Source organism: Oryctolagus cuniculus, chromosome 8 (genome assembly GCF_964237555.1).
Source record: "Oryctolagus cuniculus chromosome 8, mOryCun1.1, whole genome shotgun sequence".
Classification (NCBI taxonomy): Eukaryota; Metazoa; Chordata; class Mammalia; order Lagomorpha; family Leporidae; genus Oryctolagus; species Oryctolagus cuniculus.
In genome coordinates this window covers 12,449,785-12,521,143 of record NC_091439.1, presented here as the reverse complement: position 1 = coordinate 12,521,143, position 71,359 = coordinate 12,449,785, and the positions used below count along the sequence as shown (strand labels likewise).

Here is a 71,359-nt window from a genome sequence, read left to right as displayed (position 1 = left end):
ACACACAGCTGAGGGAAAGGAAACAGGTGGACAACCGGACTTTGCCTTTGGATAGCGTGACTCTCACTCCGTTTAAAAGAGTGGACCTGGGGCCGGTGCTGTGGTGCAGTGGGTTGACACCCTGGGCTGAAGCGCCAGCATCCCATAGGGGCGCCGGTTCTAGTCCCGGCTGCTCCACTTCCGATCCAGCTCTCTGCTATGGCCTGGGAAAACAGTAGAAGATGGCCCAAGTCCTTGGGCCCCTGCACCCATGTGGGAGACCTGGAAGAAGCTCCTGGTTCCTGGTTTCAGATCGGCACAGCTCCGGCCATTGTGGCCATCTGGGTAGTGAACCAGAAGATGGAAGACCTCTCTCTCTGCCTCTCTTCTCTCTGTGTAATTCTGACTTTCAAATAAATAATTAAAAAAAAGAGTGGACCCCTCTTTCTCTCCCGCTTTTTCTGTGACTCTGACTTTTAAATAACATAAATAATTAAAAAAAAAAAAACGGGGGCCAGGGCTGTTGTGGCATAGAGGGTAAAGCCACCACCTGAAACACTCGCATCCCATGTGACATCAGTTCATGTCCCAGCTGCTCCTCTTCCAATCCAGCTCCCCGTTAATGCGCCTGGGAAAAGCAGCAGATGGTCCAAGTGCTGGGGCTCCTACACTTGTGTGGGAGACCTGGAATGAGCTCCTGGCTGCTAGCTTTGGCCTGAGTCAGCCCTGGCCATTGCAGCCACCTGGGGCATGAACCAGTGGACAGCATCTCTCTCTCTCTCTCTCTCTCTCTCTCTCTCTCTCTCTTTCCCTCAATCTATCTATCTCTGTCTCTCCCTCTCTCTCTGTAACTCTGGCTTTCAAATAAAATAAATAAATCTTAAAAAAAAAAGAGTGGACCCCAGGTTCCCCGTCTAAAAGGGAAGAGGGGTTACTGGCCGTCTGGGAAGGCCCCTTTGTAAGGTGAGAAGCGCCATGGAGGTGGTTAGAGACGCTGAGCTCACAGCCTCTCTAAACCCTGGGACTTTGGGAATCACTTTATTTGTGCCTCAGTTTCTACCTTTGTAGCCGAAGATGAACTCCTGCAATCTTGTGGGGATTGAAGGAGACGAAGCATCAGGAAACCCTTGGAAACTGCAAATAGGAGGGAAGTGTGTGCTTCTGTCCCTGAACCAGGCTTCCCTACTGCGCAAACTGCTCCCATAGTGCACCTCAGAGGACACGATCGTACGTGGAGACCCCTGCTGCTGCACTGCTCCCTGCTCCACAGACAGGCCTCAGCCTGCACAGTGTCAGATATCAGTACACCTGGAAGAAATGTTTGTTGAGTGAATGTCAGATGGGAAGCGAGGAGAAGGTAGATCTGTAGGAGGTGGGGAGTCGGGGGAAGAGCGGGCCAGATCCCTGGGGGGATAGACAAGGCCCGGGAAATAAATGGAGGGCCTGGTGTCAATAGAGCACAGCTTCCTACATCTCTGGGCCCAACCCCCAGCTCCTAGCCCCTCCCGGAAAGGGGCCAGCCTCAGACATGGGAATGGAGCTCTTGGTCCCGGCTGACTCAGCTCCCAGGGACCTCTCCTTGGGGTGCCCTGCCCAGCCACTGGGCACAGCTGTGTACTCAGAAGGCCTGAATTTGGGAGTCTTTCAAGAGGCGCACGCCCTGGTCTCAGCTCCAAAGGATGCTGTTAGAGGCCAAATATGAAACCGCATTTCCTCCGGTCCCCTGGGGCTCTCCAGCATGAAGCACCTGCTTTGTCCCGGCCCTGCGCTGTCCTGGGCGCCAGAGTGATGCCAAAGGAGCCACAGGCTGAGCCCACCTCTGGCAGGGAGAGCTCAGCTCCTTTCCCACGTGGGGATCCTCGGGGGCGGGGGGGGGGGCAGGAGCAGAGACGTAGGACCTGAGGGTGGGGTGGGGGTGGCAGAGTGAAGGTGAGCTTTGGGGGTTAGGGAGCGAGGTGGGTGAGCCAGGCAAGCTGTCCCGGCTGCCAGGCCAGCCTGGCCGGCCACCTCTCCCTCCACTGCTCCAGTCTCATCCCTGACCCGTGGGTGCCGAAGGTGCACTGGGCCAGGAACCAGGGACTCCTTTGAATCCCACCCCCACCTTGCTGGGAAATCATAGGTCACCCAACGGGGCTGTCTGGAGCCAACAAAAAGGACACTGTTCCTTTAAGATCAAGAAGCGGGATTGTTTTATTTTCCCTCCCTCCCTCCCTCCCTCCTGTCTTTTTAAGTTGTACGTACTTATTTTCATTTTATTTGAAAGACAGAGAGAAAGAGACAGAGAAACGGACAAAAGAGATCTTCCAGACACTTTCCCTACTGCTGCCTCTTACCCAGGGTACCCGGATTGACAGGTGCAGATGGTGGCAGACAGAGGATGCTTCTGAGCCGGAGGCCAGTGTCCCACTGTTGGCAATGGTTGCTCTGCACAGCTCTGGGCCCCCTTTCTCCCACACACATGAGCAGGAGTGCCGAGGACACCCCGCCAGCCCCGCACAGACTGCCAGACACCTGAGTGAGGTTTGGCCCCATTCCAGCCAAACCCCTTCCAACTTGGTTTTGAACTTGACACAGCCACAGCGCTTTCAACAAGACAACCCTGTCCCATCCCATCCTATGTCAGCCCAACTGTGAGGCCTTTCTTCCCGCGCCTCCAGGCAGGAGACAAGGAAGCTGCCTCCTCTTGTGCGTGCAGCTCTCTGAACAAAGGCGCCTGTGTGTGCAGGGCCCCAGCGCTGTGCCTGCATCCCGAGCGCGTCTGGCTGCAGGGTCAGCAGTGTGGCCAAGCGCGCACGTTGGAATACAGATTGCCCCCGAGCTTCTGGGGCTGTGCCCACCATGTGGCCGCGCCTGGCTCTGGCAGCCCGACGTTCAGCTGCCAACAGCTTGCGGGCCTGTTTGCTGTATGGCCAGCATCCTGTTTGGTGATGTGACAAGAGTACCAGGCTCTCTGTGCATCGCAGAACCCCGGTCTCAGTGCAGCCAGCGTGTGATTGTCGCATCTGGACAAAGGACACATTGGTCCCAGCCGTGGATCAGCCACTCAGCAAGCCCTCCTTGGAAGCCCCCTGCCCGCTGCTCATCAGCCATAGCCCCCCGCCCCCGCCAAGTGTGGCCTCACTATTCCTGGAGAGATGCCGCAGTCTGTTGCACGGAGCTGTTTTGGAAAAGCACTGAAATAGTTCACTTTCTGCTACAGACAAGAAAAACCCGGTGCTCTGCGCTTACTTCCAAAGCAGCGATCCCCCACCCCCAACAGTAATGAGCGCCTTCCCTGTAGGATCAGTGCAGCTGAACTGCAACCTAAATGCGTGCCCCGTGTGAGTGAGTGCGCACGCATTTGAGGCCTTTGATTAAGTGATTTGCAAAGTGGCATAGACCCTTCCACTACTAAGCTCTGCTGTTGGCCTGTGCCTCACACTCAGTAGAACAGACAGCAGGACAAGCGTGTCCATCACGTCCCTCTCGGTCCTCCCACCCGTCAGCCCCTGCACCTTCTCCCTGTTCCCTGGACTCCTCCTGCCCTCTCGCCCCTTGCTGTCGACCTACAGGGCAGGTCTCCTCCAACCCCTCAGCTTCCCTCAACATTCGCTAAACGAAATCCCAACCTGGGCCACGGGAACCCTGACCACTGTTGTCTTTGCTACATTGACACCAAGCACTCCTGGGGGCGTGGACACTCCTGCAAAGGCCAGGCCACCACAAGGTCACGGCCCCCAGCCTCATCTTCCCCTGTCTGCAGGGAGCGCCCTCTTCTCTGCCCCCTCTCATCTCCCTCACTCAGCAGATGAACTTGTCTCCAGGGTCAAGGCCATGGGGCCAGTCTCCCTGGACTTACCCATGCCCTTCCTGTAAACACCTGTGCTGCTGCATCCCCCTCCCCTGTCCCCTATCCTTTCTCCCTGACGCCTCCTGAGATGTTGACAGTGACCCCTCTGTTTAATTTTTTTTAAATCTCCATCTCCCTGTAACCTGTGAACGCACTTGCATCTGGCCCATGTCCCCCTCCAGTTACTGCTCAGTGGCCCCTCCCATTCTCTTGCAAATACCTTGGATGCCCCGATCTTGTGACTTCCACACATTGCGTTCTCCAGGCTCCATTGTGAGTCTGGAACATCCCCTTCCTTCCCCTCGCGCCGCATGCGGGTCAGCATTCCAGGCTTGTGTTCTGACCGTCGCTGGTCCTGCTCTACCACACGCTCTCTGGTGAAGCGTGTCCTCTCTCCAAGGATACACACATCACTCGCAAGCCCCTTTCTCTAACTGAGCTGTTTGCCCCCAGCTTTGCCCGTAGACACCACTATGCGCTTCCACACTGGCAATGGGGCGCTTCTGGTAGCCCCATCCAGCCTCCCCTCCCCACCACTGCCCCTTGCTAAGGGCGCATGGCCCCTGGCAGGGTGGAGATGTGACTTCTCCACGCTCCTCCCCACCAGCGTCAGTTCCTCCCAGAGCTCTCTTGAACATCTCCTGAACTCGTCTCCCTCTCCCAGCCGTCCTCCCGCCATGCTCTTCCTGGCCCTGGGCAACAGCCTCCCGGATGTCAGCCCTATTCGCTGCCTGTGCTGTCCTGATTCCCAGAGCGACTCCTCTGAAAGGCAAAACTGGGCTCATCTAGTCCCTTCCGTGGTCTCGCTCTGATCCGGCCTCTGTGCAGAGGTGCTGGGTCCTTCTCAGTAGCCTGGAGCTTTCTGCTCCCACGGCGCCAGGTTACACACACACACACACACACACACACACACCGCCTCTTGTCCCCCTCAGTCCCAGTGCCCTGTCCTCCTCCTCCTCTGCCCACTCATCTCTTTACTTGGCTGTTTTTTTAAGCTGCAATTATTATTTATTTGAAAGGCAGAGCAATGGGGGGGGGGAGTGGTTACAGAGAGAGAGAGAGAGAGAGAGAGAGAGAGAGAAAGAGAGAGAAGAGAGACAAAGAGTTCTCCCATCCACTGGTACACTCCCCAAATGCCCTCAATAGCCAGGGCTTGGCCAGCCTGAAGCCAAGAACCAGGAACTCCATCCAGGTCTCCCATGTGGGTGGCAGGGGCCCAAGTACCTGCGCCACCATCTGTGGCTTTCCCAGGCTCATTAGCGGGGAGTTGGATTAGAAGAGAAGCATCTGGGACTTGAATTGGTACTCTGATAGGGGAGGCCAGTGCTGAAAGCCAGAGCTTAGCATATTATCCCACAGCCTCAGCCACTTGGCTGATTCTTGCTTATGCTTTAACACTGGCTATGTGTCTCTCTTCATTCCTCCTCCACAACCATCTTGAAAAATGTTCCTCTCATATTCAGAATATTGGATTCTGTCCCCAAAATGTTATGTGTTGAAGTCCTAACACGAGGGCCTGGTGCTGTTGCACAGCAGGTTAATACCCTGGCCTGAAGCGCTGCCATCCCATAGGGGCACCAGTTCGAGACCCGCTGCTCCACTTCCGATCCAGCTCTCTGCTATGGCCTGGGAAAGCAGTGGAGGATGGCCCAAGTCCTTGGGCCCCTGCACCCACGTGGGAGACCCGGAAGAAGCTCCTGGCTCCTGGTTTCGGATCGGCACAGCTCCGGCTGTTGTGGCCAAATGGGGAGTGAACTACTGGATAGAAGACCTCTCCCTCTGCCTCTCCTCTCTCTGTGTAACTCTGACTTTCAAATAAATAAAAATAAATCTTAAAAAAAAAAGTCCTAACATGAGAATCTGAGAATGGGGCCTTGTTTGGAGCTAGGGCCATTGCAGATATAATTAGTTAAGATGAGGCAATACTGCAGGACAGTGTGCTGTGATCTCGGATACTGGTCTTCTTAGAAAACAGGAGACTTGGGGGCACAGGTCCACACTCAGGGGAGTGCCATGTGAGATGGGAAGTGATGTAGCTACAATCAAGTCTCACCGGGAGTTACAGGAGACGCCTGGAACAGATCCTCCTCTTACAACCACAGAAGGAACCGAGCCTACTGACACTTTGATCTTTGATCTTGAACTCTCTGGTTCACCCTCCAAATGGCCGCAATGATCAGAGTTGAGCCAATCTGAAGCCAGGATCCAGGAGCTTCTTCCAGGTCTACCACATGGTGCAAGGGCCCAAGCACTTGGGCCATCTGCTGCTTTCTCAGGTTCATTAGCAGGGAGCTGGATTGGAAGTGGAGCAGCTGGGACTCGAACTGGAGCACATATGGGAGGCCAGTGCTGCAGGCAGAGGCTTAACCTACTATGCCACAGCACCAGTCCTGCATACTATTAATTGCTATCAATGTACTCTCTCCTTACCTGGCCACATAACTCAATCCGATCATAGGGATTCCATTCTCAAGATCATGTCTCATCTCACACTGTGCAAGAACCTCCACAACTGGATTGCCTTCCACCCTTCACACATTAACATGAGACTAGGGATGAAGCCACTAACACACATGCCTTCGGGGGACACCCAGACTATTATCCAAACCGTGACGCCCCACCATTGTGCAAGTGTACTGTGTCGTAATGCCTGCCTACGTTCACCACTCCCCACTCTCTAAGGGCAGGAAATGTGTCTTATTCATCCTCGCATTCCCTGGGAAGGAACAGTGTCTGGAACACAGAAAGACTCGAGAAGTGTTCGGTGAATTTTCTCAACATTTTGAAAGAGTCAGACGGACCACAGACGCTTAACTGACTCACTGCTCCACAGCCCCTGAATTTCTTTCTCGCACTATACTGCCATGGATCCTGTCCTTGATGCGTTCACTGGCTCTTCCCCCTCTGTCCTTCAAGATTCCCTCCCCTTTTCTGAACATCTCACAGCTATGGGTGCACCTGCTCTGGGGGCAGCTCTGGCCCAGGGTTCCAGCTCTGGTGAATCTTTGTCCCTCCGGGCCTGGGGAGGGTTAGGACATCCCCCTGTCGCTTGTCCAAGGGGCCTCATTCCCTCCTTGTTCTTTAATTCTGCCCACTCCTCTGCAAATAGTTTTTCTACTCAGTGGGGATGAGCCATCTGTTTCCTGCTGGGACCCTGACAAATACCACTGGTAGGCAGGTGGGTGGGGACAGAGATGATAACCAAGTTTCAAAAATAATCATTTGATTTTTTAAAAAAGGAACTTTTAAATCCCATCGCTTAAATCCCTCTCAGTTCTGTTTTCAAAGCACCACATACCTAGCATTTTTACCTAAAGCCTGCCATTTGACCCGTGCATTTGCTATGCATTTGACTAAACATAGAAAACGTTCAGTTTAATTTGACGTTTTATTGAACACCGGTGTTGTGCGAGGCATAGTGATGGGTGTTTAGAATCCAAAGAGCAAAAGATCGTGTGTCTGCTGAAAAAGACCCAGAATCTAACGGGGAGACAGGCGCATCAGCAGCACAGTAGGGGGACTTTGAGAGCACTGAGGAGGGCCCTGCTCTGGGCCTTGAGCTGGGTTCCACATCCACATGAACACTGACATGTGGGTTATCCTCTCCCCAGTGTAGGCAGCTTTTAGAACCACATGAGCCCCTGTACTTCAATTATATTTCACAGAACCATCTTCAGATGTTTTTCATCAAGATGCTCTCTCTCTCTCTCTCTCTCTCTCTCTCTCTCTCACACACACACACACACACACACACGATGCTCACTTACGATGTCTTGGTTCAAGAGTATACCTTGTACTTTCTCTTTTCTTACCATTGTAGGAGGTTTTTTTTTTTTTTTTTTTTTTTTTTTTTTTTTTTTTTTTTTTTTGACAGGCAGAGTGGATAGTGAGAGAGAGAGACAGAGAGAAAGGTCTTCCTTTTTCCGTTGGTTCACCCTTCAATGGCCGCCACGGCTGGAGTGCTGCAGCCACCACACTGCGCTGATCCGAAGGCAGGAGCCAGGTGCTTCTCCTGGTCTCCTATGCGGGTGCAGGGCCCAAGCACTTGGGCCATCCTCCACTGCACTCCCAGGCCACAGCAGAGAGCTGGACTAGAAGAGGAGCGACTGGGACAGAATCCGGCACCCCGACCGAGACTAGAACCCGGTGTGCCGGCACCGCAGGTGGAGGATTAGCCTAGTGAGCCGCGGCACCGGCCATAGGAGGTTTATGTTAGACAGGTCTTCAAAGAATTACTCGAACCAACAAGTCTCAATTCTTGAAAGATCACAAGAGTGGCCCCTTAAAAACAGACATTCCTGGGCCTGGTTGTCAAAATCAGAGGGGAGGCCATGCACCAGCGAGACCTGGGGATTAGATGTTTGTTTATTTGTTTATTTATTTATTTATTTTCACCGTGGCCCTGTGATGAATCTGATAGTCTAGCTGGGAGCCACTGTTCTAAATCAGCTTCTCTTCACAGCAACCGTAATTTAGATCAAGGTTTTTCAGCCATGATGACTTGGTCATCTACATGTGTTGTATCAGCACAAGAATAAACATTAGATGAATGGAATAGAAGTGAGAGTGCAGAAACCTTTATATTCATAGACAATTGGCTTTCTACAAGGAAGCAAGGACCACACAATGGGGAAAGTCTTTGATAAATGGTTTTTGGGATAACTGGTTGTCTGTATGAAAGGAAAAAATGAACTTGGACCCCAACTTCATGTCATATATGAAAACAGGTTCAAAATGAATCAATAACCTAAATGTCAGAGCTAAATTATAAAACTCTTAGAAGAAAACATAGGCATAAATCTTTGTGAACTTGGATTAGGCAAGAGTTGCTTAGAGATAAAACAAATGCTAGAGATACAAAGGAATATGGGTAAATTGGACCTCAAAGATGTTAAAAACTCTTTTGCACATCAAGAGACACCATCCAAAGAGTGAAAAAATAGTTCACAGGAGGCCGGCGCTGTGGCACAACGGGTTAAAAGCCCTGGCCTGAAGCGCCGGCCTCCCATATGGACGCCAGCTCTAGTCCCTGCTGCTCCTCTTCCGGTCCAGCTCTCTGCTGTGGCCTGGGATAGGGGTGGAGGATGTCCTAAGTCCTTGGGCGCCCCTGCAACTGCATGGGAGACCCGGAAGAAGCTCCTGGCTCCTGGCTTCAGATCAGTCAACTCTGGCCGTTGCAGCCATCTGGGGAGTGAACCAGCAGATAGAAGACCTCTCTCTCTGTCTCTATCTCTCTCTGTAACTGTGACCACGATGGCCACCTCACTGGCTCTCTGGTTTCTCCATCCCCTGTGTCCTGTTTTCTACACAGGCTCTGGAATGATTACTTGTAAATCTTTTTCATCATCTCCTGATGAACTCCCAGTGCTCTTCCACTGCCTTTAGAATAATCCCACCAATCCTGACTACTTTTGCAAAGCTCTGCCAAGTCCGGCTTCCAGCCTCATCCAATTCTCATCTCTGCGTGGAACTCCAACTGCCTTTATGTTCCTGGACCATGCTTGGCTTTTTCCCACCTAAGGACCTCTGCCTCTGGTGATCGCTTTTACTGTAATGTGCCTTGCTCCATGATGGCTTCTCAAGAATTGGGCTGGGCTCAAAGAGGGTTTCCCTGCCTTTTCTTTTTGTGAAACTCCTAGTGTTCCCATGCACACTCTTCCACCCTCCTCCTACTCCCTTCCTACCACTCTCACCATAGGCAATGATCTTATTTGTTTGTGGATTGCTTGCTTGCATCTTTCCTCTAAAACTCAAGATTCATGAGAGCAAGGGCCTGGCCAGACCTTAGTTAGCATTTCATCTGCTGTGCCTAGCACAGGGCTGAGTGTCTGGGCACTCAATGGCTATTTGGTGAAGAAATGAATGGGCGTTAGGGTTTGTGCCAGACTAAATTCATGCAACCTGTTTTGTGCACAGTGATGGCCAAGATGAGATCTTCCTGTATCTGTATCTTCTCTATATGTTAGGAGCTCTGTCTTCACTGATCATGGTAAAGGCTGACTTATAAGTCTCTGGTCATCTTGGACAACCGTCCTCCCCAACAAGAGTGCCGTTGGCCTTGTTGATAGGCAGATCCTGAATTATCTAAGGAGACTTCTCCATGTCGTTGTTGGCGTCTCCTTTTCTTTCTCTTCTGCTCTCCCCCTTTTTCTCTCTTTCTGGTTTATCCATGAACAGTTATCTGTTAATTGAATGGTTTAACATTGATTTCTTCTTCATGTTAACTCACAAAGGAGTTTCAAAAGCCTCACGATTCTCGGTTCCAGCGACTCTAGTTGGCTGCGTTTTAGGTTTTGGCCTCTTTGTAAAATGATTAATGACCTGTAAACAAACAGTTACATAGAATGGTTAAAGCGCCCGCTATTTAGAGGTCCCTTGTGGGGAATTCTTTTTGTAAATGCAGGAACTGTCCAGTTTAACTCCCTGGTAAATATGGATTTTTCTATTGTGGAAGCTGTGCAGGCTGCACCTGCCCCGTTTATACAAATCCAAATGTGCTGTTGTCTCTTCTGGCTCCTTTAGCCCGTTCATCCCATCCAGCCATCCAACATCCCTTTCGTGAGTATCTCCTGTGCATCACGGAGACTGACGTTATAGGCTTCTGTCCACAACGATGGACCAGTGACAAGAGAAGTTGACAAGAGGCTGAGAAGCTCCTAGAGATCAGGAAACACTTTCATGCTCAGCCTTGAGCTATCTGGAGGAAGATGAATGGCAGGAGCCAAGCAAGTGGGAGGAGAGGGGTCAGGAAGAGAAAGGGCCACCACGCTCAAATGCACGGAAGTTCGAGAAAGTGACTTTTGAGAAAGACATCAGCTGAGTGTGGATGTGGGACAGCAAAAGGAATAAGCAGCACTGACCAAGCAACCACACAGAGGCCCTGGTGTTGGTGCTTATGGCAATGGGGACCATGGACAGGTGTCATGGAGGACACTAGGAAAGCACAACCCATGCAACTCTTGTGGGGAGCAGATCAAAAGAAGACCAGGGCTGATGGCAGGGAGACCTGTCAGAGGACATCCAAGTCATTGGCCTAAAAAGTAGGTTTTGAGCCAGAGATTTTCATCCTTGGACCTACCAGGCGAAGGGGTCCTCACTGCACTTTGGAGATTCTGGAAATCTTTGCATGAAAAGATTTTTTTTTTGCATGTGTTTCTGTGCATTTTCCTGAGAAGTGCATCCAGAGCTCTCATTACATTTCAGAGAGGCCCGTGACTCCAAACCAAGATCACCAGGATCACAGCAGTGAGGTTGGAGAGAGCAAATGCAATGGGAGGGAGGTTGAGAAAGACACACTGGGAGAGTTCCAGATGGCACCTGGGTAGAGGAAAAGGGAAAGACAAGGCCTTATTATGGTAGTCATTATGGATGTTTTTCTGAGGCTGTTGGGAGACCATTGGAGAGAGTTAAGAGGGGAGAAAGAGCTGGGTTGAGTTTGAAGGGGTGTGTGAGGCATCCAGGGAGAGAGGTAAGAAGCCCACAAGAGGATGAGGACTTGGATATATCCATGAGAATCACTTTCATACAGGTGATCATGGAAATGGTGCAAGCATGGGTCTGCCTTGGAACATGGAAGACCCCAGTAGTTGGGGGTAGAGAGAAGGGAAGGAATTTATGAATAAGTTTGAAAGGGAGTGGCGAGAGAACAAAGAGGAGGACTGGAGAAGAGGAGTCGCTCAAGCAACGATGTACAGGCTCTGCAGGATGTTGCAGGCTCAGAAGCTGCAGAGAGTGTAAAACAAGGCTCAAGGGCTGTGCATAGGTCACCACAGTCTGCTGGATGGTGCAGGAGGACTGGACACGGGAGGCTTGCAATGTGCTAAGGAATAAATGAGCAGTGGAGAGCCAGGGCAGACACCGCCCCAATTCTGCATTTCCTGGGCCTGCCCACTGGGCTGATGGATGAGTCATACCTCATTATCAGAAGGACCAGAACAAAGGATCTCACACTAAGTGGTGGCCAGGTGCACAGATCAGGAGGCTGTGGTTCTGGGGTCTGTTATAGACTGGGGAGGAAAAAATTAGGGATATCCTGGTAAAGGGAGACCATGGAAGCAAAGGTTCTGAAGTTCCAGAGTAGCTTGAAGGGTAGGTAAAGTGGTTACAAGGAAGAGAGGAGCTGAAGGAATTCGAGGTTGAGATTCGAGTGAGAGAGTGGAGCGACAAAGTTGAAAGGTGAAGTAGAGAAAGGCCAAGGGTGTGGTTTCCAGAGAGTGTGGGTAAAGCAGAGCAGATGTGAAGTTCATTGACTCTCCAGGGAGACAAAGCCTTTCTGGTGGTGGAGGGGCTGGTAGGTTATGCCCACAACCACTGGTTAAAAGTTCCTTGCCTGAATAATTTACTTGATATGAAGCAGAATTTGTTTGCTTATTAATTTATTTTAGAGGCAAAGAAACACACACACACACACACAGAGAGAGAGAGAGAGAGAGAGAGAGAGTGCCTCCACCTGCTGGTTCACTCCCCAAATTCCAGCAATGGCTCCTGGCCAGACCTGAAGCTGGGGGCTGGGAACCCAATCTAGGCCTCCCATGGGGCTGGTAGGATTCCATTCACCTGAGTCATTACCTGCTGCCTTCCGGGATCTGCATTAGCAGCAGCCAGAGTCAAGAGCCAGAGGCAGACATTGAATGCTGGCACTCTGATATGGGACATGGGTGCCATAGCAGCATCTTAACTGCTCAGCCAAAAGCCCTCCCCTGTTTTGTTTTGTTCATTCTTTAATGGAACGAGATGGAATAAAGTAAACATGGCCAAAGAGCATAATTCTTTTTTTTTTAATTTTTTTTTTTGACAGGCAGAGTGGATAGTGAGAGAGAGATACAGAGAGAAAGGTCTTCCTTTTTGGCCTTGGTTCACCCTCCAATGGCCGCCACGGCTGGCGTGCTGCGGCCGGCACACCGCGCTGATCCGATGGCAGGAGCCAGGTGCTTCTCCTGGTCTCCCATGGGGTGCAGGGCCCAAACACTTGGGCCATCCTCCACTGCACTCCTGGGCCACAGCAGAGAGCTGGCCTGGAAGAGGGGCAACCGGGACTAGAACCCAGTGTGCCGGCGCCGCAAGGTGGAGGATTAGCCTATTGAGCCGCGGCGCTGGCCAAAGAGTATCATTCTTAATAAAAAAGCACGTTTCAAGCAACATAAAAAAGTTTTTAGGGAAGAAATTGTACAAGCATACCATCAATCATAGCTATGGGGTATTATGTGATGGTTTGCTATGTGTACGTTTTTATTCAATTTTATTTGTGTCAAGTAAGATGTACTTCTTTGTGGGGGTTGTGGTTAAAAAAGAATGACGCTTGGAGGACGTGAGCTTCAAGGCAGCTTTGAAAGAAGAGGAGAGGGTATGGAAAGTGAGACAAGAAGCAGTGACCCGAGCCTCCCTACGACTGACGATGGGCAGGGTCCAGATGAGCAGGTGCCTGGTTGGATGAGTGGATGGAGGAAGCCAGGCCTCCGAGCCCTCCCAGAGCAAGGTGGGGTGGTTACAAATGCTATTATTTGGGCCGGCGCCGCGGCTCAGTAGGCTAATCCTCTACCTGCGGCGCCGGCACACCGGGTTCTAGTCCTAGTCGGGGTGCCGGATTCTGTCCCGGTTGCTCCTCTTCCAGGCCAGCTCTCTGCTGTGGTCAGGGAGTGCAGTGGAGGATGGCCCAAGCCGTTGGGCCCTGCACCCCATGGGAGACCAGGAGAAGCACCTGGCTCCTGGCTTCGGATCAGCACGGTGCGCCGGCTGCAGCGCACCGGCCACTACGGCCATTGGAGGGTGAACCAACAGTAAAGGAAGACCTTTCTCTCTGTCTCTCTCTCTCTCACTGTCCACTCTGCCTGTCAAAAAAAAAAATGGTATTATTTGCGGATGTAGGTTGGAGTCACAACATGCAGGACTCATAACACCAAAACAATCCATCACGGTTGGTTTGTGAAAGAAGCAAGGTCTGGTTTAAATTTAGCTCTGTCACTCCCTGCAAAGCCTGCCAGTGCAGCCCATGGGTGCCCTCCTGCTTTCTTACCCAGAGCCTTCTTCACAGTCTCGCGTGAGCAGAGGCGAGAGATGCTGATTTGTTCCCCGCAGTGTAAATTTCATTTGATTTTCCCCCTTTAGAGTCCTTGCTATCCTTTCCCCCTGTTGTCTCTTATTCTCCTGTCTATTTCCTCAGTGTGCTGTTGAAATTGCCTGTGGCACAGTGAACCTGTGTATGACACGGACAAACTTGGCTTCCGCTGCGAGCATGACGGGGATGAGCCGGCCTGAGGCTTCTGGAAGGTGCAGTTGCCGTGTGTGGCAGAGACAGACCACTGTTCTGACTCCCATTTCCGCTTCCTCCCGAGCATGCAGACACTGTTTTACCCAGCCTCCCTTGCAGCGTGGTGTAGCTAAATTTTACCCGAGGAAGTGTGGAGGTGGAGGCGACACTTGTGCTGTCCAAGCCTGACCTGTAAAAATGTGCCCCGTTGCACCCTGCCTCCCCTCCCCCATCTGCAGCCTGGATGCCCACGCCAGGCCAGCACTGAGCCTCACGTTGAGGATGGCAGAGACCTGGTTACCATGGGCCCCGAGGGACTGCCTGGAGCAGAGACTTCCTTTCTCATCCCACCTACGCCTGGCTTGTTGGATTCCATGTGAATGACACAGATCCTGCGCTGTGTTCAGCCCTGAGCATTAGGGGTCTTATTTGTTAGAACACAGGTTACATTAACCACTACACTTACTCTAGCGCACACTGAGATAATCAACAAGCAGACATTCCAGTTCAGGTCTGGTTTCCCTTGGAGCTGGAACAACTTAGTGACTTAATTTCTCTCTCCGTAGAGGAGGTTACACCTAGTATTTTGAAAATCAGCTTTCTCAGCTGTGTTCTCACTTTACTTTTGAATTTTCCTTTTTTCACCATCATTGAAAAAGCAAAGCTGCGTAGTGCTTCCTGCTTTCCCAGCCCCACTGCTGTCCTGGCCTGGGAGACTCGCTGGGCTCCTGGCTGATGTTGCTATCAGAAATTGTTTTCCCTCGCTTTGGGAGGTCCTCAGTGTATGACAGAGCCAAGCCAAATGTTAGTGGAAAGCCCCCAGTGAGTTCAAGGAATGGTAGTTCTCACACGTGGGGCAGCGCAACGTGAGAGGCCCTGTGTTAGACATTTGACGTGGGAGCCTAATTGCTAATCTCGGCGCCCTGCACGGTGGGCGTGAGTGCGCCATTTAGTGATTTGGAAAGTGAACCCGGGAGCAGCTACTGGACGTCCCCAGGTGACACAGCCGGGGATTGGTACAGCCGAGCTTCTGACCCAGACCTGAAGACTCCAAAGCCCATTCTTTGACCCACTTGCTTTCCCAAATGTGTGCTTCTCAGTTCTACCCCTCCTGAATGTCCATTCTTTTCTATTGCTTTCCTCTGATACCCATCTAACTGGCTCTGCTCATTCCTTGGTTAACACGGGGGTACCCTGAACTCAGCCAGAACCACTTCATTTCTACAAAGGAAATAGAACTCAGCCCGACCGGTGCAGGGAGTTTTAAGCTTGCCTTGTTGGTCTTAGGATCTACAAAGGTACAAATGAAGGTTCCAGTAAACCTAAGGGTATGCAATACTCCCCGTAGGAGAACAACAGCGAAGGCCGTGCCTGCCGGCCCCTCTGACTCCGTCTGGTTCTAAGCACAAGTTTGCTGGCAGGTTTGAACATTCCTGAGTTCACATGCTGTATTAGAGAAGACTGTTGTCTTCTCTCACCTCGGGCCTACCCAGGCCTGAGACTTGACATGTTTCTGGGATGAATCCTAGGAGGGCTGAACACAGTCTCTAATACAGTCTCTAAAGGAAGTGTCCTTGGCCACTTGGGGACGCCTGGCCATGGAGGCGTTGGTTGGTGCCTGCCATTCATGGGGTGGTTACTTTTTTTTTTTTTAAGATGTTTTAATTTATTATCAGAAAGTCAGAATGACAGAGGCAGAAGGAGAGACAGAGAGAGAGGGAGAGACCGAGAGAGAGAAAGAGATCTTCTGTCTGCTGGTCTATTCCCCCAAATGTCCGCACCACGCGGATGGCAGGGGCCCAAGCACTTGGGCCATCCTCTGCTGCCTTCCCAGGGGCATTAACAGAGAGCTGGGTGGGAAGTGGAGCAGCCGGGGCTCCAGTGTGGGATCCGAGCTGGGGTACCCATGTGACAGGCAGCATCCTGCTGCACCACAGCGCCAGCCCCATGAGGTGGTTAATTTAAGGTCCACACGATTGCTACGCAGGCTACATTTCAGGACTGTAGACATTGGCCTTCTTAGTTCCCTTTCTTACCGCGGCCAAGTTTCTTAACTCCAGGAGAATAAAAACCTCCCCAAAGGCTTGCATTAGGGTTTAAGAGGACAAGCTTTGATTCTTAAAATCTTGGCCCAGGAGTGGGCACTTAGCCCAGCAGCAAAGATGCCAGTTAGGATGCCCCTGTTCCATATCTGAGTGCAGGGGTCAACACTCACTCCTGCTCCCGACTCCAGCTTCCTGCTGAAGCAGATCCTGGGAGGGAGTAGTGGTGGCTCAAGTTAATTGGGTTCCTGCCACCCAGGCGGGAAATCTGCACTGAGTTCCTGGCTCCTGGCTCTGGCTCTGGCACAGCCTCGGCTGTTATAGGCATTTGGGGAGTAAAACAGCAGATGGGAGTTCTCCTTCTTTCTCTGCTTCTCTAATCTCTCTTTCTCTCTCTCCCCACACCCCAAATAAACTTTAAAATATATGAAATTTTTAAAACCTGGCCTAGGGGCCAGCATTGTTGTGTAGCATTTAAGCCAACACCAACTCCCATATTGGAGCACCGGTTGGAGTCCCAGCTGCTCCATTTCTGATCTAGCTCCTTGCCAATACTCCCAGGAAAGCAGCAGAGGATGGCCCAAGGGCTTGGCCCCCTGCCAGCCACCTGGAGGACTCAGAAGGAGCTCTGGACTCCCAACCTCAGCTTGGCCCAATCCCAGTCATTGCAGCCATTTGAAGAGTGAACCAACGGATAGATCTCTCTCTGTGTCTGTCTCTCTGTAAATTTGCCTTTCAAATAAATAAGATAAACCTTTTTAAAAAGATTTTTATTTATTTATTTGAAAGATAGAGTTATAGACAGAGAGAGGGAGAGACAGAGAAAAGTCTTCCATTCACTGGTTTACTCTCCAACTGGCTGCGACAGCCAGAGCTGTACCGATCTGAAGTCAGGAGCCAGGAGTTTCTTTCAGGTCTCCCACATGGATGCAGGGACCCAAGGACTTGGGCCATCTTCTACTGCTTTCCCAGGCCAAAAGCAGAGAGCTGGATCTGAAGAGGAGCAGCTGGAACTCGAACTGGTGCCCATATGGGATGCCAGAGCTGCAAGTGGAGACCCCAGCCTACTACACTACAGCATCGGCCCCTAAAATAAATCTTAAAAAAAGAAAAGAAAAGAAAAGAAAACCTGGCCCAGCTACCAGCTACCAGGCAGCTTTATGACCTTGGGCAGGTGGCTCCATCCTCCTGAGCTCATTAGACCCCCACCATAGAACTATTTCAATAGCTAACTAAGCCGGAAGGGCATGCTGCACAGGGCTTAGTGCTTAGTGGAATGTGAGCAGGTTCTACTGCCGGTATTGAATTCGTGGTTCATCCTGTGCCCCCTGGAGTTCCCACTCATCCAGTAGAGGAAGCACTCTCTACACTCAGTGCTGGGCGTGACGCAAAGGAACTGAGGAGCTTGGCGTTTATGCTCAGCACCCAAATACTAAGATTCACACGACCTGCGCCGGTGATGTCAGCTCGTTGCTCGAGTGTCTGCACTGGACAGTAAGGAAGCTTCGAGCCCAGTGCGGCCAGCGGTCCCAGTGTCGGCTGGAGCTTAGTCACAGACGGGAGGAAAGGCTGATTAGTCACCACCCTGGTAAACACAAGAAGGTTATCGCCTTTTATTAATAGACCAGGCTACGCAAGCAATAAAAATAGGGAAGCTTCAGAAGTCAACTTCTTTGAATTTTAGTTGTTGCACCTGCTGCGTTATATATGGACTTTGTATAATGGTCTTGTATCTCACGCTGCAAATCAATTACTTATTAGTTTTTATTGCCAAGGAAAGGAAAATATATTACTATTCATTTTAGCCTTTTCCTTATTGATTCAAAGAGTACAGAGCTGGGACTTGAAGAAAAATGATTACATTCATTTGTTCATTCTAAAAGAGCTATACCACATTATAGAAAATTCAAAAGGAAGAAAAAGCAGGAAAAAAAAAAAAACCTGACCAGCCTGCTCAGCAATAGTTAGTATTTAAGTGTTCTGCTTCCATTTTTCTTCAGCGTATTTTTACACCAAGTATTGCATTTTTACTAACCACTATGTAATAAGCATTTACTTTGTCCCCGCATAGAGTTTTAATTGTAAAATGATAACCCACGAGGCATATCCTGGTGGGTTTGACCATTTTCCTATTCTTGTCTTACTAGAAGGCAGTAGAACCCAGGCCACATGGGGCTTGGGGCCAGCGCCAGGTTGAACCTCGGCTCTCTCATTCGCCAGCAGCATGATCTCACTCCTCCCGCTGAATCTCGCCAGGCCTAGCTGTCCTCTAGTACAAAAATGTGGGCTAAATTAGTACCGATCTCGTCAGGTTATTGTGAAAACTCCATGAGCTCATGTTCGTAGAAGACTCACCCCTATCTGGAACGCAATAGAGTGCACTGACGTTAGCGGCTGCTGCCACAGAACCTACATTCCAACTGGATGACCGATCAGATTTTTATAAGTGTCCCTTAAGAAAATACACATAAACTATCAGGCCCTGTCACTTCATCTCGCTGGACCTGGCTCCTCATTGGCAAAGAGAGCTGGTTGGACTATACAAGCCTCAAAGGTCTCTCTACCCATAGCCCGCCATGATTCTTGCTTGTCAGGAAAAGCAGCCAAAGCCACTGCAGGGAAACGAGTTACGGGAAAACTCAGCCTTGCTCGAAAGATCCCGCAAGGGCCTGACAGCTTGAGCTCCTCTCCTCTTTCTGTCCAGATCCACGTTTGACCCTTGCTCTGCCTCCTTCCTTCTGAAGATCTCTGGGAGTTCAGCGTGGGCTTCTCAGAGCTCCATTTGTCACATGGGCTCAGCAGCTACTGTGCTCACCCAAGGTTTATTTATCCATTTCACATCCTAACGTCCCCTCACTGCTATCATCATTTTCCTATGTGGTCATTTGCAGAAGATAAATTGAGCTGCAAATTTCAGCAGAACAGGCATTGCTCTTAGTCAGTCCCTGAGGGACCGAAAAAAAAAAAAAAGATTTTTTTCTACTCTTACCACCTGCTTGTGCTCTCCCTATAACCTCCCAAGAAGAACTTTTAATTAAAAATTAAAAAAAAATTCTTCAGGCGCCAGAGTAATTGGATGAGCCACCTCCCTGGTACCAAATCAGGCACCAAAAGGGACTGAACCAACCTCACGTTCGGATGGGAGGTGCCACTGCCCGGAAGCGGATGTTGTGGTCATCGTGGAGCCACCGAAGCTCCTCTGTGGCCTTCCGTTCCCAGGATATGTCAGTGGAGCCCAGCTTTCCCCGCGTCCCTCCTGGGCGCTCTGTTGCATCAGGAGGAGACACAGGGTAGAGAAGAGGCCTGAGGCACGTGGGCACCCCTGGGAGGCCAGGCAGGCAAGCTCGGGAGTTACATTGCCTGGGTTTGATGCTCGCCCTATTCTTACTGGGCGACCTCAGGTTGGCTCTTTAACTTCCGTGCTGCAGTGTCAAAGTGAGAATAATAGGACTTAAGAGGACTCCTCTGCAAGTTAGCCCATGCACAGAAAGATAGGACATGCCTTGGATATTCTAACTACGTAATCAACAGCATTTCCTGCTGGGAGGGACCGAGGAGCGTGCAACTCCTGGGTCTGGGGTCGTCAGATCCATTTCAGAAGTTCCCATTTGCCTCCTGGGCCTCACTCCTGTGGGAGGGCTGCCTGCTGTCTGCTGCTGGGGTGGAGGGGTAGCACTCCAGGTGTGGAAGGGGCGGTTTTCCCTGTCCTCTCTCCCCGCTGGTCTCAGGGGAGGGTGGGTCACTGTGGAACAACCTTTCTCCCCTGTGACTGCTTCTTCTAGAAGCTTCTCCTCCTATTGCTACTTAGTGATCTCTGCTTCCTGGATCAGGCTGGGGCCCAGATGCCTTCCCTCCACCTCCCATCCCAGCCCACCGCCCCTGGGTGGACTGCAGGTCCCGGGCAAATCCTTTATTTCTCATGAAGATGTCTAATCCCTCTAGGTTCCAGAGAGCAGTCTCCTCTGAATTTCTCAGTGGGATCTTGGAAGGATGGCTGTTGCCCCAGGCCTCTCTGTGTGTGGTGCTTCTCTGTTCTCATCTGCAGGCTCCCAGTGGGGAGACATAGAAGCTTCTGGATGAGAGACGTTCTAACAAGGTGATCTCTCAGCAGAGTACCATGCGGGGTTCCCCCTTGCTGAATGAGGTCAGGGGATGTGTGTGTAAATGGATGTATATATGTACAGGCGTGTGTATCGATTTATCATTCATTCATCTAGTTATACCTACCTATCATCTGTCTGTCTATCATCTGTCCAGCAGTCATCTATCTTTAGGCATCACAACGCCTCATGAAGTGACTATTACTGTGCTCATTTTACACTTGAAAAAAACTAAGATCGAGAGAGAAAGAGAAGATTGTGACCAAGCCCAAGCAGTTAAAAAGGAGAAGGAGAAGCAATGTTATTTCTTGTTGAGTTAAGCCACTGCTTGGGACATCCACACCCATGACCGGAATGCTGAGCTGAGTTCTGGCTACTCTGCCTCTGATCCAGCTTCCTGCTAATGCACCCGGGAAGGCAGCAGATGATGGCTTAACTACCTGGGTTCCCTATGGGAGACCCAGATTGAGTCCCTGGCTCCTAGCTTCAGCCTGGTCCAGCTGTCCAAATGTCCAAGCGACATTGACATTTGAACAGTGAATCAGTGGACGGGAGATCTTTATCCCTCTCTCTCTGTCACTCTGCCTTTCAAATAAATGAAACTTTAAAAAAAAAAAAAGAAGAAAAAGAGGAGGATCATAATTCAAGCACATTTCCCAGGTGTCTGCACTAAAGAAGTAGTCTCTAAACTTCAGGTTTTGAGTATCCCTTGCAGGAAATGGGTCTCTGTCATTTATAAATTATATGTATCTACCATAACACTAATATATTATGTATATTATAAAACACATAGCACAAAAATAGAAATTAAAAGATAATCCCCTAAACACAGATGACTGTCTCTAAATACCATTTCCCACTTAAAGTAAAGAGCTCCTTGGACTAGGGTCTAATTTTCAGTCTGGGAAGTGAGTCTGGAACATCTTGTCATACCAGGAGCAAGGAAACTCTCCATTATTGGATCAGGCCAAAAGAGCTGCAGAGCCAACCTGGAAAGGTTTCCACAGGCCAGCAATGCAATTATTTCAATCCCATTCTGTATCCCCAATCCGCATGGTTATCCTATTATGAAAAAAAATCCCGGTGACCACTTTTGGAGAATACTAGGTGACCAGTTCATCAATTTGAAAACTGGCAAATAATAAGCAGCATTTAACTTGGTTTTCCCACCAGAACTGTGCCCTGGGGTTAGCAAGGACTCAGAGCTGATGAGAAGAAGCTCATTACTCAAATATTCCAGTGAGTACGCGAAGGCAGAGTTGGACTACCATGTGCTGCAACTGCTGGTGAATTAATGGGCTTGTTAGAGATCACTGGAGATCGCTGATATCTCAGAATGAGAGCCAGGCAGACATTCTGTTCTCCCAATGATCTCTACAACACCATCTACAAAACACTCAAGTCCAACCCCAGGGAGCCTTGTGATTGCCGATTTATAAGAAACACACGTGATAAAGGACATGACAGCCACAGCAGCAGCACAATCCAGCTGGTAAAAGATTAGCGGAGTCAGAGCACCCAAGTTCTTCAACCAAAACAAACAAACAAAAAAATAGCAACAATAGAGAATGAGTGATTGAGACCAACAGAGAAGAGACTTGAGCGACACACTTACCCCTCACCATGTGCGTACCTGGGAATCCCAACTCAAACGGTAAAATAAAACTTACAGGACAATGAAAGGGCTACAGACGCTGACTGGATCTGCTGACTGGGAATTACTGCTGATGCTTTTGGAGTATGGTGTTGTATGTGGTTATGGCTTTTAAAAGTGAGGACCTGTTTTTTAGGTCTAGACGCTGAAATGTATGTATAGCTATAATGAGATGGTTTCTGGGATTTGCTTAAAATAATTTCTGGAGAGAGAGACAAGGAGATGAGTACATGGAAGACCCAAGAGTGGCCATGAGTTGACAATTTCGGGAGCTGGATACTTTTACATGCATTTCAGTTTTTAAATAGGAAAACTGTTTTGTAATGATGACATAAAAAAAACAAATGTAAGAAGTTTTAATTCTTTATTTCTTTATTTCCAATGGGTTGTTTGGAGGTGGCAGCTTCAGGGTACAGCATTTTACGTGGGAGACCATTGCTCTAGTCCCTCATATGACATCATTTCTCATCCTGGGGCCTGTATGAGATGTGACCAACAGAAGGTTCTAGTCTGTCCAGGAACCACACCACCCAAATATGTCAGGGGCCGACAATGTCGCACAGCGGGTAAAACCATCATGTGGTATGCCAGCATCCCATATCAGAGCACAGTTCAAGTCTTGGCTGCTCTACTTTCCACCCAGCCCCCTGCTAATGTGCCTGGGAAGCCAACGGAAGATGGTGCAAGTATGTGGGTCCCTACCACCCCTATGGGGGACCAGGACTGAGTTCCTGCCTCCTGGCTTCAGCCTGACCCAGCCCAGGCTGTTGAAGGAATTGAACACGGGGAGCAAACCAATAAATGGTAGATATCTCTGTCTCACTCTGTCTCTGTCTTTCTCTGTGTCTTTCAAATAAATAAATCATATTTATTGCCAAATCGGCAGTGCCTGTAGCCTCGCACTCAGGAATTCCTTGCTTCTGTCACCAGCATCCCCTTTGGAACAATGAAAGGAATGTGCTTTTCAAGTTCCCTGCAGAAGGGAAGTTTCACACTGTTTAAAGGAGAAGAAGACTTGGCTTTTAAGAAAAAGGAGAAAGACAAAAACAAAAAAAACAAAAAACAACAAAAAAAAAAAAACTCCCTTCGTGAAGTCACAATCCTGCCAGCTCACTCGGATCATGAAATAATGCTGTTGGCAATGACATTGGCTGTTCTATCAGAGTCTCGGTAAACTTTCTCTCCCCTGGGCAGTATTTTATAGTTACTGCTTCTCCGCCCCATTGGCACAGACATAATTTATTATTTGTTTACATGTCTCACTTACTCTGCTAAGGTGGAAGCCCAGTGATGCATTCTTGCCGAGAGCATCAGTGAGCGTGAGAGAGCGAGCGTGCGTGTGTTCAGGAGCTCTGACAGTTCGGCGCCTTTAGCTTGTCTCCCCAGGGTTCCAGGACTCCTGGCGCTCTCAGGCTCAGATCCAACGGGTCCTAGGTCCCTGCAGTTCCTTCTCACGGTCCAAAGAGCAGGACCATCCCAGAGCCACACAGGCTCCCTGTGAACGTGACTCCATAGTCCCTCCTTTGATTTACCTTCCTCTGGCTGCTGGCAGGCACCTGTCACAGTTTGCACAACACTTTTCTTGAGACAATTGCACGAAGGAAATGGGGCAGGTGTTGTTACTTGCTCTTTATCTCCACATGAACCCCACAAAGGCCAAGGGCGTGTGCAAGTTCAAATAGCAGAAGAAGAATCCAGCCAGGGCAGTGCCCCGGGATGGCAGAGGAGTTGATATCGGACTATGGGGTGGCAATTATGATATCACTGTGTGCTTATTAATAAATTCCCAATATTAATAAGCCTGTGTGGGTTCTTGCCTAATATTCAGAGAAGAATTCTGAATACCAGCATAAAAGAACGAGGCAACATGATGTGTTTTAAGCTTTTATTCAGTGAGAGAAATGCATAGGAGAGTGAAGGCCCTATCTAAAAGACAGAGGGAAATCTGGGTACCGAGTACCAGGAGCCAGCCACGCGGAGGAGCTTGTGTGGGGGAGGCTGAATCCAGAGAGGCCTAGAGGAAACTTCCTGAGCCTGCCTCGAATTTGAAAACCTGTCTTTAAGCTTCACCCCAGCCCCAGGGCGCTTTAGCCTAAGGATCCTTAAGGTGGTATAATAGGAGTGGCTAAGACCCTTTTGCATCACCACACCCCACCCCTTGCCCGCATCCGCTCAACCGCTCTGTGCCATCCGCTCTACCTCAGCTATATATACACCTCCCTTTTACAATACAGTGAGACCCTGCTTGGACTGGGCTGCACACCGGGCCCGACCCCCCCCCCCCCCTGGTTTGGGGAAGGCTGAGTGGCGGGTGGTGCACTTCCCCTCCTCGGTCAAGGCAAGCTGCGGGCAGCCTGCCTAATTCTCCAGCAGTGGCGATGGCGAGGAACAGTCACCGCAAGCATGTAGGCCAGGAAGCTTGGGGCAGGTGGCCCGAAGGCTATGCACCCCGAAGGCACAGGGGCAGCGCGGGCCCACAGTGGCAGAAAGCAAAAAAAAAAAAAAAAAAAAAAAATGGACACCACAGGTGTGGCCAGGTAGGGACATGAGGTTACACAGGGGTGAGGTGAAGGCTTGGTCTTCCAGCTCCCAAATCTGATCAATTCTATCCTATATACCTGCCTACAACAGAGTGACTGTGGCCGCCACCCAGTTGCTCACTGCTCCTCATTAACAGGGGGCCAGACACTAAAGACTCGGTTTCTTTTCTACTAAAGATAGAAATAATAGTACTTACTGCATGGGGCTCGGTCAGAAATAGATTTTTTTAAAATGCTCAGTAACATGACTGATATGTAACAAATGTGCAATGATGTTAACAATGCTAGTGGTCTTTCCAAAGCATTATGCTTATTTATTAAAACTAATAGAAAACAATATTAATGGGAGACTCTTGTAATAATGATGATCATAATATAGCAACAGGTGGCTTACTGTGCACCAGGCATCATTTACAAGTCTTAACCCAATTATTCATCACAACAAATCTACAAGACACTTGTACTAGAATACAGTTATCTTTTCATTCTATTTTCCACAAACTTTTTTATTTGAAAGGCAGAGCAACAGAGAGACAGATCTTCCATTTGCTGATTCACTCCCCAAATGCCCACAACAGCCGGTGCTGGGCCACGCGGAAGCCAGGAGCCAGGAGCTCCAGGGTGGTAGGGGCACAGGTACTTGAATCATCACCAGCTGCCTCCTACATTACAAAGAAGTTGGAATCCGGAGCAGAGCTGTGCCTGGAACCCCGGGACGCAGGCCTCCCATGCGGCGTCTCAGCAGGGCCACCAAACTCCTGTACTTGCACAGGCCTTGTGAGCATCCTCGCACGTGGTAGTCCGTGCGCGTGGCAGGCCCCACTGTCACTCCCGTAGGATGGATGAGGAACACAGGGAGTCAAGCAGTCTGACAATTTCCTGGCCTCTTTAAAGAGCCAGCCACAGCGGAGGTCCTTCTCTGCTCTGCAGCTTTGGGGTCTTCAGTCACAAAGCCTGGAACTGTGACATCATCAGGCCCTCCCCTACCCCACCCCAGTCCTGGAGGAGTGCTCCCCACGCCTGGTTGTGCCTTTCACTCGCCCTGGACTTTCCCCTGGGACGGTCACGTTGACGGCTCTATGCGCCAGGTGGTCTTTGGGTGAGGAAACAAACCCAGGCCGGCAGGGATTGGGGCTCCACTCTCCCCTCTGCCTCCCTGCAGAGGCCCCTCCGCTCTGAGCAGCCTGCAGCCCCCCTGGGGGTTTCCAGGAGGCCTGGATCTCAGTGCTGAGTCCTTGCCCGGGTCTGGGCATTGCAGCACCAGAATTCTCAACAGGGGGCGCCCGCGAGCCCAGACGGCGCCCGCGCGCCTGGCTCGCGTCCTTCGGGGCTCAGGCTGCAGGGAAGGGCTTGGAATTCAATCCTCCGCATTCCAGCCAGGGTTCCTGTGACATAATAAAGCCCAACGAGGGCTCTCGAGTGACTGGTCAGCAGAAGCCCGGGCGGGATTTTCTATAGATAGCCAGGGTGTGTCTCGGGCCGTGTCCCTCTCCGCAGGGGGAAAGTTCTTTTACGCTTGGGCCGGGCCGCGCCGTGCGCAGCAGGTGCGTGGGGTGGAGCCGCGCCGGGCGCGGGGCTCAGAGAGCTCGGCAAGACCCGGACACGTGTGGCGGCGGGGCCGGGGGCGCAAGGAGCCCAGGCCGGCGCAGGGAATTCCAACTATGGCGCTCGGGAGAAGACGCTTTAGCTATTTGCCCTCGCTGACCGCACCCCATGTTGGCACGGCTGCCGCGGCCAGGAGCTGTCCCAAACACCGAGCCTCGCGCAGCCTTTGATGCGGGCTCCGAGGGAGGGGACGATGGGTCTGGAATGTTGGTTTGCCCGGGATCTGCCGTCGCGCGGCCCGGCGGCGGGTCCCACGGGTGTCCACGACGGGGGCTTGGGTTGTGAGAGCTCTGTTTTCCTTCCCGATGGCTGAGGCGCCGCATTGCTTTTGGCCGCGTCACGGAGTCCCCAGCGCGATGGCAGTGGCTTTGATCGGTTTTCATCCTGTTTGCTGGCGGAGAGGCATTCTCAGACGCTGCGCGTGTATTTTACATGAACTAGTATCTAGGCTGCTGTGGGCTTTCGCCATGGCAGTGCATCGAAGGACTCGGGGCTGTTTGGGGTCTGCTGTGCGGTCAGAACCCCGAGGCGGCGTTAGTTCCTGGCTGGGGGACACGTCCACCTGCTGTCTCCTCCTCCCCTCCCGGACAGCCGGGCTCTGGGTTTGCCCACACACGGAGGGGGCAGCGGTGAGGCGGTGCCGAGCCTTCTCATCTAATCATTAGCTTCAGGATGAACTCATTAGAGGCGGACTATTGTCCTTGTTAATTCTAAGAGCACTGAGGTCACATAGCCTGGTTCTGAGCACTTGGCCTTGAAGCTGTGAACACTTGGGTACATTCCCCCAGCCCCACGCGGGCCTCCATGTACTCATCCGTTGCTCGGTGGCTGCTGATTCCTACCTGGCAGAGTTGTTGAGAGGATTAAATGCCATCGCACCTGATGGAGCGCACGGATTTAATAACCTACAAAGGGCCCTGTGCGGCGAGCCCCCGGAACTGTCAATCAATGACGGCTTTATTATTAGCGCCACTGCCCAGAGCAAAACATCCTGGAGACTGGGCCTGACACCCTGAGGGTCCAGGAATCTGGACCGCTTCCAGCACCAGCCTCTCCTTTCAGCCCTGAAATTCCTCGCATGCTCCGCATTTGTGAATTGTATTATTCGCAGCGGGAGAGTGAGGGGTGGCAGCCCTCGCCCCGTCTGGAATCCCAGACACACCTCTGCGAGGCTGACCTGGCACAGCTGCCCATACACACAATTTGGGAAACAAGAAACAGACCCTAGGGCAGCTCCTTAATGTGTCTGTCTCGGAGCAAGAGAAGCTGGGGTTCTCTGCCTGCCAAATCCCTGTGCTCTCTGCCCCCACGCCCAAGGGAGATGCAGGGAGCCTCCCACGCTCCCTCGCAAGGCTGTTGTCCGCCCGTGCTGCAGCTGAGGGTCTCTCTGGAGCTGGAAAGACAGGACTTGTCTGTAAGGAGGCCTGAGCTTGGTAAAGCCCAAGTGGGAGCTTGCTTCCCGCCTGTCAGCTGGGGGACCTTGGACTAGCAGCTCAGAGTTCGCGAGCCCCGGATGGGAAGGTGTAGGGTAGAAGGGGTTAACCCCTGTGAGATGCCGGGTTCGGTGTGGGGCACAGGGCGGAGCCAAGGCTGCTGCGTTTCAGAGGGAGGCGCACGCTGGCCACAGGAGTCGCCCTCCCAAACAGCCTCCTTTCCAGAGCCTTCTCCGAGCACACCGAATAGATGACCCGAGAAGAGAAGAGGCACTTTAGGGATCCAGAGAGTGCTGTTCACTACCAAGGAGGAAAGAAATTTTATCTCTGTAAGGAAAGGGGGCACAGAGCAGAGAGGTGACGGGATATGAACTCACAGCCAAACTGAATGTAGTAGCAGAAAACTAACTCGCAGAGGTCGACCAGCTGCCAGCGTGTGCGCACAGCAAACAAGTGGCAGAAGGCCCAGGCTCCAGCAGGCTGTGCCTTTTTATAATCTTAGGTGGGCTAGGGTCCCCAGGGGCGGGGGGCCATAGGCTGGAGGTGAGCTCCTCCATGCAGATTTTTCAAGTTTTTTTGGGTTAGGGCCCCCAGGGGTTGGGAGCCATAGGCCGGAGGTGTGCTTCTCCTTACAGATTTTTCAAGTTTTTCCGAGGGCTTTCAAACCTGGAGAAGAATACAGGGGGCCGGCGCCGCAGCTCACTAGGCTAATCCTCCACCTTGTGGCGCCAGCACACCAGGTTCTAGTCCCGGTCGGAGTGCCAGATTCTGTCCCGGTTGCCCCTCTTCCAGGCCAGCTCTCTGCTGTGGCCAGGGAGTGCAGTGGAGGATGGCCCAAGTCCTTGGGCCCTGCAACCCATGGGAGACCAGGAGAAGTACCTGGCTCCTGGCTTCGGATCAGCGTGGTGCGCCGGCCGCAGCGCGCCAGCCGCGGCAGCCATTGGAGAGTGAACCAAGGGCAAAGGAAGACCTTTCTCTCTGTCTCTCTCTCTCACTGTGCACTCTGCCTGTCAAAAAAAAAAAAAAAAAAAAAAAAAAAAAAAAAAAAAAAAGATTACAGGGGTTGGGATAAGGAACAAATCGTGGTATGAGACTGAACTGGGGTAACAAGAACCCAAAATGACTGAGGCTTCTGTTCTTGTTCCATCGATCTCAGAAATGATTTTTGAAACAATAATCTGGTTACCCTATACCTCAGCTCCACCATGCATACCCGGACGTCCTAGTTCATCAGGAATAGCATTCAGAATATTGAAATGTCTCTTGTCAAAGTCTATTTCTTTTTTTAAGATTTGTTTATTTGAAAGTCAGAATTAGAGAGAGAGAGAGAGAGAGAGAGGTCTTCCATCCACTTGTTCACTCCTCAATGGCCACAATGGCTGGGGCTGAGCCAGGAGTCAGCAGCTTGTCTGGGTCTCCCACGCGGGTGGCAGAGCCCAAGCAGTTGGGCCATCTTCCGCTACCTTCCCAGGTGCACTAACACGGATATAGATCAGAAGCAAGATTGGAACCAGTGCTCATTTGAGATGCCAGCATTGGCGATGGTGGCTTAACCTGCAGGACAGCAAAGCTGGCCCCAGCAGATCATTATTAAATGAGAAGAGGTGGCATGTGTCCCCACCGCCCACCCAGGCTGCTGGTGGGGATTTTCCTTTGCAACGCACTGACTGTCTATCCTTGTCAGCTCAGGATTTGAGCTGGATTTATGCAATTTCAAGCTCTTTCTACTTATTTTATGCTGCATTTTTCTCTGGACCTCTGCTCTGCTGACAAATGTTTTCTTCTCACCTATGTGAGGGAACCTAGTCATGTTTAGGAACAGCAAATGTAGGTGAATCTCTTTGAGGTCAGCCCTGCAGCTGCCAAGTGCCCAGAGCAGATCTTTGGTGAGAAAGAACCCCAGCAATGGAGGAAAAGAAGTGTCGATTTGCTTGTTTTCACCTCTACAGCAGATTCTGTTCCTGTTGGGTCCTGCGTAGTTCCCCATTGAACCTACGCTAGCTTTCTGTCATGCTCGGCATCCCAGAAATGTGTGGTCTAAGTTCAGGTTCAGAGAGGCTGTCAGAGGGATGTGGGGGAGTGGGGGGCCCGTAGAGGATGGATTCCCCTCTTTTTAGTGTCCTGTAGTTTGGATCATGACATGCCCCCGGGGTTAAGGGTATGATGTATAGTAAATCCTGCAGGGCAAACAAAGGTCAGTGTAAAAGATGTCACATAAAATAGCCCCTGCATACTGTTTTTAGATTATAAGTCCCAAAGAGGCTGGGCGCCTCGGCCCCCACTTAACCTGCTTTGTATTATCTTCATCACCATGTTCATGAAGAATACACGTTATGAAAAAATGATACATGGATGTCACAAATTTTTGCACCAAAATTATCCTTGAATTTCTTTTTTCTTAAAGATTTATTTTATTTATTTGAAAGACAGTTACAGAGAGAGGTAGAGACAGAGAGAGAAGTCTTCCATCTGCTGATTCACTCCCCAGAAGGCTGTAATGGCCAGATCTGGGCTGATCTGAAGCCAGGAGCCAGGAGCTTCTTGGTCTCCCATGTAGGTACAGGAGTCCAAGGGCCTGGGCCATCTTCTACTGCTTTCCCAGGCCATAGCAGAGAGCTGGATCGGAAGAGGAGCAGCTGGGACTTGAACCATTGCCCACATGGGATGCTGGCACTTCATGCCAGGGCTTTAACCCACTGCACCACAGCACCAGCCCCGTTTCAGCTTCTTTTTTTAATGAGCTTTTTAAAAAATATTTATTTAGTTTGAAAGAGTTGGGGGTGGGGAGAGACAGCAAGAGAGGGCTTCCATCCCTTGGTTCACTCCCCAGATGCCCCCAACAGCCAGGGTGAGCCAGACCAAAACCAGGGGCCAGGAGTTTTATCGGGGTCTCTCACATAGGTGACAGGGGCTCAAGGACTTGGGCCATCTTTCCCAGGCACATCAGCAGAGAGCTGGATCAGAAGCAGAGCGGCCAGGACACAAACTGGTGCCCATATTACAGATGCTGGTGTTGCAGGCAGTGCCTGGACCCACCATGCAGCTGTGTCACAACATTGGCCCCCTTCCTGAGCTTTCTGGAGTAGCCTCATATAGGCTGAAAAATAAATAGGATTAGACACTGGATAACGATGGTGGAAAACCCACTCAACTGGGGTTGTTTGCCTCTGTGTGTGTAATGAGCCAGTGTGTTTCTTTTGTAAGTCTCTTGGCTCCTCCGGGTGTCAGTTAAATATATTTTATTGCCCTCCTCCAACTTTTTAACCATCAGAAAATTGGGGGACACCCTTCCCATTCCTTTACTTCACACGTATTTACCGAGCATTTACTGTGTGCCAGAGACTCCACTAGGAGTTGGGATGTAATTGTGAGAAAACGCGGAGCAATGCATGCCCGCATGAAGCTTATAGTCTATTGGAAAGGGAGACTGAAATGAATGATCATGCAAGTAGAAATACAACCGTGACCTGTGCTAAATGCTCAGCAGGAAAACAGGAATTCGTACAAACCTCATTAGGGACAGGGCAGCAGACAGAAGATGCACGCTTGTAATTTTAATGGCCTTTGATAAAACATAAAACAATAGTTACTGTCAAGCAAACAGTGCATTAAAATTATTTGTGTTTTATAAATCACTTCAGCATCTCTACACGTGTAGAAAATGGTCATTTGTATGATGGTACTTCAAGAAGTTTATGGAAAAATGGAATTAAAGATAACATTATTTTGGTTTAAAAATGTTTTTAAAGATTTATTTATTTATTTGAAAGGCAGAGTTACAGAGAGGCAGAGGCAGAGAGAGAGAGAAAGAAAGAGGGGGGGGGTGTCTTCCATCCGCTGGTTCACTCCCCAATTGGCCAAACCGCTGAAGCTGCACCGATCCGAAGCCGAAGCTTCTTCCGGGTCTCCCACATGGGTGCAGGGTCCCAAGGACTTGGGCCGTCTTCTGCTGCTTTCCCAGGCCATAGCAGAGAGCTGGATGGGAAGTAGAGCAACTGGGACTCAAACTGGCACCCATATGGGATGCCAGCACCATGGATGGAGGGAGGCTTAACCTACTACGCCACAGTGCTGGCCCCTTTCCACAAACTTTCTAAAGTACTCTGATGTGTCTGAGTTGGCTTATTATTCACTCCATAGATTCTTTGTATACAGGGACACCTGACATGCTCTGGACTCCGCAAACTCTAGTCTCCTAGGGACTGGGAACCACTTAACCAAAACCTCGGTCATCTCCTATTGCCTCTATTGGCAACTTGCAGGGTTCCTCAAGAGAGATTTTTTTTTTTTTGACAGGCAGAGTGGACAGTGAGAGAGAGAGACAGAGAGAAAGGTCTTCCTTTGCCGTTGGTTCACCCTCCAATGGCCGCTGCGGCTGGCACGCCGCTCTGATCCGATGGCAAGAGCCAGGTACTTATCCTGGTCTCCCATGGGGTGCAGGGCCCAAGCACTTGGGCCATCCTCCACTGCACTCCCTGGCCACAGCAGAGGGCTGGCCTGGAAGAGGGGCAACCGGGACAGAATCCGACGCCCCGACCAGGACTAGAACCCCGTGTGCCGGCGCCGCAAGGCGGAGGATTAGCCTAGTGAGCTAAGAGAGATCTTAAAGAAAAAAAATCATTCCCCAATCAGTATTCCCATCAACGTTGAGTGAAGATTGGGGTAGCTCCCTCCTCTAGGGAGGCCAGCACATTGACTGGTGCCCCCAGTCAATCCAGACCAGATGTTCAGGCCATCTCCCACCACCATGCCAAGTCCACTGGCCTCCAGTCTGATGTGATGTGGCTCAAACCCAGTGTTCATAAACTGCACAAGCTCCCTCAACAGGAAGAGGAGGAGGCAAGGGCCTCGTTGGCTTTGCCCTCCTCGCCCATGAACCTGCATGTTGTCAGTCTGTATTTCATTGCTCAGTGCTCCACTAGGTGATTATATGTTACATCCCAGGAGAAAATACCTATTTCTTTCACAATGGCCTCCTAGCTACATAAATGGCTGTACATATTTGATTTGTTCCCAGATTATAGTCTTTAAGGCTTTCTGTCAACCTCCCCCTTGGTAGTAGATATTTTCGGTGTTCCAATCCTTCCTGGTTAACCAGGGAGCAATGGATTCCAATAAGTTGGGTCCAGTTTGGGAATGCTTCCCTTTAATAGGCAAAAATCACCTAAAGATGGGTAAGGAATTCAAATTCCACTTGTGGCTGTCTGTTCTTTCCAGGAGAAGGAGGGGGAGAGGAGATTTAATTGATGCCAGGCACAGGACTGAACTTGAGGTAGTTCAATGCCTTCCCTGGCGCAGATGCATAGTGAAGGAAAGTCCTTGTAGTGTTGGCAATGCCCCACTTCAACCCCTAATCCCCAGTGGGCATCTTTATCAAGTAGCCCTAGGGTGATGGCTAGCCCAGTGGGCCTACACTCACTGTTTGCTCCACTTCCCATCCAGCCCTCAGCTGTGGCCTGGGAAAGCAGTGGAAGATGGCCCAAGTCCTTAGGCACCTGCACCCATGTGGGAAGCTCTTGGCTTCGGATTGGCACAGCTCCAGCCATTGCAGCCATCCGGTGAGTGAACCAGTGGATGGAAAACCTCTCTCTCTCTCTCTGCCTCTGCCGCTCTGTAACTCTGCCTTCAAATAAATAAATAAATCTTTAAAAAATTATATCTTTAAAATAAAATAAAATAAAGGGTAGATAGTTCTGGAAGAGTGTAAGCCAGACAAATCACTGAACCAAGCAAGGCACAGAAAGAAACCTCCAAACATACCAGGAGCCAGAGACTGAAGGTAAAGACACAAAGGAGGGCAAGCCAGAGAAGTCAGACAAGAGGCAGGAGGGAGGTGTGGGCTCAGGGCTGTCTGGGAGCCCGCTGTCTGCATCTGCTCCGTGTAACTAGCCCTTGTGTGGCAGCATGATGGAGACGCATTTCTAATCATATGGCACCAGCTGTGAATGTAGATACACTGCAGCTGCGTGCTCCTACTGCAAACTGGCGACTCGCTCACCTTGCAAACTCTCTGGGCTCACCTCCTTTCTGGAGGTAGTGCTCCTGTTCATTTTCACATATCTTTGCATTTAGAATAGAGTTTTAAGATACAACATCTGAAGACATTGCAAACGTGGAATGTGCACTTTAACTGTCCTGTAGGCTATTTCTGTTTTTACTTAGATTTCATCAAAGTCTCAAATAGGATTTGAAGTGATTAAGGACTCCTAGATGGCTTGTGAGGGCACACAAATGGAAGAGTGGAAGTGGGGACCTGCCCCGCACAGGGCTGTGTGGCTCACACTCCTGTCTATTCCCTCCCCACCCAGTTGCTGGGAGTCAGACCCTCTGGTGTTGGAAGGCCTGGGTCCAGATCCCAGCTCAGCCAGGGGACTGTGTGATGGGCAGAACTGGCCTCCCCTGTCTGGGCCTCTGATTTCTCTCGCTTTATTGTAATCAGATTCTGTAATCAGTGTTGGTATTTCAATGACATGGCAGTGACACACGATTCCAGGACCCACACTCGGATTTTATCAGTGACTCACGTGCATGATTACAATATCAAATAGCCCAAAGGTCTTATAAAGTAACAAAATGACCCCCTTCACTCACGCTTCCCCAACTTCTTTTGGCTTCCCACAGATGATAGCCTTCAGTCAGTTTCTGTTTTTAGTTTTTCTTGTGGTTTCTTCTCCACCTCCAAAGAGTTTGTTTACAGGGCTGTATCTTCATCAACTTTAGTAGACATTATCTATAGCCACTTCCTTTAAGGTTAGATAAAGTCTTGTTTCATGTCCCCCACTCCCTTGAAAGTTTTAGCTATTTTAGTTTCTCTATTATGGTTGTAACTATTGACAAACCTCTAATTCTTATTCCATCAACAGTCAACAATACCTTTGACTTCTCATTCCCTGAGATTAAGTCAGCACCCAAAGTCCTTTTACTCTGCCTCTCTCCTTCCTTCTACTTCCTAAATCCTATCTCTTCTGTAACCACAATTAAGTTTCCTCTGCTGTGTTTATACATTGATTCTAAAAACTGAAAACCAGAAAAGAGTGCTCATATTAGGACTATATAAATACAGTTAATTATAGAGTCAGTATTATGCATTGATTACATTTCTTCATTATAGTTCTAATGTCATGACCCCAGTGCCAATCAAGGCAAAATGTTTCTAGCACTAAGGGACAAATAGAGCCTTCTTTCTCACACTCATCTGGTTGCTCAAAATAACACCAATAACACCACATTTTAGTTTAGTTTCTATGTGGACTATGACTTATTTGTACAATCTTTTGTTTTTCCTGGAGTTTTGGATTGCCTTTTTTTCCCTGTTGATAGAAGAATTATGAGGTTACTTCAAAAAGTTGGGAAAAAATTGAATTCAAAGATAAGTTTATTTTGGTGCAAAAATTTTTTGAATTTGTGATTAATTTTTTCATAATATGCACTTTTATGAACTTTTTGAAGACCCCTCATTTATGCCTCAATTATCATAGTCACCTTTTAATCATTCTACTTATTACTTGGAATCCATTCCATTCTCATGGAAAAAAATTTAAACTTTTATATATTCATTTGGAATGCAGAGAGATAGACAGATTTCACATCCACTGTTTACTCCCTGAATGTCCACAATAGCCAGGACTGGGCCAGGCTGAAGCCAGGAGCCAGAAACTCAAGGCAAGTCTCCCTTGCAAGTGGCAGGGATCCAACCACCTGAGCCATCACCTTCTGCCTCCCAGGGTGCACATTAGTAGGAAGATGAAAGAGGGAAGTGGAGTCAGGACTCAAATCTAGACATTCTGATGTGAGATGTGGTTATCTCGAGCAGCACCCTTAAAATTATGCCGAACACCTGCTCCTAAAACATTTTTCTTGGAATCTATTGATACTCTGTTTTAATCTGAGATAGTTACTTTCTAGGTCAGCTGACAACTGGCATCTAGAAATTTTCTGGGTGAATTCAATCATTTCTTTAATATTTTCCATTTTCTGGGATTTTGCCTTAGTGATCACACTGAAGTAACTTCTTAAGGATATATATATATATATGTATATATATATATATGTATATATATATAGGAGTAAACTTGCATTCTTGTTATCTGAAACTGTCTTTGGTGTGTGCTCATATTTGAATGCTTATTTAGGTTGATATAAAATAATTTCAAAATTATTTGTTCTTAGGACTTTTTAAAAATTGTATGCATTTGTTGAGGGGTGAGTGTGGAATAGAGAGCTCCCATCCCCTAGTTCACTCCCCAAATGCTCACGAGAGTTGGGTCTAAGCCAGGGCTGAAGTCAGGAGCCGAGAACTCAATTCAGGTTTCCCACAGGGGTGGCACAAGCCAAATTACTTGAGCCTCCACTGTTGCATCCCTGGGTATGGATTGGTAATAAGCTGGAGTCAGTAGCCAGAGCTGGGTATCAAACATTGGTGCCTTGATATGAAATTCAGGGATCTTAACCACTTAGGCTGAACACCCACGTCCTCTCGGAACTCTTAAGGACTTTATTCTACTGCATTTTGGCATATGTGATATGGATTAGAACTCTGATGCCAGTCTGATTCTCTTTCCTTTGTGGGGAATTTCTCTTTGGAACTTCTTAGCATCTTCTGATGTCTGGCGCTCTGCAATTCCACAGTGAGGAGGTCTGCAAAAGCATTTTTTTTCTTTTTCCTTGCTGGGAATTTGGTAGCCCTTGTGTTTTGGTAGTTCCAAGCCTTTTCTTCTATGTCCTCGTTTCCATTCCCATGGGCTTTCATTGTTCTCTGTCTGGAACTCCTGACAGTCAATGCCAGAAACCATCTTCTGTGCCTCTTTCCTTCCCAATTGCTCTCTTGTTTTCCTCTGTGTTCTGAAAGACTTTCCTTAATTTATATTCCATCATTTCTATTAAGCTTTTGATTTTGGTGGTAGGCATTTTGTCTAGTGGTTAAGATACCCGTGTCCCACAGTGAGGTGCCTGGAATTGATTCCAGCTTCCTGCTAATGAAGGTTGCAGTGATGATGCAAGTGTTTGGATCCCTGCTACTCATGTGGGAGACCTGGATTGAGTCCCTGGCTTCTGGCTTTGACCTGACCCAACCGTGGCTCTAGCAAGCTCCCAGTGGTTGAGAGCCAGCTCTCTGTCTGTCTTTCTGTGTCTCTCTGTCTCTTCAATAAATACAAAAAAAAAAAACACCAAAAAATTAGAAGAAAAGAAAAATCAAATGTTCTCTTCTCATATTCTTTTTGAATTAGTAGCAGTCCTTAGATGGGAACCAAGGTACAGGTTTCCTAGCACTTAAGGCCAGGACCCATTCTGAGTAGTTCTGTCTGCTCTGATTGGTCGGCAGTGCTGTACTAGGTAAATGTTTTAAATATCACCTCTATTTAAAATATGGATTATAATGGTCTGTTTCTTAGGCATAAATGCTAAGGTAAATGATGTCTGTTAATGTCAATAAGAAAAAATTAATAACAATTTTGATTTTCTTCTGGTGGATAGCATGCTTTTTTTTTATATACCTCTAAGAGCAGGACGTAATACCTGACAATTTGCCAGCACCAACAGGCAAACATAAACTAAAATATCAAAGGATATAAATTGTATAGTCAGAAAATGCAAAAAAAGACAAAATTAAATATCACACATTGACAGTCTCCAAAAAATAAAATAGATTAAAAAGGTATTTGTGAGTCTTTATAAAATTCTAGTGAAATGTAAAGAACACAGTGCTTTTTTTTAAAGACAATAAAATATGTCTTGCTGTTAGTCATAGTATGTATAATAGCTAACCTTCCTTTTTGTGTGCCAGGGTCTATTTTAAGTATTTTACTTCCATCAGCTAGGTTTTTCTCCACAATGGATGTGAAGGGCTATTATCACCCATTTTCAGATATGAGCCCTTGAGCCACATGACCTGATCATCTTTCTGGTGTTAGAAGTATTCACTTGCTTTGGAATTAGAAACAGAAATTATTACTCTCTGTCTATTTATCTATCTATCCATCTATCTATCTCTGTGTTTTTGATGTAGTTATTTCTCCCTACTTTATTTATTCTTAATTGACAAATAAAAATTATATGTATTTATCATGTACAATATAATATTTTGAAATAGGCATACATCATGAAATGGCTGAATTTGGCTTATTAATGTATGCATTATCTCACATACTTCACTTTTGTGGTGAGAGCATTTAAAATCTCTTCTTGGTGATTTTCAAGAATACGTTGCAACTAACTGTAGGCACTACATTGTACGATAGAGCGCTATCCGCCTCCAGCTACTCCAATAACCACCTGTGTACACTACTTATCTGAGCTCAATCTCCTTAGAGTCCACATATGAATGCCATCATGTGGTATTTATCCTCCCATGTCTGCGTTATTTCTCTCAGCACTATGTCCTCCATGTTGCTCCAGGTTGTGAAAAATGATACAAATTTCCTCCTTTGTAAAGAATGAATGGGATTCCAGGTTGACTTCCTATTTTGAATTGTGAATAACGTTGCAATGAATTTGAGAATGCAGATATCTTGTGCACATACTGATTTCATTTCCTTTGAATATATACCTAGAACTGAGATTGCTGTATTATATGGTATCCTATTTTGAATATTTTAAAGAAGTCTCATAATGTCTTCTCTAGTGGTCATACCAATTTAGAGTCCCATCAAAACTACACAAGGATTCTCTTTTCTCCACATCCTCACCAGCCCATTCTAACTGGGGTCCTGTGATCTTTCACCGGGACTTTAACCTATATTTCTTTGGTGACTAGTGATTGAAAATTTCTTTTTTTTTTTTAAGATTTGTTTATTTGAAAGTCAGAGTTACACAGAGAGAGGAGAGGCAGAGAGAGAGAGAGAAGTATTCCGTCTGATGGTTCACTCCCCAATTGGCCACAATGGCCGGAGCTGCGCCGATCCAAAGCCAGGAGCTTCTTCCGGTTCTCCCACGTGGGTGCAAGGGCCCAAAGACTCAGGCCATCCTCCACTGCTTTCCCAGGCCATAGCAGAGAGCTGGATCAGAAGTGGAGCAGCCAGGTCTTGAACTGGTGCCCATTTAGAATGCTGGCCCTTCAGGCCAGGGCATTAACCCACTGCGCCACAGCAGCCCTGAGAATTTTTTTTACATACATGTTGGCAATTTTTATGCCGTCTCTTGAGAAATGTCTACTCAGGTCCATTTTTAAATAAAATTGTGTTCCTGTTATTGAGTTCAAGTTCTTGTTTGCAAACATCTTTTGTCTTTCCTTGGGCTGTCTCTTCACCCTGTTGAGTGTTTCCTTGACTGCACAGAAGATTTTTAGTTTGATGTAACCTCATTTGTCTAATTTTGGTTTTGCTGCCTGTGTGTTCAGGGTCACCTTCAAAATGTCATTGTCAAGACCAATGTCATAAAAAAATTGCTGCTGTGTTTTCTTCCAGTAGTCTTACAAGTTCAGGTTTCACATTAAGTTTTTAATCTATTTTGAGTTGATTTTTGTCTATGGGGTGATCCAAAAGTCTAAATCCCACCTTTTACATGTAGATATTCAGTTGCCCCAACACCATTTGTAGAAGAGATTGCCTCTACCCAATATGTGTTCTTGGCATCCTTGTTGAAATTCAATCAGCTGTAAAAGTATAGATTTGTTTCTGGGCTTCCTACTTTGTTCCCTGGGTCTGTGTCAGTGTCTCAAGCCCTAGGCTGGCCCCTGACCAGCAGGGGCCACTACAGATACTCCCCAACAAGGCGAACGGGAGAGGTAAGGTCGACGGGTCAAACACACCACAGCAAGCACCCGTGAGTTCTGTCGAAGCAGAAACCGCTTTATTGAAGAAGTATGCAGGCTTACAAAGCTTACAAAAGACATGGGCAGTAGGGGAGCCAATCAGTGAAAAGGTCATGCAGGCGTGGGTGGAGCACACACAGGGGCACCTTAAGCAAAGTATAGGGATCATGCACTGTCCACGTGTCCAGAACTAAAGCAGACCTATCCCTGTTGGTGGTCTGATCTTATGTAGCTTAACCAAAGCAGCCACAGACACGCCCCTCGAACATCCGACAGGTGCCATATTGTAATGGAGACTTTAGGCAATGCCCAACAGGTCTAGGTATCTGTTTCCATGCCAGAACCATGCTGTTTTGGTTACTTAACGCTTGAGGGTATATTTTGAATCCAGTTATTATAATGCCTCTAGTTTTGTTCTTTCTGCTCAAGATCACATGGGCTGTTTGGGGGCTTTTGTGGTTGTGTAGAAATTTTAGGCTGTTTTTTCTAGTTTTGTGAAAAATGACCCTGGAATTTTGATAGGGATTGAAGGTGTAGATTTCTTTTTATCTTATGAATATTTTAACAATATTAGCTCTTCTAATCCGTGAGTGCAGGGTATGTTCCCATATATTTATTGAATTCATTGCTTTCTTCCATTATTATTTTGTAGTTTTCAGTGTACAGGTCTTTCACTTCTTTGGTACAATTTATTCTTTATGGTAACCATTGTAAATGGGATATTTTTTCTTGATTTCTTATTGGGATAGTTTGCTTTTGGTATACCAAGTACTACTGATTTTGTATGCTGCAGGTTTACTGAATTAACTTATCAGCTCTATTAGTTTTTAGTAGTGTCTTGGATTTTCTATACAGATGATTTTCTATATATAAGGTCATATCTGCAAACAGAAACAATTTGACTTCTTCCTTTCCTTTTTGGATGCTTTTCATTTCTTTCTCTTTCCTAATTTCTCTAGACTGCTAGGGCAATGTTGAATAAAAGTGACAAGATCGGGCACCCTTGTCTTGTTCCAGATCTTAGGAGGAATAGCTTACAACTTTTTGCTGTTGAGAATCATCTTAGTTGTGGATTGTTATATAGGGCCTTTATTATGTTTAGGTATGTTCTCTCTATACCTAATTCACTGAGAGTTTATTTTTTTTATAATGAAAGGAGTTAAATTTTGTTAAGTGTTTTTTACTGCATGGATTGAGATGATCACTATGGTTTTTGTATTTTATTCAGTTAATGCAGTGTATCACATTCATTGATTAGCTTATGTCAAACCATCCTTGTATCCCTAAGATGAATCCCACTTGATCATGGTAAATGATCTTCTTAATGTTCTGTTGAGTTGATTTGCTAATATTTTGTTGAGAATTTTCACATCTGTGTTCATCAGGGATATTGGCCTGTAATTTTATTTTCTTATATTATCCTTGTCTGGATTTGGTATTGGGGTAATGCTGGCCTTATAACATAAGTATTCCTCTCTTTGAATCTTTTGGAAGAGTTTTGGAAGTATTGATATTAGTTCTTCATAAATGTTAGGTAAAATTCGCCAGTGAAGCCATCAAATCCTGGGCTTTTCTTTGATGGAAGACTTTTTTTTATTATTACTGATTTGATATCCTTATTCATTATTAATCTATTCAGATTTTTCTATTGGTATGGAAAACTGGTGAGATGAGTCTGAGCTCATGTCCTGGTGTCGATGACAACTTATGAGACCGGACATAATGGTGAGAGTAGACGAAGTGAAGTTTTATTTAAGTAAGGAAAAGAGAAGCTCTGAACAATACTCTTGTAGAAAGAGAGACAGAGCAAGCCGGTGAGGTCTTGGGGTAGATCTATGTCCTTAACACATTATCTTCAAAGAGCAAATGCAGTGGTTATACATTAATTACTGTGAGGTCAAGGGCAGACTTACGGAGCCTTTTTGAATTAGTTTCTGCTGAAATCTAAGTCTTGTCTGTTGGCAGATATTTGTCACGATGGCTTTCCATCCTGTTTTGTTTAGTATGTATGTGCTGGCAATGAGCTGCAGGATGGAACCAGTATGGCCTGTTTCTAGTCCTGGGCTCCCTTGCTATTTCTCCATGATTCAATCTCAGCGGTTAGGTGTTTCTAGGAATTAATCATTTCTTGTTGGTGTATAACTGTCCCTGGTCGCCTCCTACCATTGTTGTTATTTCTGTAGTATCAGTTGTGATGTCTCCTCTTCTGATTCTTTCTGTTAGCATCCAGTTCTCACTTGTGGATGCAATCTTTCAAACCTTTCTGTGGTGTTGCATTCGTGGGTCTTGACTCACAAGAGATAGTCATGGTTCATATCCACCGTCTGGCATAGTTATTAATAGGTCCCATTGCTACTGTTGATTTGAACCCTGGGAACTTGTTCTTTTGAGGACGAAGAGTGTGGCAATGAAGGAGCAGGCAAGAGGGCGATTTGAGCATAGTTTATTGGGAAAAAGTGAAGAGACAGAAATTCCTGAACTCCATAGACCAGGCAGGAGTCCCAGTGAAGGACCGAGAGCCCAGTCTGTGTTCAGACAGGGGTTTTCCTGGACCTGAGTGGGGGGGGGTCCCCATTTCTTCTCCCCTCCTCCCTCTTCTGGGAAAGTCTGGGTAGGGCTTTTAGGATGTGGAATTCCCCTGAACAAACCTCTCTGGACAACACTGGCCATCAGGATTGTTATCTGTTGGAGAATCAAATGACTTCTTCAGTCCAGTAGGGCCAGCTATACCGCTCCCTCATGTCAGTGACTGACTCCCTCTGATACAGGATAGGCGAGGACGCCTTGGGCTAAGGGAGACAGACAGAAGGCTGGATCCCGCTCTCGGAACTTGTGTCTTTGTTCCATTGCACATCAATTTCTTTTTTTTTTTTTAAGATTTATTTATTTATTTATTTTAGAGGCAGAGTTACAGAGGGAGAGAGAGCAAGAGTGACAGCGAGAGCGAGAGAGAGAAAGAGAGAGAGAGATCTTCTATCTGCTGGTTCACTTCCCAAATGGCCACAATGGCCATAGCTGGGCCAAACTGAAGCCAGGAGCCAGGTGCTTCTTCCAGGTCTCCCATGTGAGTGCAGGGACCCAAGGACTTGGGCCATCCTCCACTGCTTTCCCAGGCCACAGCAGAGAGCTAGATTGGATTGGAAGAGGAGCAGCCAGGACTCGAATGGGCACCCACATGGGATGTCAGCGCCACGGGCAGAGGATTAATCCACTGCGCCATGGCTCCAACCCCTCAATATAGTTATTAACTAGATATATTTACTAAGTAGAATTCAGTATTTTTACTTATTAAGTAAATTGTTTTAACATTCATGCTTTAAAATTATTGCAAAACCATTAAAAGACAAAGTATGCAAGTGTTTTCAGCTCATTAATCTCCCAGATAAAGAGCTTCTAAAAGTAAAAACAAAAACAAAATGCCATAGAGAAAAATAAACCAAGGACAAGGCACTGAGAACAAAATGCAAATGGCTCTTAACCACATGTCAAGGTGCTAAACCTCACTGGCAGCAAGATAAATGCAAAGCAAAAACCACAGTAAAATACAATTCCCCATCTAGCAGAGTAACACACATCCAAAAGGTTGACAGCCGTCTCTGTTGGTGAGGCTGTCCTCGTTTGTTGTTGGTGACAATGCAGACGATGCCCTCTGGGATGGGAAGACCTGTGGTAGCTACCCTAATCATGGAAGTGGTCACCAAGTCGCCTAGTTACCCCGCCTCTGGGAATCTACTCAACATACCTGACATATGTACACATTTATTACTTACAGCAATGCAAAGGCAAAGGGTTGGAAGCCATTCAAATATTAGTCAATGGGACTGCTTAAATCAATTATGGCACAGCAGGCAGTGGAATACTATGGAGCAGTGAAGAAAAACGCAAGTTCTTTGAATGTGGCTATGGGCGGAGTCTCAAGGTATTTTCTGAAGTGGGAAAAGCAAGCAACAGGACACATAGAATGCATTCTTCTAAGAATTCTTGTAAGAACACAGAGGATTCCAAAATATCTACTGGCATTGGCATGAAGAAAAATTGAAAGGATAAAGATATAGCCTCCTTGCAGGCTGGAGAGAGACTTCTCTTCTATTAATTTTTCAATCACGTACCTGACCTGCACATTGGAAAAACAAAATGTAATTTTAAAACTAAATGAGCATGGAGATGAAGAAGTCATTGTCATTTCCTAGTGTTTTACAGTGCCTGAAGGATCACAGATCCCACTAGAAGTCCCAGGCCTACAAACACATGGATGGGTTTCAGACTCACAGAATCCAGGACTGGAAAAATTGGCAAGGACCTAGCGGGTGGCTTGTTCCAGCTCCCTCATTTTTCAGATGAATAAGCTGAGGCTCACAGGGGTCTAGCAACTCGCCCCAGGTCACACAGTCATTCATCAAAGCCAGGTGTTACCCCAGCTGGTTGGTGTTCTACCACTAGTGCCCCCCAGAAAACTTAGGTGATAAGTGATGTGACATAGAAATCTCTATCACATGGCTTAAGCCAGAAACAAACATAATCAGTCCATTTATTTGTGGAATGCTAATGGAGTCCCGTTTTTTATGCTAGACCATATACTGGAGGCTGGAGCTACAACAAAGACAAGAAGTTCTCACCTGCCTCTTGCTAAACACACCCCATCTCTCATGGAGCACTCTGACCCGAGGGACAAGACCCTTTGGACATGGTGTGCCCTTGTCCGGGCTCCCCTTCTCCTCCCCTGGGGGGTGTTAGGACCTGCCTGGTCTCTAGTCCCCCAACTCTTGCCCTTGGCAACCAGAGGGCTTATGCTGGAAGCCATACTCTGGGTGGACTGAAGTCAGAATAGTGAGAGGGGTCAGAACATGCACCCCAAAATGTGACACCTTGGCATTTGAGAACATAGCTGAAGGCCACCGTCACCTCCCCCTTTCCCTTCCTCCCTGAATGAGGCCATAAAACCGAGCAAAGTCACTCTCTGACCTCTTCCTCCCTTCCCCCAACCCCCCACTGAAGCCTCTCATGTGGCAGGTGTCAAGCCCTCCTTTGAAAGGAAGAAGTATCATACAGGGACGTGGAGAAGAATCTGAAGTCACAGGCCTTGCTAAGATCCTCCAGCTTATAACCACAAGGTAATAGCCTTCTGTGTGCAAACACACTTCTGCACAACTGGCTGTGAGGATGCACAGAGCTCCCCAGTTCTTTGGGTGTTCGTTTCTGAAGGCTTCCACGTCATGCAAAACTTTTATTATATCAATTGGATGCCTTTCTCTTGTCAATCAGTCTTTTGTTCCGGGGTCTCAGCCATGAACCTTGTGAGACGGTGAAGAAAAGATGCTGTGTTTTCTCCTCTATAATAGCAAGGCCAAGTTTGCCGATTTCTAAGCTTGGGGCCTCAGGACGAAGGGGAACTCAGGTGAATTTGCAGGACATGCGAGACTCAACAGGTGGAAGGTGGTGGGTGGCCGGAGTTGGTGTCAGAGAGCTGCATCAGTCAGCCCGGGCAAGCTAACAACCCTCTGTCACAGTTCCTTTATGGAAGCTAGAGTTTATTATTTTTCAGTAATTTTATATTAAATTTTTATTTATTTTTATTTTTTTGAGAGACAGAGATCTTCCCATCAGCTAGTTCACCTCCCAAACACCGCCATTAGCTGGGTGAGGCTGAAACCAAGAGCCAGGAACTCCATTCCTGGTTGGTGTTCTACCACTAGTGGTGTTCTACTGCTACCTGCCATGTGGGTGACAGGGGCCCAAGCACTTGGCCCATCGTCCCTGCGTTCCTAGGCCCATTAGCAGGGAGCTGGATTGGAAGCAGCACTCTGGCACGGCATGCCAGCATTGCAAGTGGTGGCAAACCTGCTGTGGCACCACACCAGCCCCCACCTCCTTGAACACACACATATTTTAAAGAGAGCCCTTTGTTCACGGCAGTGACGGGGCAGGAGAGCTCACGCTGGAATAACGCGGTTTCCAGTGACATTGGCCCTGATCCATCAAGGGCACTGGGAAATTTGGAGAGCAGATTTCTTGTCCTCATAGTGATTGGGTGACTATTGCATTTAGCACTTCACTGCCCAAGACAGATCCCACCATGAGGAGTTGTCTGAGTCCCACACAACTTTGTCCCACTGGACAATAACGGAGGTGAATGTAGTCATCTGATTTTAGTCATCCGAACCTAGAATCTTCTTTTTTAAAAAATTATTTATTGATTTGCTTATTTGAAAAGCAGAGGACAGAAAAGGAAAGACAGAGAGATCTTCCATCCGCTGGTTCACTCCCCCAGGTACAACTGCTGGGGCTGGGGCTGGGCCAGGCTGAAGCCAGGAGCCAGAAACTCCATCTGGGTCTCCCACATTGGTGGCAGGGGCCCAACTACCTGGGCCATCTTCCGCTGCTTTCCCAGGCACATGGGCAGGAAGCTGGATCAGAAGCAGAGCAGCCGGGACTAGAACCTGTGCTGAACACTTGAACACACAACAGTGCTGAACTTGAACGCCGGCTTCTCAAGGGGCCTCTTCACTCAGGGTGCCGCGCTGCCAGCCCCTTAACCTAGAACCTGAGCAAGCCCAAGGTTTTAGGTTTTTGTTTGTTTGGGGGGTTTGCTTTCGTTTGTTTTATAGTTACAGTTAACACGGTTAAACAATTTCCAGAGAATGTTGGGGTGGGTGTTTTTCCCAGCAGTTAAGACAGCAGCGACACACATAGAAGCAGCTGGGTTCAGTTTTGGCTCTAACTCTTGACTCACCAGCTTTCTGCTAATGAAGAGCCTGGTGGGCAACAGTGAGGGCTCAAGTAAGTGGATCCCCGCTCACAGGGGAGACCCGGGTTGAATCCTGGCTCCCGGCCTTGGCCCCAGGCAGGAGCTGCTGCAGGAATTTAGGGAGCGAACCAGCAGATGGGAGCTCTCTCTCTCTCTGTGTCTCTGCCTGTGAAAAAGAGAGAGAGAGAGGGACGAAGGAAGGGAGGCAGGAGGGAGGGAGGGAGGAGGGAAAAGGGAAGGGAAGAGAAGTGGAGGGAAGGAAGGGAATTAAAGGAAGGGGAGGGGAGGGGAGGGGAGGGGAGAGGAAGGGAGGGGATGAGGGAAGGAAACGAGGGAGGGAGGGAGGGAAGAAAGAAGGAGAGAAGGAAGGAGGGAGGGAGAAAGAAAGAATACAAAGAATGCAACTGCTATGTAAATCAAGGGAAGGCAAGGGAGGGTTCTTTATTTTGCTTGGCACTTGAACAAAGGACTGTTTGATGCCCTAGCACAGTCTTACCAGCAGCTGCTTCACGCTCATGGGGATTTCACACAGGAGTGTCCACGCCCTTCCTGGTGTCTGGTCACCTGCATGTTCCCATGTACACCATTTTATTGTAAGTTACTCTCCTTCCACTTCTCCTAAATATTGTAGTTGGGGAAGATGTTGATTTCCTTGGAATTATGTATGCACAGACATTATACCACCTATGAATTCCACCTTGTGAAAAGCGCCTTAGTTTTTCTGTTGCCAATAGCACCACACCACAGACTGATTTGTTTATAAAGAAAAGAAGTGTGTTTGGGCCATGGTTCCTGTCCAAGGTTGAGGGGCTGCATCTTGCAATGCCCATCTTTTTGGTAAAGATCTGAGATGGTGGAGGGCTTCACACAGGGAGAGACAGGGAGTGTGTGTGTGTGTGTGTGTGTGTGTCCTGGTCTCTTCTAACAAAGCCACCCATGTTCGATCATGGGGACTCCTGCCTGTTGATTTTATCTAATATCAATCATGTCCCTCCCAACACTATCAGCAGATTCAATTTCCACCCTCTGCATACCCCTCAATGGGATTAAACTCCAACATGCTTTCTAGGGGACAAACCACCTGCAGAGCATAGCAGGAAGGTAAGAGGTGTACTGAGTAGTTGTTTTTGAAAGGGGCATCAGATCTGAAGGGTCAACGAGTTGCCTCTCGTGCCCATCCACAGAAGGAAGCAACGTGGGCACAACCGACCCACTGTACAGTGTTGAATGTGCCCACCCAGCAAGGACAAAGCCTGCCCCGTCACAGCCTGGCTTAATTACCAGGTTGCAGATAATGATCAGGTTGCTGCTGTACCCCACAAGCAGCTGCAGGAAATCAGCCTGGCGGAGGGCACGCTTTGCTCTGAGGCGCTGGAGTCAACTTTGGCTTTGATTTGTAAGAGCTGGCAATCGCACTGAGTCTATGATGGATCAACAGAAGTCTTTCCATTTGCAAAACACCTGGGAAAACTTCCTAATAGCCTACCACACAATTGGCACTTTATGAATATGTAACAGAAATACAATTTGATAGAAGTAGGAAATTCTGGTCTGTTTTTTTTCCCTGGGTTTTAGAGGAATGCTGATGAAATTCAGCACCTCTGGCTTGAATTTTCAACCATAGAGATGTTCCTGGATAAATCTGTCATCATCATCACCATCATCATCATCATCATCATGGTCATCATCACCCCTCCCCCCCCCCGTTTTTCTGAGTGTCTAATTGCCATGTATTACAGTGGTGAGTGACATTGCTCATCCTGTTAATGCTCAATGCAATCATTACCATTTTTATTCCCCAACTCATGCAACATTCAACAAATGCCTATGGAGCCTGTAACCTGCTCTGTGCCAGAGACTGTGCCAGGAATGAAAGAGGAGTGATTCCCACTCTCACAGAGTTCACGGATTCTGGGAAGAAATGGACATTAATAAATAATTACACAATTATGTGTGCAGTTATAGCTGATTTAATTATGAAAAAGGAGAAAAATTATTTGGATACCCCATAGGCATAGGTAGCAGAGCTCATCATCTTTGCCTTTTAACCCCAAGCTTACTTGTCTCCCAAAATTCAAGCTTAGTTATTGCACTTCAGAAAACTGAGTCATCCTACAATTACTTTGTGCTTCTCAGCCCCGATTCCCAATTAATCAGTGGGTACTGCTAGCTTTACCTCCCAAGTGTTTTTCTAATGTGTTCCTCTCTATCCCCATAACTCCCTCTATCACCCACCTGGACACCTGTGACAGCCTTATAACAGATGGCCCTGCCTTTATGCCTGGCCCTACTATTGATTAGGATTCAGTTGCAGAGAACAGAATCCCCTCTATCCAGTTTAAGCAAAAGGTGATTTGTTCCAAGGTATTAAATGGCTTACAGAATCATTGGACACCTGATGAAACAGGCAGAGCTTTGGAAAATGGCTGCAGAGCATGGACATAAGGAAACTGCTGCCTCTTTTACAGTCAGAAATCTGCTTGCCAAAGAGAGAAACGGATGCTCCCACTGCCTGCCCCTGAGCCACACCTCTGCAGCCGCACCCAGGGTGCCAGCGCGATGGGGAAGCCAAGACACTGAAGAAGCAAGCCACGGTGAGAAGAACCAGGGTCATGAAACCACAGCGGGAAAACCCAGTGCCCCATGAGTGAGCTGGCCCAGCGCCAGCAGGTGCACCACCTCATTCTACCTTCCAGATCTGGGCAAATGCTTCCCATTGAGAGCACCTAACTCACATCCAGAGCCCTTGCTGCCACAGAGCCATTTGGGCTTTCCTGCTTCTGCAGAACTGCAGTATGGGAAGACTCCCTGGAAGGTGACTGGACAAGAGTACTTTCATAAAATTCGAGAAAAATGGGATTAAAATGTAAGGTTATTTTGGAGCAAAAGCTTTTGGAAACCGCATAATTTTGTCAAAATCTGCATTTTTCCCTGAACTTTTTGAAGACCCCATGCACATATCAAGAGCAAACTCACCAGCACATCCATCCTCCTCCTCTCAAAACCACCAGAGTGATGTATCTAAAACACAGATCTGGTCTCATCGCCCCTCTGCTGACACCCTCTTGCTGGGTCTGTCCATAAACCAAAGTCTGACTTCTGTAGGCTGACTGCTCCGCTCCACCGCGTCACAAGGCTTCACACTCAACTCTAGTAGCACCAAGGTGCACTCTCTCTGCTTGCTCAGGAGCCCATGTCCTGGTGCTCGGTGTCCCCTCTGTCTGGAATGCAAGCCCGACCTCATCTGGAGAACTTGACTCAGCCAAGGCTCGGCTCAGGCATGCAAGGAAGCCCTTTGTGAGCGGATGGATGGATGGATGGATGGATGGATGGATAAATAGATGGATAGATAGATAGATAGATAGATAGATAGATATAAGCAAGTAAGAGTAGGCGTTTGTTTATTTAAAAGACCTGCCCTTGCAATTGCGGGAGCAGGCCGCCCAGTCTCAGTGAGGCTGCTGTCTCCATGATGGTTGTTTGAGCTGGAACTCTGCAGGACAGGAGGTCAGAGGATGCTATGGGTGGAGATTTGGAGGCTGACTGTCTCCCAAAGGCCCATGTGGTAAAAGCCTGATCCCCAGGGCGGTGCTGTTTGGAGGTAGGACACTGCAAGGAGGCGGCCTCGTGGGAAGCCCTCAGGTCACTGCGCGCTTGTCCCCAGAAGATAGCTCCCCCGTGACCTCTTAGGCTCAAACCAGAGGGCAGTTATTGTTATCAAAGCCCAAGTTTGCTGCCCGCCCCCACTCTCTGCCTCCTGGCTTCCAGGTGGTCCTTCCTCTGCCCATGTTCTGCCAATGTTCTCTGCCCTCTCAGAGGCCTAACTCATGGGGCCACTTAATCTTGAACTTGAACCTCCAAAACTGGGAGCTAAACAAACCTCTTCTTATCAACTAGCTGTCACAGGTATTTCTTTTTTAAAAAGATTCTATTGAAAGACAGAGTTTTATATATATATATATATATATAGAGAGAGAGAGAGAGAGAGAGAGAGAGAGAGAGATAAAGAGAGTTTTATCCACTGTTTCACTCCCCAAATGGCTGCAACCACCTGGGCTGGGCCAAGCCGAAGCCAGGAGCCAGAAACTCCATTGGGGTCTCCTCCCACATGGGTGGCAGGGGCCCAAACACCTGGGCCACTTTCCACTGCTTTCCCAGGTGCACTAGCAGGGAACTGGATAAGATGCAGAGCAACTGGGACTCAAACCGACCCTCTTATGCGATGTTTAACCCACTGTGCCACAATGCTGGGCCCGGGACATTTCATGATAATGACAAAAGCAGTGAACACACATGGGAAGTGGGACCGATTCTGAGGCTGAGCTGCAACCCAAGGGGTGCACTGGAACTACACTGCTTTCTCCATCTGGCCTTCATCATGGAGCAAAGAGGTGTCTGTCAGCAACACCCGCTCCCTGAGTCTAGGGAAATGGAGGGGTCTGGGCAGAGGCCCACAGCAGCCACCCAAAATGCTATGCACAGCACAGCATTCCTCAAGGCTCACCCATTGCCCCAGGGCCTTACTTTCAAGGATGGCAGAGCCTGGCCTGGGAAAAACAGATGAAGCATCTCAGTGCCCCCAGATGAAATTTGAAGTGGAGGGAACAGAAATAAGGCATGTCCAGGGCCTGCAGGAATTTTCCCAGGGTGATCCCGAGAGGAAGATCCAAGCACTAGGGAAAAAGACAAGGGAAGAAATCACAGAAATGTAGGCTGTGTTGTTTAGATGGGAACACGGGAAATGGGGCTGAAAGATGGCAGTCTGGAAGATGCTAATTTAAAAGCAGCATATTCTGCCAATTATTTGTGCATTTCTGGAAATCTATCCCCTTTTGTCCCCTCTCCCTGGACCCACTCGTTGATCATTGTCTCTGTCAGGGATAGCACAGAGTTGGTTCTCTCACTCCTGCCCATGACAGACATCACTAATCAATCATGGCCTTCTTCCCTGATGTGTCCAGATCAGATTCCAGTATCCTCCTGAGCACTGGATGCTAGGTGGCCACACTGATGAGATGGAACTTAATGTCCATCCTGCTCATGCTTCAATCCATTGCTTATACCCAACTTGCCATTTTCCCTAAAAGTGCTATTTCTTACACCATCTTTATGTGCTATAGCAGCTAAAAACCCGTATCAGAGAATAAGGCTTCTGTCTTTATTCTGCATGGCTGGCTTTTATAGCAGGAAGCCTCTTCAACTCCATCTTGAAGTGAGGTTGACATCTGCGGGGACTCGTACACCAAGGCAGCACAGTGCAAAAGCAGCACCATGTCCGCGGGCATCGCTGACGGCATGCAGAGGGAAATCGGCGCCCGGGCGCCCAGCACGAGGAAGCTCAAGATCATCGCTCCCCCCGAGGGCAAGGCGGGTAGATCATCGCTCCACCCTGGCCTCGCTGTCCACCTTCCAGTAAATGTGAGTCAGCAAGTAGGAGTCCGACACCTCCCTCACACCAGGGAATTGCGTGCGTGAGTATGGGAAGGCGGGACACCCCTTCTTGACAAAACCTAACTTGGACAGAAAATGAGATGAGATGGCATGGTTTTCTTTGTTTTATTTTTCGTTTTGGTGCTTTTGACTCAGGGTTTAAAAACTGGAATGGTGAAGGTGACAGCAGTTGGTCAGAGCAAGCATCCCCCAAGTTCTACAATGTGGCCCAGGACTTGGACTGTACAATTCTACATTGTTATTTTTTTTGATAGTCATCCCAAATCTCATGAGAGATTTGGCTTTCCCACCAAAAGCCGCCCCACTTCTGAAGGAGAATCGCACGGTCCTTTCCCAGGGTCACCCAGGGGAGGTGACAGCATCCTTTCTGTGTAAATAATGTAATGCAAAATTTTGAAATCTTGGCCTTATTTTTTTAAAAAAAATTTATTTTGAATTGTCAGCCATCATGGCCCTCCTTTTTTGTCCCCCAGATTAAGATGTGTGGAGGCTTTTGGGCTCCATGGGAGTGGGTTGAGGTGTGGAGGCAGCCAGGGCTCACCTGTACACAGACTTGAGACAAGATCAGTAAAAGTACACACCTACAAACAAACAAACAAGCAAAAATGTCGGGGAGCAAAGGGAAAGGACTGGAGGCCCTGAAACCTGCTGCTCTGGCTTCTTCACCATAGTGCAAGTAGCAGTTCTTGGGATCTGAATTTAGGAACCGGAACCCATAGCCACGAGAACAAAGGGAAGAGACGGGAAGGAATCCACCTGATTATTTCTGAGATTTTCTGAAGGAAACTGTTCTTGAGAAACAAGCTTTGGAAAGAAAAATAAAATAAGCACATACGCAAAAGCCATGGGGAAACTTCTGTTTTCATTAATAATCATTAGGGAGAAGATATAAAGTTGTACTTTGCTTTCAGCCATGGACAGATATGAATTAAACTTTTAACTCAATCTATTGGTGTAGATGCTCATTTCATTAACTGTCACCTCTGATTTATTACCTTAATATTTTAACAATACATTAATAGTGCATTCTTCTGGCTCGGCTCCCCAATTAATTTTCTATAAGTAAGCATTTAAATGTTAAAGAATGTTAAGAAATCTCTTTGTAAGGCAAATGACTCCTTTGAAGTGTAAATAACCCCTCAGTTGATCTAATATTGATATTACCTGCTGCCATTATAGACGTTTCTATTTTTCAAAGCGTTACCACGCTTTAATGTATTTGATCATCCAAATGACTCTGTTGGCTAAGCACCGGGAACCCGTTCCTCCCACTCTCTGTAGAGGGAAATGGAGGTGGGTTTTACCAGCGCTTTGCTTAACCAAGTTCACTCGGTAGTAGCGCCGGCTTAGACTTGATGCTGTGTCATCTGACTCGTGGCTGAAAACAGACTGTTGCTCTTTGTCAAGTTATGTATCTGCGTGCTTACGTCTTCAGGTGACGTCAGCGCTATCAAGTTCCCTGAATTCAAGCATGCTCCCAAATGACCTGCTTCCTGGGTCTTCCTCACTGGGTCTCCATCTATGGGATTCATCAGACTTTTCTGGGTGCTTCTTTAAAAGGCAGGAGCTGAGAGCCACCTTGGACTTGCCAAATCTGAGCCACTGGGGCGGTGGGAGGGATAGCATGTCCACCTTTACAGCCTTCTGAGCTAATCTTAAAAGACATCAGTGTTGGAGAACTGTAGGTGGAACTTAACTATGGGGCTTCAGAGGAGCCCGCGTTCTGGCCAGGTGCTAAAATCACACAGTAGTGGCCGGCGCCATGGCTCACTAGGCTAATCCTCCGCCTTGCGGCTCCAGCACACCGGGTTCTAGGCCTGGTAGGGGCACTGGATTCTGTCCCGGTTGCCCGCCCCTCTTCCAGGCCAGCTCTCTGCTGTTGCCCGGGAGTGCAGTGGAGGATGGCCCAAGTGCTTGGGCCCTGCATCCCATGGGAGACCAGGAGAAGCACCTGGCTCCTGCCTTTGGATCAGCGCGGTGCGCCGGCCGCGGCGGCCATTGGAGGGTGAACCAACGGCAAAAGGAAGACCTTTCTCTCTGTCTCTCTCTCTCTCACTGTCCACTCTGCCTGTTAAAAAAGAAAAATCACACAGTAGCCAGACACAGAAAGGGAATGTGCAACCATACGCCATAGATTATCCTAGAAATGCCACTCTCTTCGGGATACACAGCCCGATGGTAGACTTTGTCCATAGAAGGGTGGTGATCAGAAGGTCCAAAAGGACTTTGTGACAGCACCATTGGTCACCACAAAACTAATGCAGGACCCAGCTCCCCACTCTTACACGAGCAAGGGATGGTATGAACCCTGCTGGGACTTTCCTGAGACCTTCAGGTCGCGCACTCAGTGCGCATTTGCCAAGGTGTTGGAGGAGAACGCAGAAGTTTAACACACCAGGAGTGACACTGAGGGCCCGCCCCCTGCATCCCTCAGCTTCCTGGAGGCATCACGAAGCTTCCTTGCAGTCTTCTTGTGTGTCAGTGGTGCCACGGGACTTGTTGCCACCAATGGAACAGGAGATGGAGTGTGGTACATTACCCATGACAGGTATGTAACCCTGTCATGAGAACCGCCTACCAAAGTCAAGAACCAGTGACCAGTGTGGTGAGAGCAGGCAGTGTTGCCTTCTTCATAGGATCTCTTTTTCCTCACCTACTAGATGCAGGGAGTACAGTAGAGAAATTCCAGTCTTGAAGGGAAGCCAGAGAGGGAAGCAGAAGGAGGCTGAATCCCACAATGGCTGCGTGGGGCAGGGCCCATCATCCTTCCCCCCTCCCCCAACCCGTGTTGGGCCGTGATGCCAGTGAGGTTAGGGAACAGCCAAGCTTTGTCACAGTTGCTAGCCTGCCCTGCCCAGCAGGGACGGAGCCACCGGGACTGCCTGCATCACTCTGCACAGATTCCCGTGTGTCTCCGGGGACAACCCCATGAGCACGAGGCTACGTTTTCACCATCTCACTCTCTGCCCCATCCCTTCTCAGCACTTAGGAATCCATTTTCTTCCTCTTCCCCTCCCTGTTCCCCTGGGACCCACATACATTTTCTAGCCCTCAATTGAATTTTGCCTGGAAAATGTTGACTGCCATTAACCATCAGGGTGAGGCCTCTTGGTTTTCACCTCTCTGCTGACATCCGAGTCCAACGTGTAATCAAAAGGGAAGAAAGAGGGCCAAAGCCCTCCAACATGAGTTTCCAACATCTGGTTCCTCAAAGGGCCTAAAAGCCAGAGGAAGATCCCATGGAAGCTGGCCTATTCGGGAAGCAGCTTCCTTAAGGGTGCCTGTCATGCTCAGAACCCATCTTCAGCCTCCGTGTGGCCTTAAGGGAACTCTTACCAGGTCAGATATCTATGCCAGCTGCCTTTGGGAAGCTGTTCTGGTAACCCTGAGTGTTGTCTTCTCCAGAGGCCTGGGGTGTGCTGTGGCATCAGACTGAGCAGGTGGAATGCACTCAGTAGGCAGACAGAGCAGGGAGGAATGCCCCAGGCTCATCACTTAAGAGTTGTGTGCCTTCCAGTGAGTTCATTAACCTTTCTGGGCCGTAGTGGCTTTATGTGCGAAACGTGGCTTCATGCACGAAACGTGGGTGGCGTCGGGCCATACCTTGTGGTTCTGTGGTGAGGATTACATGAAGCGATCCGGGCAGAGGGCAAGTGTCCACGCATGTGAGCAGCTGTGCTAACACATGTGCTTGGGGTTGTTTTTGTAACATCTGGGTTTCTTCTGCTCCAAAAAGAGCTTGTCCTGAAGCATGAGGAACTTCAACTTTCTAGACTTTTATTTTATTTTTTAAAGGATGTATTTGTTTATTTGAAAGTCAGAGTGGAGAGAGAGAGAGACAGAGAAAGAGAGGAGAGACAGAGATCTTCCACTCCCTCAAGTGACTGCAATGGCCAGGGCTAAGCCAGGCTGAAGCCAAGAGCCAGGAGTTTCTTCCAGGTCTCCCTCATGGGTACAGGGGCCCAATACTTGGGCCATCCTCAGCTACTTTTCCCAGACCATTAACAGGGAGCTGGATTGGAAGTGGAGCAGCTGGGACTCAAACCGGTGTCCACTGCGGGCGGTAGCTTAGCCTGTTAGGCCACAATGCTGGCCCCAGCTTTTAGATTTTTTTAAGAGATGGTATTCAACAGTTTTTCACCCCTACAAAAACATGCCTGAGACAAGCTGCTTGCAAAGGAAAGAGATATTTAGCTCACAGTTTTGCAGGCTGGAAGTCCAAATGGTGTGACGCAGGTTCTGCCAAAGGCCCTCTGGTGTGTGTGGGGGGGGGGGGGGGGGACACACGGTGAGCCAGGCAGTAGAGAGAGGCTGGGTGGGACCACACCCCTGCTGGCCTAATAACCTTGTCATGAGAGCTGCCTTCCAAAGTCAAGACCCAATGACCAGAGGATCCATTAAGAACTGCCCCCCCCCCCACACACACACACCAGCACCACCATGGCAATCAAGTCTGCCTCACAGGCCTCTGTGTCACAGTCAACACGCACCCTAAAGCAGCGATAGGAGAGACCTTCACAGAAGTCCTCAGCATACAGCAGGAGCACCTGCAGCCCGGAGAAGCCAACAGAGGCTCCAGGTCTCCCAGCGGTTTGCTGGCGGTCAGCGCCAACCACCCCGACCCAGGCCTCTGCTCCGACACTCTTCCTGCCATCCCGCCCCTCCCCAGGGCCTTTCCTGCAGGGCTCACATTCTGATCCTGGACTTCCCCGGTTCAAATCCTGGCCCTGCTGAAGACTAAGAGTACAGTTATGGGAGATATCCTTAGTCTCAGTGTGCCCCAATGTACCACAGTCTGCAAAGGGGACAGAGGGATAGGCTGCCACTGTGGGCTTCCGAAGACTGAATGGCGCAACATCTGGTTCAGAGCAAGTGCTCAGCAGGTGCAAACCGTGCCGACCCAGCTGCCTTCACCCCCAGGCCTTAAGGCTCTCAGGACCCAGCTTCTGCTGACGTAGAGAGCTCCAGGGGCCGAGGCTGGCCTGGGACCCCAGGGTCAGCATTTCTCGAAAGTTCTCCCTAGCTGCTCTGCTGAGCGACGCGGCTAGAGTCCTGCCTTCCAGCTTTACAAAAATCAATCTAAAATCACTTCAAGGCGGTGACCAGCTAGGACTTGGCAGTCACTTCTTCTTCTTCTTTTTTTAAAGATTTATTTATTTATTTGAAAGGCAGAGTTAGAGAGAGAGAGAAAAGGAGAGAGATCTCCCATCTGCTGGTTCACTCCCCAAATGGCAACAATGACCAGAGCTGGGCCAGGCCAAAGCCAGGAGCCAGGAGCGTCACCCAGGTCTCCCATGTGGGTGCAGGTGCCCAAGGACTTGGGTCCTTCACTGCCGCTTTCCCAGGTGCATTAGCAGGGAGCTGGATCGGAAGTGGAGCAGCCAGGACTTGAACTGGCACCCCTATGGGATGCTGGCACTGCAGATGGCAGCTTAACCCACTGTGCCACAGCTCCGGCCCCAGCAGTCACTTCAGATGGACAAGAAAATGGAGACCCAGAGAGTGGGAGCCTGTGTCTCCCCACGTGTGCTGAGTCCATGAGAGAATGGTCAGGACCTGACCCTCCCGACCCTGTGAAGCCCAGCCCCAGCCCACAGCTCTGCTCCACACTCCGACTCGTGACGCCCCTGACGTGCCCAGGCCCAGAACTGCAAGCCACAAGTCCCAGCACCTCCAGTCGTTCTGACTTGTCACAGGTGAAGCGTGCTGTGGTGCACAGTCTTCCATGGAGCCTGCAGAAGGCCCTGGTGGCAGAAATCCCCCTTGATGGTGAGCTAGAGGTGGAAGTGGGCTGAGTGCAGGAGAGAGGGCGATCCTGCCACCAGCACCCTGGAAGCCTGGTTATAAAGGGAGCCATGGCAGAGGTGGCCCGCACCTGTCACATTCCCACTCCTTCCCCTGGGAAGTGGGGTGCGGGGTTGGGGGGCTGCCTCTGCCCCTCGGGAAGGCAGGTTGGATGGTCTCAGCCCAGGAGAGCTCCCAGCCCCGCCTCAGCCCTCTTTCGCAGCTCCTTCGTTTTCCACTGAGGGCTGCTGGCCAAGTTTCCAGTCCTGCCACTCCTGTGACCCAGCAGAGAAGGTACGCAGGGCCTAACCACCAGCGTAGCATGTCAAGCAACTCTGCAGTTGAGTGCTCTCTCTCTCTCTCTCCCTCTCAGAAGCTAAATGAGAAAAGCCCTTACCTAAGCCCCACTCCCCTGCCCCCAGCCAGCACTGATACCCGAGCTGCATCCACACCAGACTGTGGCAGCCTCCCAGCTGCGTCTCCCGGGGTGATTTGTGGCTGGCAGGGCTGGGTGGCTCCATGAAGCTCGTTAGTGGTCACAGCGCTGGCCTGCGAGGCCGACGCAGGGCCTCTGAGCCCCAACAGGAGTGGGAGGCGGGGGCGAATCATGGAACTATCAACGCTCCTGCTTTCAGCCTCGTCCGTGTGTCTCCTCCTGTGACACTTCCGACTCCACACTGGCCTCCTGCTTCCCTCGCTGTAAAAGGAGTGCCCTTTAAAAAGAGTTTGTTTTTTTAATTTTTAAAAATTTATTTAGAGGCAGAGAGACAGGGTGGGGCAGGAGTAGGAGGCGGGACTCCTGTTGCAGGTTCACTCCCCAAATGCCTGCAATAGCGAAGCTGGGCCAAACTGAAACCAAGAGCCCAGACTCAACCCAGACTTCCAAAGTGGCTGCCAGAGACCCACGCACTTGAGCCCTCATGAGCTGGAATGGAAGAAAAGCCAGGACTCGAACCCGGGCGCACTTTGATATCGGATGCCAGTGTCCCAGATGATAACGTCACTGCTGTTGCAAGGCTGGGAGTACAGGCTGCACATTAGAGGCCAAGGCAGTCCTTTAACACGTACCTGATTAACGGGTCCTCATCCCGCTGACCTCTCCCCCTCCCCGACTTCTCCATCCTGTCCTCCCCTCCACCTTTAATCAGTGTAGCAGGATTGCGATTCTACCAGCCTCATCTCCAGACTTCAGTGGCAAATAAAAAGCAGTCTGAGGAGGCCTTGAAACGGTCGAGGGCAGGGATGTGATTCGCAAGGCAATCTCCTGCCTGGGCATCTCCTAGCCCCGGGGGTTGTGGGAGATCTGTAAAAGAGAAGGAAAAAAAAAAAAGCCCACGACAACTCCTGAATTGTCTCAGTTTTGTTAGCAAAATCGAGATAAGCAAAACAATCTCCCTATAAAATTCAATTAATTTTTTTCCCCTTGCTAATTCGTTTCGCCTTGTTTATCACGGAGGCTGACACGTCAGATCTCAGGGGGCCTTGCTCCCCCTCTAAGATGTTGTTGCACAGAAGGAAAGGAGCTGTCCCGACCAAGGTCACCGGCGGCCACGAGGCTCCCAGAGAGCAGCTTCTCCCTAGGAGAAGGGCTGACCTGACTCACTCCTAGTCCCCCAGGAGGGCTGCAGGCAGGGTAGCTCTCGGCCCCCCGGACACCCACCCTTCTTTCCCGTCTGGCTGCAGACGAGAAGACCACCCCACTCCATGCCCCTTCCATTTATACAAAGGGTTTCTTTGCCTTTGAAAGCGCTGGAGTCTCTGTCCGCAGAATTTTCGGAGAATATTGTAGCATAGAAGAACCTTCTGCCCAAGGCACCTGAATGTTAAAGACATTAGTTAATTAAGTCTCAGAACACTCTCGTCACTTTCTATTTCCTCTTGAGGCAAGAGACGGAAGAATAGGGCACATCCAGCCCAGGCCAGAGGAAGAGCGAGTCGGGAAAGGAGGCCTTCCTACCCCAGCATTTAGCACCTCACGCTTTCTCAGAAAAGGCTTGGGTACCCAAGGGTGGGCTGCCTTGGGAGCGCCCAGCACTTGGTGTGGAAGTGCTGAAAACACATGAGGGGCTGATCCTTCCTAGCTGTGTGGCTCTGGCCAGGATCTCTGCTTCTCTGAGCTGGAGTTTCTACACTTGATGAATGGAGCTCTGAGCATCTGCTTCGTAGGGCTGCTCGGAGAGTTCTCTCTAAGAATGCACGGGAAAGAGCCATGGTGATGTGTATACCCACTGCTGAGGCTTCAGAGGGACAGGGGACAACCTGAGACCTCCTACGGACGGCTAAGAAGCATGCCAGAAAACTCCAGAACTGTCGAGAGCTAAAGGTCTCCCACGACGAGGTGAGCAGGTGGCAACCTTTCAGCTTTTTCCTTACCTTTGCCAACAACAGAAATTCTTTTAATGTGTGTTTTTAAAAAGTAACTTTCTTGGATAGATTCAGGTTTCTGCATTAGCTGCTCCTTGTTGGGATTGGAAAAGCCTGATTTCTGAAGTCGATTTCTGTCCCTGCAGTGAGCTGATTGCCCTGCTTTGATGCCCCGTTGCAGGTGCTGCCCGGGGCTCCCCAAGGCTCACGCAGGCTCTACCCGGACACATGCTGGCTTTGCAGGTGCACTAAACGAGACCTGTGCAACTTCGGCAGTGCACTCACAGTGTGTGCATGAAGCAGGAGCCCATCAAAGCTGCCGTGTTGACAGGAAGCCGATGTCCCCCTTGCCATGTGGCTGGCAGAAAGGAGTTCTCCGAGATGAGCCCGAGCAAGAGGGATGGGGGATGGGGGGCAGGTGGTTAGAGGAGGAGAGTGAGTCGTCCCCAGAGATTTTCCCCCTTGGTTATTTTTACTCCTCCAGGGCTTCCCCTCCCCGGAGCTGGCTCTGTGGGCCTTTGCCGATCACCGGAAGTAAGTCCCACCCTACCTCCACTGTGCAGTCAAGTGGCAGACGCCTCGGCAGAGAGGGCAAGAGACCCCCAGCCTGGGCACAGGCGGGTAGCACGGAAGCTGGGATGGGATAACAGCACAGACACACGCTGAGCAGAAGGATGTGGTAGGTGGGTACCAGCTGCAACTCGTGGCAGGGAGGTGCCTTTTGCTTGCATCTGGGCATGGGTCCTGCACACATTTTGGCAGAACAGGAAGTAGAGGAAGGAAGGGCTTAGAGGAAGGGCCCTGGAGCCATCCCGGCCTTCTCACGGCCGCCATCCCGTGATCAGGGCGTGCCCTACTACTCAGCGACACGGCCAGGCTCCTGCTTGGAGACTGGCTGGCCCAACCTGAAGGCTCCTCTGCTAAGGCAGGTTTGAGGGCCCTCAGATGCTGCTCAGTGGTTCACTGCAATGACCAGGCTTCCAGAACTATCTCTGGGCTGCCTGGGTTCCCGCAGCGAGAGCATCTTCAGTCCTCAGTCCCAGCCTGGTGCTTGCACGGGGCTCTAGATCCCTTCATGCTGCCTGTTTTTACATCTGGCGCTCACCTGTCTGGCCGTGATGGAGCAAAAGCAGCTGGGTCACTCTCACACCTACAGGCAGGTGTACATGTGTGTGCGTGCATGTACGCCTCCATTCTCAGTGGTCTTAGCTTTTTGGGGGGGAGGAGAAGGGAAAAAGAGGTTTTATAGAACCTTTGGGCAATCGGATAAAAACTACCGATACAAGTGTAGATCAAAAAGTTCAAAGAACATGAAATTAAAGGAAAAATGTATTTTGCTGCAAAAAAAATAATAGCACTCGGAATTTGTGAAAATTTGAAGAGGAGATCTTCACGTGGTTCATGGAAAATCTATATTATGCGGAAACTACGGATGGATATCTGAGTCCTTTTTCTGAAATGAGCCTATCTTTCAATTCCATTTTCTGTGAACTTTTTGAAGTCCCCTGTACCAGCTGCAGGGGCGAAGGACCCACACATGAAAAGCAGTGTATGATTTCAAGGGCGACGCACATTCCTTGAACTTCAGCTTAAGCCCTTCTTGGGTTGTTTCCAGAGCTCTGCCACCCATCCCTGGGCCAGGGGGACATGTGCACAGCCTTGTGAAGACGGGCGGTCCCTTCACCTGAGCAGGGCGAATGGCCTCTTTGATGTTTCTCTCTTTGCTCTTTAGGGAAATAGTGCTTCTACCTGTTGTGTATTTTGTCTACAAAAGAGGAGCATCAGGATTTAAAAAAAATATATACCCATCATATAATAACAGGCTCTGATAGAAATGGATTTTTCTTCTGATTTATGGTCATAAAAATAAAAATATAAACTACATTCCTATCGGCTATTTATTCAAAGCTCTAGTGCCTCTTCAGCATCCCCCACGCCTGTACCAACCACTGAGCACCTGCTGCAGGCACCATCTTTTTCTTGAAGGGTAGCTCCCAAGTGAGCAAGAGAAAACATTGGCCAAGTGCCTAAAGGCGTTGGGATTTCTGGCCCATAGGAGAGAAGTGCCTGCCGCTTTCTTACCTGCTCCTACACCACTTCTTAGCGGAGTAGTGGCTCAGGCACGCTGTGTACTGAGTACCCATCAAGGTCAAGTGCCGTGGGTCTGAGTCTTCGTGTCTCCCCAAAATTCCTATGTGGAAATGAGTCCCTGAAGGGTTGATGTGTGGGAAGCGGGGCCTTTGGGAGGTTGCCTAGGTCGGGAGTGGGATCAGTGCACAGATTCAGACATACAGAGACCCCAGGGCTGAGGTGTATTTGAGTTGGGAGCTCAGAGAATGGAGGAAGCTGAGAAAGCTTAGCAGACCTGGGGAGAAAGTGACAGGCGGCCAGTCACGCGGATGGGGAGGAAGAAAGCAGCCCGGGCTCCTGGGGCCGACTCGGAGTCCCTGCAGAGACAGCGATGGTAATTGCGCCCAGCCCGGAAGCCGCGGGGAGCCTGCATCTCCTTGGGGTTGGCTGGCCTTATGCTTTGATTTAACCAAGAGAAGAAACACACTGAGAGTGACTCTGTGTGACATCCAGGACGGGCTCTAGGGAACACTGAGGTTTCCATTTTCACCCTCTTGGAAGCCAATCAGCACCGATCAGGTGCCTCAACAGTAAGGACCATTTGACAAGCCAGAGCTTACCCAGAGGAGAACTCTGGGGCCCCGGCCTCACACGCACAAGTGAGACTCTTGGATCCTCAGCTCCCACGGAGCCACACGTGCAGATACCGCGGAAGGGAGAGAACCAGCCTCACCAGCTGGCCTCAGATGCTTGAGCCATTCCGGCCCATCCCTGACTCTGCCCTGTTTCTGACTCACATAGGGACATAACGTGGCCATTGTTTAGACTCACTCAGTCTTGGGGTCGGCTGTTATGCCTAGGAGACCATGCTTCCCAATCTCCCTCCTCTCTCCTCTCTCCCTCTCTCCCCCCTTCCTCCCTCCCTCCCTCCCTCCCTTCCTTCTTTCTTCCCGCTTAGATTTGTTTATTTGAAAGGCACAGAGAGAGGCAGAGATCTTCACCCGCTGGTCTCCCCAAAAATGCAAAACAGCCAAGGCTGGGCCAGGCCGAAGCTAGGAGCTGAGAACTCCATCCTGGTCTCCCATGTGTGTAGCAGGGATCGAAGCACTTGAGCCATTATTTGCTGCTTTTCAGGGCGCCATTGTGGGAAGCTGGGCTGGAAGTGGAATAGCCAGGACTTGAACCAGCATCCTGAGTGGTGGCTTGACCACTGCACCCTAATGCTTCTTTCTTTCTTTCTTTCTTTCTTTCTTTCTTTCTTTCTTTCTTTCTTTCTTTCTTTCTTTCTTTCTTTCAAAATGTTTTTCTGGGCTGGGCATTTGACACAGTGGGTTTTTTATTTTTATTATTTTTTTTAAAGATTTATTTATTTAATTTAAAATCAGAGTTACATAGAGAGAGAAGGAGAGGCAGAGAGAGTGAGAGAGAGAGAGAGAGAGAGAGGTCTTCTATCTGCTGGTTCACTCCCCAAATGGCCGCAATGGCCAGAGCTGCACTGATCCGAAGCCAGGAGCCAGGAGCCAGGAGCCAGGAGCCTCCTCCAGGTCTCCCAAGCAGGTGCAGGGGCCCAAGGGACTGGGCCATCTTCTACTGCTGTCGCAGGCCATAGCAGAGAGCTGGATCAGAAGTGGAGCAGCCAGGACTCAAACTGATGTCCACATGGGATGCCGGCACTGCAAGCGATGGCTTTACTGGCTACGCCACAGTGCCGGCCCGCCCCCTTTCTTTTTAACAAGCAAAAATTAGTTTGTACCCCAGGTAGCAAGATGTTTACATTTCAAAATAGCTTCTCAATATTTCTTTTGGCTGGGGGATGGGTGCCATGTGACTACATGCAGGCTAACAAGAAGTCACTGTGACAGCTTTCCAAAAAGTTAGATGTGTCCAACGTTCCTCTTCGCCCTAAGTCCTTCCTTCCAGGCTGGAATACAGATGCCAGGTTTGGATGGGCAGCAGCCACCTTGCAATCATGAGTACAAAAGCTCTATCCCCAGCTGACTGCTTACTTTTGAAATTATTTTGGGGGCCGGCATTGTGGTATAGCAGGTTAAGCCACTGCCTGCAGTGCCAGCACTCCACATATGTACACGTTCAAGTCCCAGCTGCTCCACTTCCAATCCAGCTTCCTGTTATTGCATCTGGGAAAGCAGTGGAGAACATCCCAAGTGCTTAGGCCCCTGCACTCACGTGGAATACCCGGAAGAAGCTCTTGGCTCCCAGCTTTGGCTTGACTCAGCCCTGGCTGTTGCGCCATTTGGGGAGTGAACCAGTGGATGAAAGACCTCTCTCTGTCTCTCTCTCTCTCCGTAATTCCGCCTTTCCAATAAAAAAAGAAAGCATTTAAAAAAAAAAAGAAAGTATTTCATGGGAAAAATAAGTCTGATGATTGAAGACAGTGTCAGTAGATTTTGTTTTGTTTCCTTAATTTTTCGCTGTGTATTTGTTTCAGTTTTGCACATCAAACACATTCCTAGCTTCCGGGGTCCTGTCCCTGTAACCCTAGCTGCATTTCTGGCCTGGGACTCTGTGAGATAGCCCTGTCTCCTCATACCGTTCATTGCTTTTCTTCAGCTGGCTTGAGAAAGCTTGTGTTGCCAGTAATTAGGCAAGCCCTCGCCAAGACAGGAATGCCCGAGTTTAGAGCACAAAGAGGAGTTTTGCGAGGGCACTGCTCTCCTTTATCAACACAAGGCCGGAGACGGCTTCTCAGCAGCAGAGGACGTTGGGGCATGACCTCCCCAAGTTCCGAGCCACTGGAAAGACCGCCAGGGCTCTTTGAACAATCTCCTCCCTCAGAAATGAGTTCAGCAGGCTGGCAGCTGCATTCGGGGCCCAGATTGGGTAGGTAAGGCCCTCCCTGGAGGCAAAGGCAACCCAGAGGCACCCTTGGCCGGGCGAGAGAGGCAGCACCCTCGTGTCCTCAAGCAGGCTGCACAAGCACACTTCCAGACACGCCTGGCCCCTCTCTGCACTGCGGTGTGGCTTCGAAGGAGAAAGCACCCAGCTAAAGGGACACGGCGTGGTCCCTTCTACTGCTATTCCCTGTCCTTGGGCTTCCACGCTTACCGGGGTAGAATACGTCAGCCCACGTGTTAATCCTGGTGTTTTTGAAGCATCTTCCCCATACAACGTTCCAGCTGCAGGCTCCCTCGCCCAGCTGACTGAAGCCACGGGTGAGCGTTGCAGACTTTGATTCTAGGTGGAGCCGAGCGGACCCTGCGGTGGAGGGCTCCAGGTTGGCTTTGATGGGGTTTCCTAAGGGCTAAGGAAAACCCAGTGAAGTAGGCAGGCATACAGGTTAAAATTGATTAGATTTGTGAACTGGAAGACCACGCCTTCGTCACGCCCCTGTGTGACCTCATGCCCCTACCTGAAGCCTTCGTCACGCCCCTGTGTGACCTCATGCCCCTACCTGAAGCCTTCGTCACGCCCCTGTGTGACCTCATCCCCCTACCTGGCCACACCTGGGTGCCTACCAGCCAATCAGGTTAATTAACCGCTTCCCTTTGGAAGTGGGTTTAAAGCCGGGACACGGTGTGGACACGGTGTGGCCCGGCCCGCTCTTCCGCCCTGGCCTCTTGTCAGGAGGGGGCTTGCTGTAGCCCCACGCCACCAGGGCTCATGGCCTTCGGGCCATGTGCTCTAGGCCTTCTGGCCCAGATACAGGCCTAGATGCTCATCCAGGTGGCTGGTTCCTGGTGCTCGGTATGAACCCCTTTTCACCTCTCTCTTAAATAAAGCTCTCACTCTCCTACGCATCTTTATCACTAAACAAAAGCATAAAACGTACCATGCTGCCTCGTTTATCTGTGCCGGTATTTAGAATTCTTCTCTAAATATTAGGCAAGAACCCTCCTGGGCTTATTAATATTGAGGATTTAGTAATAAGCCTGTGGTGAAATCGTAAGGCACCCCAAATTCCAGTAGCACATGTGGCACCCCGGATAGTATTTCTAGGAAACTTTAAAGGACCACATTTCAGTGTAAATTTTAGGGAGTCTTCTCCGATTTCACTAGGACCAATCGCCATCCCCCGAGGGTGGTGGGTCCCAGGCAGCTACTGGTCCCTGGGAGGAGAGAACTGGGTTCTGTGCTTCTGGGCGGCGTTGCAGGAGCTTTGCAGTTCAGAAAAGGCCTCCGGGAAAAGCAAGTGTGTGTTTCCCTCCCAGAGCAGCTGAAATCCTCCCCCTTTTTACACAAGCACAAAATCCCTTCCAGGGGAAGTATTGATATTTAAATGTCATCCCAACAGTAGCAGAAAAATCTAACTTGTTAGTAATGTGGGGGTGGGGTGGGGAAAGTTGGGGATGTGGCATATTCAATCCTTCTTGGTAAAGGGCTGTGTGAGGAAGCATTTTTCTGAAAGACAAGACTTTATTATTCCCCAGCCTTTGACCCCAAAGAGAAAATTGCATCCTGATGGAAAACTCGAAATTCATCCCTGGGCACTAAATTGTAGCCATTTATCTGGAAAGACGCTCAGCATGTTGTTTAAGTGAAAAAATACACGTCACACAGCTATGCATCCCATGATCTTAATTTTGCCTAAACAGAAATTTAAAAAAAAAAAAGAAAAGAAAAGAAAGGAAGGGAGAGTGGGAAGAATTCATTTGATATTTATTAAAAAGATCGCACATTTTAAATATTAAAAAGCATTCTAATATTTATTTGAGGTGGAACTAATTATGATCGTGATTTCTTTTATTTATTTTTCTCTATGGCTTCAGACTCTTTGTAATGAGCAAATGTTACTTTAATGTTATGAAAAGTGTTAATGTTAGCTGACGTTAAGTAATCCCTTGTGGCAGTTCTGAAAACTCTGTGTAGTCAGCTTTTCAGAATGTTAACATCTACATGGGTTGGTGGTTTAATTCCCCACCATAGCTGGTTATTTATTGCTTTTGCTAAAGAAGGCAGCAAGGAATGTCACAGAGCAATTAGGCACATCAGGAACCTTGGAGTCTTGTCTTCCTCTAAGATGGCTTGTCAGTTTCCAGCTGGACTGCCCATGTCTCTGTTGTTAGCCAGGGCCCCTCCTTCGTTCCCTCAACAGGTATCTTTTGAGCATCGCCCATGCGTAGTGTGCTAGAAAGAAACTGTGGTTGACGTGGATTCTCAGGGATTTACTCCGAAGGGATACTGGGTTCCATCTGGGAACCAGTGTCCCTGGCGGCCAGAGGTTGCTGGAGCCCATGTGAGGACTGGATCTGAGCGCAGGGATGTGCTTGGGGACCTGGAAGGAGGGCCCTGGGATACTAGCAGGGTCTGCCATGAGAGTAGAAGGGAGAGTGCAGGCGGGCGCGCTGGAGACTGGCCAGCTCGCCCTGGTGTCCCTGGCCAGGGTGGAAAGAAAGCTGGAGAGGAATGAAAGAAGAACAAAGACCCTGATGAACCTGCGAAGAAACACATGCTTTGCCTTTGAGGACGAGAGCGTCCGCCTCCCGGGTCTCCACTCCCATCTCCATCTCCGTGGCTGCTGGTTTTCCAATTTGCCTTCCCCTGTACACACAGGGAGCTGAGAGCCAGGCCTGGCAACACACTGAGCCTTGCCCCCCACTTCTCCCGTGTTCCCATCCAAGGGGAGCCCATTCCGTAGCAGCAATCCCACTGGGAATGGCACCCACCGTATGGGCTCTAGCATCCTGCGGGCAGTGGGGTAGGATGGAGGCCCCTCGGGAATCTGGTTTTCTTTTCCACCCAAGAAAGCAAGGACCAAGCCTACGTACTCCGTTTTGACCAATAGGAGGTAAGCTTGAGAAAGCTAGGGCCATGTGGTTTGCTGATTTCCCCTTCTACAGCCTCAGCCACCTCCACTTCAGCCTAAGGTTGTCTCAGGTTCTGATCCAATCATTTGCAGTCATGCAGAGACTCCCATAATGGTTATTTATGTTCTGAGCGAATGTATGCCCCCATTCTGCCAGGGTCGTTGACTTCCGCGGGAGGATGACGCCCACGATATTGGTTTTCACGTGGTGCGCGCTGACACTGCAGCGCCTGGACAGAGATAGGAGGCTTTGGGAGGCAGACTGAGCTCAAGGGTGAGCAGCTGGGGGAACGGATCCGAGCTGAGGGCCCAGAACCTTTCCTGGTTCCTTCTTCCGTGCTCTCGCCTCAAGCTGCTCTGTTGGGTAAATTCTAAGCACTGGGGTTTGTTTTTAATCGTGTGTGCACCCAGAACACCTCATGTCTGCACTGGCTCATCCCTGCCCCAAGACACTAGGCAAGGAACATTGCGGACTCACAGCCACAGAGGAAAACCCAGGAGGAAATTAACTCAGTGACTTCAAGGATTCCTTGGGAACGCTGCGCTGGGAAGAATTTAGACACAGAGGAGACGCCCAATAGGATGAATCCCACCTCTGCCAGCTCTGTAAAAGCTGGGGTGCCTTAGGGGAAGGGAGCAGATAAATAGGGTGGGTTAATGTTTGATGGGTTGTATGAAATCCCCAGAAGTCTCAGGACATTAAGCAGCACAGTAGATTAAACGACATCAATTACCATTATATTACCGTGAGAGAGCAATTAAAGTGTAACCCAGCACAGCAAATCTGAGCAATCCAGGCGACTCCATCGGCACAGCGGCCACACCACAGCCGGCTTCCGAGGCTAATGGAGAAGGCCACGGCCATGGCAAGTTCCGCGGCGGCAGGCTGCGCTGGGCGCTCAGGTGCTCCCAGACACTCGGCATGAGCGTATATCAACTCCTAAAAGCGAGCCTGATGCTGTCCTAATAACTTACATTGCAATCGCTCTTGGCAGACACTCAATATAGGAGTTTTCATTAAAAACTTGACACATATTACTGCAGAGAAATTCTCCTCCAATGGCAATTTATCACAAGGATAGAAAACTCACAACAGAGAAATAGTATTATTAATAAGCATTTATTATGTCCCCACAGCATGCAACCTGCTGAAGAGGATAGAGGCATTGAAGCGGGGTGGGGGACACCAACTAAATTAAAATCTAAATAAAGAAATGTTAGCAAAAACCACGTGTGGGGCTGGCTGTGTGGGTCCATGGAGACGGCACTTGCTGGGAAAAGCCCAGCAAACTCTCTAGTCAGTGAAAAAGAATAAGGCTGAACCTGTACCATCGATAGATGGTGACCGTGAACAAGAGGATGTGCCCCTCCTCCCTTATTTTCTTCCCACGTGACATCTGCAGGAATAGCATTAGGGACGCAGGTGTGCGGAGATTGTGTCCAGAGAGGCAGTTCTGTCTGAGACGCTCTTTTGCAGCCAACCTGTCCTGGTGCCATTTCATTTTGAAACTCTTAAAGAGTGTTGGGCCGGCGCTATGGCGCAGTGGGTTAAAGCCCCGGTCTGCGGTGCCGGCATCCATTTGGGCACCGGCTGCTCCACTTCTGATCCAGCTCTCTGCTATGACCTGGGAAAGCGGTAGAAGATGGGTCAAGTCCTTGGGCCCCTGCACCCATGTGGGATACCTGGAAGAAGCTCCTGGCTCCTGGCTTTGGATTGGCGCAGCTCCGGCCCTTGTGGCCATTTAGGGAGTGAACCATTGAATGGAAGACCTCTCTCTCTCTCTCTCTATCTCTATCTCTATCTCTCTATCTCTCTATCTCTATCTCTCTCCGGTTCTGCCTTTCTCTGTAACTCTGTATTTCAAATAAATAAAATAAATATTAAAAAGAAAAGAAACTCTAAGAGGGCGCCTGCCTCAGTGGAGGTCTGATGTTACCCAGGTGACAGAAACGCCGCGGCGTCGTGCAATCTTTCCGCCTGACTTTACTTTCCTTGAGCGCAACTCATGATGAAGAGCCCCCTTGCGCTCGTCCGGACTCCTCTGATCTACTTTGACCAAAGGCAATAATACCCGTATTGGAAGTGGCTTCTTTCCCTGACCAGGCAAATCCTCAGGGGGAGATGCCAGTCTACAGCAGAGTCTATCCATGGATTTCCTGCTACAGCCTGTGGTCAGTCTTGGGATGTGATCCAGGTGTGAAACCTTCTAGAACTGCTCCCATTCTGCCCAATTCCAGCCACAGAACACTTTTTTTAAAAGATTTATTACTAGGCCGGCGCCGTGGCTCACTAGGCTAATCCTCTGCCTAGCGGCGCCGGCACCCCGGGTTCTAGTCCCGGTCAGGGCGCCGGATTCTGTCCCAGTTGCTCCTCTTCCAGGCCAGCTCTCTGCTGTGGCCAGGGAGTGCAGTGGAGGATGGCCCAAGTGCTTGGGCCCTGCACCCCATGGGAGACCAGGAGAAGCACCTGGCTCCTGCCTTCAGATCAGCGCGGTGCGCCGGCCACAGTGTGCCAGCCTCGGTGGCCATTGGAGGGTGAACAAACGGAAAATGGAAGACCTTTCTCTCTGTCTCTCTCTCTCACTGTCCACTCTGCCTGTCAAAAAAAAAAAAAAAAAAAAAAAAAAAGATTTGTTATTTATGTGAAGGAGAGAGTGACAGAGAGAGACACAGAGAGATCTTTCAGCCACTGGTTTACTCCCCAAATGGCTGCAACAGCAGGGGCTGGACCAGGCCAAAGCCAGGAGCCCAGAGCTGCATCCTGGTCTCCCATGGGGATGGCATGGGTCCAAGTACCTGGGCCACCACCTGGCACTTTTCCAGGTGCATCTAGCAGGGAGCTGGATCAGAAGCAGAGCAGCTGGGACTTGAACCAACACTTGGATATCTGATGCCAGTGTTCTAAGTGGCAGCTTAGCTCGATGCGCCTAACGCCAGCCCTCAGAACATAGGTTTTGAAGACCAGTAACCTTACTAGCTGTGTGGCTTCAGACAGGTTTTTTACCTCTCTGAGCCTAGATCTCCTGTTTGTAAAGTAAGGACAATAATTCCTCCCTCAATGAGCGGTGACAAGGATCACACGAGATCATGTATGCCAAGTTTCAGATACACAATGGATCATCCATGTCAATTACCATTCTCTTTCTTCTCTGATAATCTTGAAATCCAGCACCTGGTTCTTCCTCCTTGCTTGGTTTCATCAGGATCAGTAATTGAGGTTGTCTTTTTCTTTTTGTCTTCAAATTAAGAATGCCATAGTTTAAAGGTTATCTAAGGGATAAGACAAAATGCGAAGCAAACGTATTATCACTATATTTCCTATTTCTATTTATTGATATTCTCTCGTAACACTTTAGAAAAGATAGGCGCTTAAGCAGGCTCAGCATTAAGAAATCACAATTTTCTTTTTAAATCAGAAAGAGGTTTGATACTGAGACTAGGCTGAAAAAAAATTTGATATCACCTCGTATTACAAAGAGAGTGTGTTGATGTGATCCGAGAGGGGAGTTTGGAGGATTTACAGCCGTGTTTATCAAACTTTAGCGCACACAGGAAACACCCAGAAGTGCTCGGTGCGTTGGGAGGACGAGGCTGCATTGCCACGAGCCCCCGGGGCGATTTGACGTAGGAGGGCCACACTTTGATAAACACTCACTTCAATGCCCATGATCGCAGAAGGAGACCAACCGCGGATCCCAGGTGCCAAGAAATGGCTCTTGTCTCCTCCTTCTGCCTCTTGCTCTTCCTTCTCTGTCTGCCTTTGGGGGGCGGGGCAGGGTGGGGGCTGCCTGTGCTCAGACGGCCCCCATCCGCACCCCAGCTCTGTTTCTGCCAGGAGGGTGCACAGGAAATGTTTTCCTCCTGTAAACAGCCACGTTGGGAGCACAGAGTGAGGAAGAAAGATCGGTGGGCAGCACTTGCTGAGTGAGAAAACCCACAGCAAGCAAAAAGACTCCTGTTCCGGAAAACGCTAACATCTCAGCGGCAGAAAGGCTACAAAACTG

At 49.2% G+C, this 71,359-nt stretch overlaps 1 long non-coding RNA gene across 5 annotated transcripts; it reads left to right on the top strand.

Annotated features, from left to right (window-relative positions):
* Positions 1-25,377: 25,377 nt before the first annotated feature.
* LOC127483258 (uncharacterized) lies at positions 25,378-55,508 on the top strand. Of its 5 annotated transcripts, none has more exons than XR_007909368.2 (5): positions 25,378-25,934; positions 32,871-44,288; positions 46,408-46,515; positions 51,107-51,340; positions 52,045-55,508. It is a non-coding gene; the product is annotated as an uncharacterized lncRNA (long non-coding RNA). The 5 variants fall into 5 exon arrangements; XR_007909372.2 differs by having other exon boundaries at positions 25,407-25,489; XR_011378033.1 differs by having other exon boundaries at positions 25,407-25,489; positions 51,107-51,393.
* The last annotated feature ends 15,851 nt before the right edge of the window (positions 55,509-71,359 follow it).